Source organism: Polypterus senegalus, chromosome 9, assembly GCF_016835505.1.
Source record: "Polypterus senegalus isolate Bchr_013 chromosome 9, ASM1683550v1, whole genome shotgun sequence".
In the NCBI taxonomy this organism is placed as follows: domain Eukaryota; kingdom Metazoa; phylum Chordata; class Cladistia; order Polypteriformes; family Polypteridae; genus Polypterus; species Polypterus senegalus.
In genome coordinates, this window is record NC_053162.1 from 31,166,658 (window position 1) to 31,238,746 (window position 72,089).

Genomic DNA, 72,089 nt, shown 5'->3' on the forward strand with positions numbered 1-72,089 from the left:
ATTTTCAAAAAGTTATACAGCCCTATTATTCAAGTTTTTCATATCACTTATTGATTTATTTCTGTTCTCACCCTGTACAAATCCCATCGTGAAGTGTTTATCAATATGACTTTTCAAAATGACACTTTTAAAGTACAGTAGTGGGCGTTAAAATAAAATGAACAATAGCAGGAATGATGAACATAACAAAAAGGAGACACACAAATCATTAAAACATAAAAAGTCAGCCTAAATAAACAATATTATATTATTAAGGCTATGAAGATGTGGTCATCCTATGTGCAGAAAAGAATTCAGCCATTACTGAGAAGTCAATAGACCTTTGCCTAGAGATGGTCATCGTGAGAGATTGTGTTTAATTATGGGATTTCTCATCAGAACCATTGGACACATGGATTTAATTTCAAGATGACACATCCATCTCTGTCCTAAGACTCATTACAGATCTTGTGTGTGCAATAAAAACTTCCTCTGTTGCAAATAGCTTGTATGTTGCAGCTTTTTACTGTACAAAAAGTTGTTTTATAAATCATATACACTCCCTGAACAAATTCTCAGGACCGCAATACTAATGCTGGGTAGCAGGGCCTCTATTTCCTCTCAAAACATCCTCAATTTTTTGTGGCATGGATTGCATAAAATGTTGAAAACTTGACAGGTCCATATTGACCTGATTGCGTCACACAATTTCTGCAAACTTCTCAGCTCCATATTCATGTTGCGGATCTTTCATTCAAACACGCATGTGTTTCTGTATGTATTTCACTCTTTTTTGTCACCTGCATAAGAAGCACAAATATTAATTCCATTGCACTAATTATAGATACCAAATTAAATCTGAATATCATATATAATAGACTTTAGCATATTTTTAAGAGCAGTGGTCACATTTCACATTCTGGCATTGTCCTCAGACATATTTCGCTTTGCTGATGATGCCCAGACAGGTCATGGTCTGTGACATCATTGTCTTTGGACAGGTGGCCTTACTCAGCAAGAGGCATTTGTTTGCTCTGGTTGGCATGTTGGGAGGGCTGTTAGTGTTTCACATGCTGCCTGTGTGCAATTTGCTTGTTTTGTGTCTGGGACTCCAATTTTCTAAACCCATCTCACTTATGTTATTTTTTTTTTAATTAATTAAATGTTTGAGCAGAACTAAAATTATTGCCCTTTTTGATAAAAAGTATGTTTCCTTTCTGCCTCTCCCCCAATGTATGACCTTGTTGCTAGTGTTGTTACCTCTAACTCCAAAGTTCTCATCCTGTCCTTCAACATGAGAGACAGGTAGCTTCTCATTCAGAACCCCAGGTATATTAGGCATGTATTATATTATTTTTGATTTAATTTTTCACTCCATACAGTGCTTGTTATATAGATTTTAGTGTTGACCTATTAATAACCACTTTAATACTCTGTAACAGCTGTGAACAGTGGTTTCCAAACCGCAGGGGACAAGCACAGCTGCGTCCTTCATTCGTAAAAGGTCACTCACTGCCGCCTCATATTTATTTCCTCTGCTCAGTGTGTTTATAGACTCCTAATTCTAAAGAATCTGACTTGGGGCCCTTGTGTCTCCAAACCTTTACAGAGCAATTATACAGAGAAATCAAGTAAGCAGTTCAAGAAATGGGTAGCATCAAGGATGGTTGAAAATAAAATAAGAAAGTCAAGGCAACCTACTTCTGTGGCTCCACTTGTGAAATAAAGTAGTGTACCAACTGTCACAATGGAAGGAAATCTGCAGCATATGCAGTACTCACTTTGTGGAGTAACCAGGGTTTAACTTCTGGCTTCTTTCCTGTGTGGGCTTTTCTCCTGGTACACTGGCTTCTTCCCATATGTGCATTGCATTAAGTCAGTCAAGATTTGTTGCCAGGGACAGACTGTGGCTCCTTAATTGACAGTGACAGATAAAGTCAGATTAAAATGGGCATGGAATGGTCCATTAAGTACTTCTTGTGGCATCACTAAAGTGGAGTTTACACGGAAGTCGTACAATGAAAGATTTTATAATTTAATGCATCCTATTAGTGTACAATAATATTCAATCAAGCACATTAACTTATATAATATTTATAAATGACAAACGATGAATGACGAACAGGAAATTAACTCAGGTGAACAACTTTAATAATACTTAATTTGAAACCAAACACATTGGATCAAATATAGGATGGACTGAGATTATTTAAGGCTTTGTAAACCTTTGCAGTATTTTAAAGTGTGAACGCTGGCCCTGGCACAGACAGACGGACGACATATTTTCACCCAACACACTTTATTTACACTATTTACAATTATATAAAAGTCACGTGCACTCACGAACCCCAGTGCCTCTCGCACTGAATCCCCCAAGTCCAGGGCCCACAGTTTCTGTGCCTTTGCTCTGGCCGCCTCCTGTCCTCTCTCCAGCTCAGTCCTTCTGCCTCCCGACTTCCACCGCTGACTGGAGGGAGGCAGCCCCTTTTATGGGAACCCGGACGGGTCCCAGCTGCTTCCCGGCACTTAGCAGTGGCCACACCCCTGTGTGGCGGAAGTGCCGGCTGCGCACTCGGAAGCCGTTCGTGTCTCGTGTTTTCGGCTTCCCCCCGGCACTTCTTGGTGTGGCGGAAGTGCCGGGCTCCCGGGACAAACAGGCACTGGGGCGCCACCTGGCGGTGGCCACGGGTCCCTACAGGGCTGGGCTTCAAAGCCCCCTACCCGAGGCCCCCTGCATAACCAGGACGGATGCCCCACTCCGTCTGGAGGAGGCACACGCCCTCCTCTGGTCCTCCAAGGCTCCATCCCCGGCCAAAGACCATACGGGGTAAACCGGCATCGGGGCGCCACCTGGCGGTGACCACGGGCCCCTACAGGGTAGGGCTTCCATGCCCTCGACCTGTGGCTCCCAACAGAACCAGGACGGATGCCCCCTCACGGTCTGGAGGAGGCACAAGCCCTCCTCACGTCCTCCTGGGCGTCCCGGCCGGGGGGGGCCACAAAAGTCAATTCTAAATGACATGGGTAACTAATATAGTGATATCAAAACTGGAAAGATGTGCTCGGATTTTCTTTTCCTAGTTAAGATTCTGGCTGCTGCATTCTGGACTTGTTGCAATCGATTGATGTCTTTTTTAAGTGGTCCTGAGAGGAGTGCGCTACAGTGATCTAGCAGACTGAAAACAAAGCGTGAACTAATTTCTGAGCATCTTGCAAAGTATATGGGATCTTATTTTTGCCATATTTCTTAAATGAAAAAATGTTGTCCTAGTGATCTGATTAATATGCGATTTAAAGTTTAGGCCAGAGTCAATAATTACCCCTAAATTCTTTACCTCTTTCTTAACTTTCAAGCCTAATGGATCACGTTTATTTCTAATACCTTCATTATATCCATTTTTGCCAATCACTAAGATTTCCGATTTCTCCTTATTTAGTTTGAGAAAATTACTACCCTTCCATTCAGAAACATAAGTAAGACATTGTATCAGTGAATCAAGAGAGTCGGGGTCATCAGGCGCTATTGATAAATAGAGTTGTGTGTCATCAGCATAGCTGTGGTAGCTCACATTATGACCTAATGGAAGTATGGAGATCGAAAAGAGTGGTGGACCCAGGATAGATCCTTGTGGAACACCATATAGAATATCATGTGTCTTTGAAGTATAATTACCACAAATAACAAAACATTTTCTACCTGTTAAGTAAGACTCAAACCAATTTAACACACTGCCGGAGAGGCCCACCCACTGACTAAAGTGATTTATAAGAATATTGTGATCAATGATATCAAATGCGGCACTCAGATCTAGCAGGATGAGAACAGAAAAATGGCCTCGGTCTGCATTTACCCGCAAGTCATTTACTACTTTAACGAGTGCAGTTTCTGCATTGTGATTTGTTCTAAAACCTGACTGAAATTTGTAAATAATTTTGTGCGACAATCTCAAAAGTCGGGGAGGACTTTTTCAATAGGCAAGCCTTCGGTTTCCTCAGGTGCCTCCACCTGGACAGGAGTTTCTGGATCTAGTTGATGAGGGCCTGTAGCTCTTTGACAACCCGCTCCATCTCACCGTTGGCCGTTGTCTGCTTCCTCTTATGCTTTGTGTCCTAGGAAAGAAAGAAAGAGAAAGAAGATCAAATGCAGGTCTAGGAATGCCAAGGTCAGATCCTGGTCTAGGAAAAAAAGTTTATAAATCAATAGGCCTGGTACCATGATTAAACAGAGCAGACTCCAAAAAGGCTGGTTAAACAACTTGTACATGGCAGTTATCTTTGGACATTGGTTGAACTGTTTTTGAAGGATATGAAGATACTGTAAGTACTGGACCAAACTGGACTAAAAACAATGGGACAGGAGGCCATAACACAATTAACAAACATGCAACTTGTTGGAAGAATAGAAGTCAAGTGCTTTGAGCATGGGGAAGGCACTACATAAATAAAAAGTATTATTATTGTTATTTTTTTTTAAGTTATTGGGCAAAGGTCTTAATATTCAGGGTGGATATCTCAAAAACGGCTTGTTCTAGAATGTTCCATCTCTGCTGGGATTTAGTCACCCAGGACATCTACACAAAGCAAAAAGCCACATACAGTAATTTTCCATCGCAGATTGTAATTTTCCATCCATCCATTCTCCAACCCGCTATATCCTAACTACAGGTTCACGGGGGTCTGCTGGAACCAATCCCAGCCAACACAGGGGGCAAGGCAGGAAACAAACAGGCAGGCAGGCAGGGTGCCGGCCCACCACAGGGCGCACACACAGACACACTAGGCACAATTTAGAATCGCCAATGCACCTAACCTGCATGTCGTTGAACTGTGGGAGGAAACCGGAGTACCCAGAGGAAGCCCACATAGACACTGGGAGAACATGCAAACTCCACACAGGGAGGAACCGGGAAGCGAACCCAGGTCTCCTTACTGCGAGGCAGCAGTGCTACCCACCACGCCACCATACCGCCCAGATTGTAATTTTAAGAAGTGAAAATCAGTTTTGATTTTCCACAGACACATTTAATTTGGTGAATAGCTTTGACACTGATCAATAGAAAAGACTCTTTAATCTGGAAGTGAAAATGGCTCTCTGCAAGGTAGTCTAAATTAATTACTAATATTAAACACAAAATAATTGACTGCATTTGACACACCTGTCAGTTTTAGAAGTCCTGTCATTAGTTCTATGGATATCACCCGTCTGGAATTTCAGCTCATTGCAGTGTAAATGTAGAAGTGTCAACTTGTGGGAAGTCAGTATGGTGGCCTAACCTACACAATGAAGACAAATTCAGAGTCTTTGAATATAAAGACTTTAACTATATGCATATTTTTTCAGAAAGCATCTTAAGAAAGGCACAAAGAATTAATGAAGAATGTAAATCAGAGCCATTTTGTTTTGCTTCTGCTTTAGGCACATTAGGAATTTTAATTTAGAGAATGTTAATTCCATATTGCGTAAATGAAATTTTGAAAGTACTTCCCTACTTTGCTTTGAACTCTTTTTAATAAATCTCCTTGGGTCTAGTGATAAGTGAACAAAACATTTTAACCACAGATGTAGTCAACCCTGGTTTATCCTCCTGGGAGGTCTGAAATATGAAAGTTCCCCTTGTAAGAAGGACCAATACATCATAGTAGATTGGTCACTGTCTCCATACAGACAGCGATCAAGAAGGCTAACCAGATGTTTGGTTATATATCATCATGTGTGGAGTACAAATCAAGGACTGCACAATGGAATAGTGAGGCCTCCTCTGGAGTACTGTGCACAGTTTTGGTCTCCATATTACAAAATAGACATTAGAAAAAGCCCAGGAAAGATCAACTAGGCCAGGGGTCCTCAATCCCAGTCCTGGAGAGCCGCAGTGGCTGCAGGTTTTTGTTCTGACCTGGTTGCTTAATTAGAAAGCAATTCTTGCCAATAAAGCACTAACAAGCTATGAAATTAAATTAACTCTGCTATGTCAGGTCATTCTCATATCCTAGATTTTCTTTCCCTTTCTATCATGCAAATGATTTGAAGGCTAAAATGGACGAGTAATTCTCAGTCGTTCACTTTTTTCTCTTCATTTTTCTTCCAAGTATTTAATTAAACCCAATAGTGCAGATAAATACACACCGGTGTAAATGTAAATAAGCTAAATGGAGAAATGCTGCTCTCTCTTGTCATTTGCATGTTATTGATAATAAGGAGCAATTAAAATAGCTGTTTAAGACAAAATTAAGCAATAAGGGCTCAAAATCACTAAAGTGAAGCACAAGTGTTACTTTAGCAATAAGTGCTTTTTATTAAGCAACTGGGTTGGAGCAAAAACCTGCAGCCACTGCGGCTCTCCAGGACCGTGAATGAGGACCCCTGTACTAGGCTGAGGACTGCAGGTCATGAGTTGTGAGGAGAGCTTGAAGGAGCTGAATCTTTTCAGTTTAAGATGCAGATTAAGAGGGGACTTGATTGTGTTTAAGTGTTTAAAATTATGAAAGGAAGTAGTACAGTGGATCCCATCTGTTACTTTACAACATTCATCTGTTACTTTGTAACAAATACTCTGGCACATGGTTGGAAACTTGTTAGGGTCAGAGTTTGCACACGTTAGAATGTTTTTCTTCAAGCAAAGAACCATCGATACATGGAATAAATAACTAAGTAGTGTGGTATTGAGTATAACATTAGGGACTTTCAAATCTTGACCTGATGTTATTTTGAACAATCAAAAGGAATAGGATGGACAAGGTTGTTGGGCTGAATGATCTGTTCTTGTCAGAATATTCTAATGTTGCTTACTGGGATGACATGTGGAACCTCAGACTTCAGCTGCATCTCTGGGACAGGCCGGTAAGTGTGGCTTAATAGAGGAGTCAAAGGTTTGGAGAAATTCAAGTCCACGTAGAAAGTAATAAGTTGAGTATAGGGTCACCAGAGAACTCTTCCAAGGCAAAACATGTAATGTTACTGTTTATTTTTTTGTCTTTTTGTGAAAACTGTTAAAATAAAAAAAGGTTTACCCATCATAAATGATTGAAGGGTTTTTCTTATTAGGTGAGACAGATTGATACTTCTGCCTATAGGAATTTAATTTCATCTTTAACTTCAAAAATGAAACCATAATTTACAATATAGTGTAGAACTGAATCATTGTGCGTAGAATCGGTAGCATGCCATAAGAATCAGGATAGTGTTCTATCATGGTGTCTCTAGCAAGTCCCACCCGATTACCTCTTCATACTTGTTTCCCTGGTCGAGACTAAAGAGGCCCTTTGGTCCCAGGATCCTCATCTGTGAGCTCCTATGTCTTTTTATAGTGTGGTTCCTAGAAGTGCGCACACTACTACAGAAGTGGTGTCACTAATGCCTTTGAGAGTTTCCATTTATGTTTAATAGTGCAGTTTCTTCAATACCATGTAGCCTTTTATTTTATTTCTTAATTGCCCCTGTACATCAGTGTGAGGATGAAAATAATCCTTAATTCCTTTTTCTAAGTTTGTTTCCTGTAGGTCAGCATCACCTGTCTTGTATTCATTATCAATGTTTCTTTTGCCCAGGGTGGCTTTCATATACTGTATATGTATATCGATAATAAGTAATGATACATTTTTTGTGTAAAAAGTACTGTATATCAAGTATCTGAAAATAAAGCAGATTTTGGGTACTACAGGCTATCTCATTTAATGATGGAGTTGTACTAGTTGGAGTTGCAAAAGATTTTTTAGAGTGTAAGTGTAATGGGCTAGAATTCAGTGTTTTAAAGAAAAGGCACAATTCCTGGAGAATTCTGCTGCAGACTTATTATTGATGACTATCTACAGGACATAAATAGTTACCTGTCTTACAAAAGAGTCACCTGCTTTGAATAATCAGACCGCTTTGATTAGTATCTCATCCACACACAATGTGGTGATACAGAACTGCCTGCTTCCTTTGAAAATGAGTTTCTAATCAGGTACTTCTTGATAGCTGATAACAATACAAAGTAAATGTGTTTACACTGCAGAGGAAATTGGCATACACCATTGTTTAACTGATCGTCATGTTGATCTATGCAGAGATTGAAGCATTTATATATTTCTGGGTAAATGAAAATAAAGTAGAACAGAGAAGTATGATTTGAAACTTGTGACTGCTGCCTGCTTCTTTTATGCTTTTTCACCATATCGCTGTGGCTACACCCTGTAGCAATGGTAGCTTGTACAGTACCTGGTCCAGGTTCCCCTAGGCCTGAGGCCGGAGACATAAAGTTAAAAAATACTAGTATGTGAATTCCTGGGCAGTTAGCATTTTGTAGCTGGTGAACAGGAAAATTGGACCCAGACACGGGCTGACGGTGAAGTCACAGGTCCTCTGATTACTTGGCGGAAGTAGAGAGCATGTAAGCCGCTGTGTTACTCTCAATTCTTTCTCCTGTATACACTTTTCGATTCAGGTCATATAAGAGACACTTTATAAGTGGGGTTTCTCAGAAGCACAACCGCTTGTGTAATGCGAGCTGCCTATTGGTCATTCCCTTATTTAAATAGCTCCCCCTACTGGATGGGAAAAGTAAATACACACCTTTACAAAACACAAGGGCAAGTTACAGGAGCCTGGCCCCCAGGCCTTATAGTATGACATCTAAGAGTAAAAATCATTTCAGGTAAAGTTAAAAAGCTGCTTTTCCACACAGACAGCATGTCATTTTTACACTATATTATTCATTAGCCATGAAATATTTAACACTATAATTACCGGAGCCTATGAGAAAACTCGCAAATCCGGCCCACCTTAAATCCGTTTGCACCTCTCCGTCAGCGTCTTTTGTCCTGTAAACGTGCCGATTAAGACAAACAGCAAGCAGCCGGCTATTCCATCCCCCCACCGTCGCAGAAAGTTCACAAAATTCTCCCAGCTCATGCCTTGTTTGATTATCTGGGAGTGAGTGAACTGCTGGAGTTTTAGAGTGGAAATAATAGATCGTTATTTGGAACACATGCATTTCATGTTTGTTCCGTTTATACAGTAATCTGTGTAAACACATTGTTAAAACAGAAACTTTTTCATATTTTAGTAATACATGTTACAAAATGTAGGATTAAGTGTTAGAGCTTGAACGTGAGTCAGACAATAAAACTGAGAGGTGCGAACGGATTTAAGGTGGGTTGGATTTACGAGTTTTCTCATAGGCTGTGGTAATTCTAGTGTTAATGCATTATCTTTTCACAGAAGGCACTATCCAAAAGCAATTTACAACTATGAAGCAATAACACAATGTACATGTTTGTTTTTTTACAATTGAAGCACAAGAAGATTAAATGTCTCCTTAGGACACACAATAAGCCAGAAGCAAACATTCAAGCAGCAGCAGCAGTCTAATAAATACAACACAATAATTATTAATAAAGTAAAAAAAAAGTCTCCAGTATTCCGTGCCCCTGGTGTCAGGTCTCTGAAAGTGAGGCCACAATACTTTGATTGGCACTGAGTGTGTGACCCTGGTGCTTGTGTTTCAGACCCATGTTGCCCTCCGACTGAGCTGAAAGGCCAGCTGTACATCTGTGGGAGTGAGACAGGCGGCATTCATCATCAAGAACTGCAAGCAGCGGCCACGGTGAAGGAGCCACATCCTCAAGAAAAATGGGCATTTATAATGAGAAAGGGTAAATGGGGGCAGTCTGGTGTCTTGACTTTGTCATATAAAATAGCTCAACCATTACAAGCTTAAAATGGTTATTGTTTTAGAAGGCTAACCAAAGGATCAAATCATAGCTAAGGGGAGGAAAGAATCATCTGTCCACCCCATTGTAACACCAAGACTTTAGTAATTTTCTTAAAATGAATTGGATGTACAGAAGGCTGCTGTAATAGAAATTAATTTAAAAACTGTTAACGCTACCCAAATACTGACAGCTGCATGACATTTAACCAGTTTTTGTTTTACTGTTCATTTTTTTTTTTTGCTCTTCTTGAAGAGAAACAGCTGAAGAATCCAAAAAATGTGTAATGCTACCCAAGGAAAAATCAGAATCTGAAAATGGGCACAGCAGGATTTCCAAGGTTGCCCCGGTCCTGGACGTGGGATTTGCAGGTTACTACTTCTTATCCTTTTTTTTCCAAATGAATTCTTTCATGTGTCTCATTAAATTTAACTCGGTTGCTACAAAGTGATTTTTTTAATGTTTCTGTCTGTACCTATTCATGTAAAATTGTATTTATGTTTGAACTCTTCCTAATAGCAGATGACCATCTGCTTTAGACGTAAAAACTTTTAAAAATTTCCAACAGATTTAGCTGGGATTCATTAACAAGACACTGAATCACAACTTTTTTTGTAACTTTTAAATTGATCAGCATTTTCAGGGTCATGTCTATATAATATAAGCTGATTTCTGTCTGCCTGGCAGCTACAATTAAAGGAAGGTGCTTTTAGGTAAAAGCTACAATTCTGCACTTAGATTTAAATGCTAGACCAATAGTCCATGACTTATTGTGGACTGGGCCCACTAGTTATATTATATAGTTCCCAGTTTATTTTACTGTATATTTGTTTATTTAAATAAATGTCAGTATGCATTATTCTCAATTATATTTATTATAGTCATTCACTCTTCCATTTGTTTTCTAACTTAGCCAGATCAGGGTCTTGGGAGTCAGAGGCTGGCTGTAAAACAGGAGTCAGTCCTGGCTGGGGTGCCAGTCTTTGCTGGGCCTACACACACATACACACCCATACTCACCCACAATAATACACAGACCAGTCTTTAGGATGTGCAAGGAAATGTAGGAAAAAGTCTGGACTGGACAGCATACTGTGCATTCAGAAAGTATTCAGACCCCTTCATTTTCATGCAGCACTCCGTTCCCCAGAATGGTGGAAATATCACATAGATGTAAGTATTCAGACCCTTTATTTAATTGAAGCCCCTTTGACAGTGATTCCAGCCTGGAGTCTTCTTGGCTATGATGCGACAAGCTTCACACACCTGGGTCTGGGAATTTTCTGCCATTCTTCCTTGTAGATCCTCTCAAGCTCTGTCAGGGTGGATGGAGACCATCAGTGGACAGCTAGTTTTAGGTCTCTCCAGAGATGTTCAATTGGCTGGACAACTGAAGGACATTCCTAGAGTTGTCCCTAAGCAACTCCTGTGTGGTCTTTGCTTTGTGCTTAGTGAGTGAGTCTGCACTGTGATAGCCCAGTGCCACAACCAGATTGGCTTCCTGTGCCAGTCTCTCTGATTCTAACTGGCAAAGAAGGATAGAAAATGGAGGGGTTAAATGATGAACATTGCACTGTTATTATTAGTTAAGAAAAAAAAAAGTTCACTTTATACATATATTTGAGACAGCATTCTATTTTGGAGAATATGAGACATTCAGATAAATAAAAAAAACACCTTAAAAACAAAAGGGACTAATAAATGGGACCCAGACCTGACACTATTATTGCTTGGCTGTGCGTGGGCTCTCATGAGATTTTTCAACAAGTTTTCGCACATACAGTAGCTTTCTGAGGGGGTGTACATTAAATTAAAAACCTTTTAACAGGAATATACTGATTCCTATTGATGAACGCTGACATTTCTTTCCTTTCTCAGTGACAAAAAATACATATGTAAGCCTCTCTTTGAAGTATTTTATTTTTAGAATGTATTTTTCTAATAGCAAGCTTATAGGTTTGCTTTGCAAAGGGAATCCTTCTCCCTGTGGTATTAGCAGGAAGGAGGCACAGTGACTGTCCTTATAATCTTTGTAATCATAAAAACTAAAGGGTTTTAAAGTGTTTTAACCTCAAAGACATGCCCGTAACGCTTCTCGAGGGACATCCACACCCTGCAGTTTGCTAGCAGCAGACTCTAGTGAACCATAAACAGGACTCACCCTAACACTCAGCTCTCTTGCGTTTATTTGTCTTTCTTTTTGAAATCTCTGCTTATCCGGATTCTCCTTACCCTGAATGACTTTGTGGCAGGGCAATTAACAGGCCATTGAGAGTAATTTAACCCTGCATTACACTGCCTAATGGCAGCTGCCCACCCTGGCACCATTTTCATTCTCTTCTTATTGCATCAATTTAATTGGGCGGTGCACAGTAAGTGGATATTTGAACTAAATGATGATCATTAAATCACATACTCAGTTTGTGTAAGTCAAATGGCACCATTTCCTACGGAGTTTGCAGTTTTTTATGCTGATGGCTTCTAACCATACTGCCATTAAAAAGATATTACAGATTTGCACCCTGAAAGTGACTGACCCCATAAGATTTGATAGCCCATTCCTTGTGTTCTGTCGTGAACGTTTTAGCTCCATATGTGGAGAAGTCAAGCCTAAGACTCAAAATAATATATCACAGAACACATACTGTACACTATAATGACCAACAGGATGTTTGTTGTTGGGCAGAGAAATTTTTTACAGAGTGTAATCACCCCGATCCCCCCGAATTACTTGAAGGCCAACATGCACCGTCAGCACAAAGCCTCTTGTCCGGAACAAATGCTCTAAGAAATGCCGTTGCAATAATGTAGCTCATAATCACTCTTCAAGTTGGCTACTAAATGGATGAGATGGATGGGATTTATTCAGTAACTCGACATATTTATAAGAGAAAATATATCCGTCCATTTTCTATGCCTAGTCTTTCCCTTATTGTAGTTTCTCTGAGGAGTTGTATTTGGCATCCCAATCAGCTATTTATGGTTTCCAACCTTCTTAAAGTCTACTGATGTTCAAACACATGTGTCAGACACCACATTTTAAAGCGAAGAGTCTGCTTACACATCAAGGGCAAGAACAGGCTATGGGGCCAAAGGAAATGAATGTGAAGTATGTGGGGATCATACAATCTGTCTGAGTTTGGCATGTTAAATATGCTCAGGGCTTTCATGCCTTGGAGAAAGAATGAAAGACAAGAGCACGAGGAAGGGAAAGTGCATAGTCCCAAACATGGGTGTACAAGTATTTCACTCACATTGTCAGGGAGTGGGGAGGAGGGTTAATGTAACCTCTTAAACTACATCAAGCTTCACCTTACCACACCTCTCAATTGGATTAAGAAGATTAGCAAATGTTATGTTGTTATGGTATACGACAATAAACCAAATAAAACTTTGCCTGTCCATTTATTTTCTGAACTTGCTTTATCCCTTCCAGAGATACAATAAGGAAAGGCCTGAAACCCACCCTGATTGGTATGCCAGTACATTACAGGGCTCACTTGCTCACACACCCACAGTAAGACATCTTAATGCCTTTAGTTACCCTAATTCCTAGTGGCAAGTGAATAGAGACCTTGGAGCACCCCTCACTAACAGACACAGCATCAAAACTCCATTGTCATGGTCTGACTAGAGCTCTGCCCCCTGCTCTACTTGACTCAGTTTTTTCTTTTTTTGTTTAAGCTGTAGCTCCGCCCCCATCTCTACCTTTTTCCTTTTCTTAGTCTTTGGTTTCAGCTGGAGCTCCACCCCTGGCTCTGTGTTCTTCACTTTTCTGGCTGTCTACTTCTTTTAATTGTTAATTGTTTTCCCTTTTGTCAAAAAACAGACCAACCAAACCCACTAGCAAAAGCTCAGCGTTAGAATCAATTTGAATCAAAAATGCACTGGAGGTACTCAGACATCAAGAAATCAAAACTGACATGTGAAAATAAATTGTTTAAAAATTAAGTAATGAGGTGAACATTAGTACAAGAAGTTTAGTTAAAACCATAAAAAACAGATTCCTCTTTTATGTGCTGCAGTTAACTTTTGAACTAAGATGTTTTACTACTCAAGTATCATGCTTTAAAGTAATGCGTTAATCATTTAAACATTGATTTGTGTTTTTAAAAAATAGTTAAGTGTGAAACTGCTGATAAATAGTATTAGGCTATATCCATATTACAACACTTTTATTTAAAAACACATTATTCTCCATTTTTTGCCTTCTGTCCACACAACTCAAGCATTTTTAATCCCCGAAAATGGAGACTTCTAAAAATGGTCTCCAAATCTGTATACCTTTACAAACGTTGGCTCAGTGTTGCAATGTGGTTGGGATAAAAATGTAAAAACGCAGGCTCTAAAAGTGCTTTGATAGGCTGGTGCTTATTACATGGCCCTTTCGTTATTGGATCCTGCTCTTTCCCTGACTGGTTACCCTTCTTATTCCAACCTGGCTGAGACAGAGGGCAGTTTCTATGGCGTTTGTTGTGTTGTTTACCTGTATGCATCTGAATTGTGCTTTGTACAGTTTGAATGCTGCATAGATGCACAAAAGGCAAGTCATTTACCAGTCGTTACAGTTTTGCATTAAATCCCATGACCAGTGGTATTACCTCCCCTTCAAGGATTTTCCATCAAAACGCACTTGTCAATTTTAGGTGAATGTCTACATCATATTAGTTTTCAAACATTTTAGTGTTGACAGAGACTTTCGTAGATGGTGTAAAAACACTAGTATGGACAGAGGTAGTTTTCATTTAAAAAACTTAGTGGTGTGGACATACCCATAGATGGGAAATATCAATTATATAAAGAAATGTATATTTTAATTATATGTGTTAGAGGTTATTAATAATAAAAAGAAAAATATAAGTACTACGCCACTGCATAATGGTACATCCTTTAGATAGATAGATAGATAGATAGATAGATAGATAGATAGATAGATAGATAGATAGATAATATGAAAGGTGCTATATAATAGATAGATAGATAGATAGATAGATAGATAGATAGATAGATAGATAGATAGATAGATAGATAGATAGATAGATACTTTATTAATCCTAAGGGGAAATTCACATACTCCAGCAGCTTTATAGGAAAAAGGTAATAAGAGTGTACAAAAATAACACATGAACACAAGCAGGAGTTCCTTAACACTTTTCTTAGAACCTGCTAAATATAAACCCAGTAAAATTTGACTTAGACATATTGAAGACTTAAAGGAAACTCTCAATCTGTGTGATCACTGCCAAATTACTTTAAGATTGTTACATTCTTTTTACTTATACCTTACTTTAAAGTATTCTATTAGGTATCATCTGCATTTAACCTTTCATTATTATATCTTGTTTTTTGCTTTAATGAATATGACAAAAGCTTTTAATATTTTTTTATTCTAGATTTTCATATGCCCTGCAGTGGGCTGGCACCCTGCCTGGGGTTTGTTTCCTGCCTTGTGCCCTGTTTTGTCTGGGATTGGCTCCAGCAGACCCCCATGACCCTGTAGTTAGGATATAGCAGGTTGGATAATGGATGGATGGATTTTACATGTTTTTGGTCACAGAGGTTAAGGTTTTGGGGGTGCATACCTAGGGGTTTCTTTGAATGTTAAAGCAGGCTCAGGAGTATGAAATATGGGACTACAGGAGGTTAAGCCCTATGATATATTAACCAAACCTGCCAAAGTCCCATTACCAGGTGCTAGGACCATACGTCTGGATCTGCCAGGTGACCCTTAAGACCCCTAACATCATCATTGACTCCAGATCTCTCACCGTATAGCCTGGGAAAGAGAGACAAATAACCTATATGTCCCCAAAGGGATGGCTTTTGACACTTTTCCCTGTAGGAATTAAGCACAAAAGGGTTTGACCTTCAAATACCATGAATTACTCAGGTGTTCTGCTGATTATGGTAGCCACCAAAGGTCTAATAAAAAGTCTGGCAATGGCACAGTTCTTTTCTCAGGTATTGTGTGAGTCTGTCTCCTTTCTTGCTGCTTCTAGCTTTCTCATTGTTCCTCTGGATTTGTATTTTGTATTTTCTTTTTTTCATGGTTTATAATTTTGGATTTGAATCTCTCTAGATTTACTTGCTATTATGCCCACAGCTCTAACCTGAGACATCTCTACTCTTTTATGAGTTATGAGAATTGGAAAGGCAGCAAACATTTTGACAAATCCTCAGGATTTAAGATGTAAATCGAGGGTGTGACCACAAGGGGGTGCAACTGAGCCCCAAACCGCAGACACAATGTTACCCAACCCAATTTTATTTTCACCAACACTTTTTTAAGATAAACACCACCCAAATACTCCAAAGAAACAGATTTTCCTCCTCTTTCCACCTGCAGTTCAGTGTTGTCTCCCGACTTTGACTCCCTGTTGTGCGGTGGCAGGCTCCTTTTAAGCTTGACTTTGAAATGTTTCTGGTGCCAGTATCTCTTCTTGGTAACAACTCCCTAACAACTCCCTCTAAAAGCACCCAGGGACCCAGATAGTGTTGCAATTCCCATATACTCCTGCAGTTATACAAATTGGGACTTCATGGGTGGACCACTGCCATCTGTGGTATGGGGGATGGAACTCCTCCTGGCTACTGGTTTCCACTGATCCATCACTTATATGACATCAGCGGGGCAAAAAGCCGTTTCCTCGTCCATCAAGCATGCTTCTCTGTCCTTCCACTCTGGCCTTCTGTCTTGGCAAGAAATTATCCTCCACTCCGGTCAGGATACCTGTTTTCCCTCTCAGGCACTTACAAGGCACAGACAAGATTCATAACCAGGAAGTCAGCAACATGATCATCAAAACCAAAACAAAACACTACATTAAAGTCAAAAAGTTATAGAACAAAACTTGTTCTAACCTAAGAAAGGTCTCACAAAAATAAACGTTTCCTTTTTCTCCACAAAATCGGATAAATAGTAAATGCTTTACACCCATGACCCTGTGACCCGGTAACTACTATAGCAGCATGGCAACAACTGCATCATAAAAATGGCAGTGTCCATGATAAAAAAAAATTGGCATTGCACAAAAATACTTTCAGGATGCAAACTAAGGTCAAACAAAGAATCCTTTGGTTAAAAAAACTAACTATGAGTAATTATTTTCAAAAAATGCAGCAGAAAAGGCTGGCTAATAAAAATAATTCTGTTTTAATGATGTAATGATGGGAGTGTTTTTTTTCTGGAAAAGTAATAGGAATTCACCCACCCAAGCCTGCACCAGTATGGCTTTGACCAGACAGAACATTTCTAAGAGTCGGAATTGGGGTAGCAGCAGCACTGCTGTGCTTATCAGAACAGGGGCCGCACACTTTAAAGACTTATGTAGTTTTCTACCACTGCTCACTTCTCTAGTTGTTGTTTTTGTTTTTTAATGAAACAATGCCAGTTTAGTTTTCAGCTGCTACTGTTTTAAAGTGTCTTCTTTCATCTGAGCCACACCGCTGTGTTTTTATTATTATTTGAGGTGAGCGATGACATACTTCTATAAAGTTGAATTGTAACATAACTCAATGGTTAGGTTTTGAGGCCTTGAGTTTGCTCAAATTATGAAAAACTGAGTGTAGCTTTTTTGGGTGAGCAAAAGCACATTTAAGGAATCCAAGGGGTGCTGGTTACAGAAAAGGTTAGCTATAAAGGTAGAACCACTCTGTTAATGATAGATAGATAGATAGATAGATAGATAGATAGATAGATAGATAGATAGATAGATATGAAGGCTACTATATAACAGATAGATAGATAGATAGATAGATAGATAGATAGATAGATAGATAGATAGATAGATAGATAGATAGATAGATAGATAGATAGATAGATAGATAGATAGATAGATAGAAAAGTATTCACAGCGCATCACTTTTTCCACATTTTGTTATGTTACAGCCTTATTCCAAAATGGATTAAATTCATTTTTTTCCTCAGAATTCTACACACAACACCCCATAAGGACAATGGACTAAGGCCCTTCTCCCCCAATCGCTCAGTTTAGATGGCCGGCCAGCTCTAGGAAGAGTCCTGGTGGTTTCGAACTTCTTCCACTTACGGATGATGGAGGCCACTGTGCTCATTGGGACCTTCAAAGCAGCAGAAATTTTTCTGTAACCTTCCCCGGATTTGTGCCTCGAGACAATCCTGTCTCGGAGGTCTACAGACAATTCCTTTGACTTCATTTTTGGTTTGTGCTCTGACATGAACTGTCAACTGTAGATCCTTCTATAGACAGGTGTGTGCCTTTCCAAATCATGTCCAATCAACTGAATTTACCACAGGTGGACTCCAATTAAGCTGCAGAAACATCTCAAGGATGATCAGGGGAAACAGGATGCACCTGAGCTCAATTTGGAGCTTCATGGCAAAGGCTGTGAATACTTATGTACATGTGCTTTCTCAATTTTTTATTTTGAATAAATTTGCAAAAATCTCAAGTAAACTTTTTTCATGTTGTCATTATGGGGTGTTGTGTGTAGAATTCTGAGGAAAAACATGAATTTAATCCATTTTGGAATAAGGTTGTTACATAACAAAATGTGGAAAAAGTGATGCGCTGTGAATACTTTCCGGATGCACTGTAGATAGATAGATAGATAGATAGATAGATAGATAGATAGATAGATAGATAGATAGATAGATAGATAGATAGATAGTGTGACACCTGGCCAGGACACCCCTTCACCACATCTGCCAGGGGGACAAGGGTGGAAAGCCCATTATCTCCCCCTGGACGCTAGATGGCAGCATCCCTGGGTTGCAGTGGTGCCTCGGACTCCCCCAGGGCTTCATGGCTAGCAACCACTACCCAGCTGAGTCGGGAGGAAGGAGGACAAAGTTGTGGAGGAGTGGTGGTGGAAGAAGAGAGTGTTTTGTGGTGTGGTTTCAGTGCTTGCGACTGTGTTGTGGCTGGAGGGATTACAGGGATTACAGGATGTGCCCTCCAGCTGAAGAAAAATAAAAAGTCTTTCATTTTATACATGCCTCCGTGTCCATCTGTGTCGGGTCAGGTGCTTATATAGCATCTTTTTCTTAAGATAGATAGATAGATAGATAGATAGATAGATAGATAGATAGATAGATAGATAGATAGATAGATAGATAGATAGATAGATAGATAGATAGATAGATAGATAGATAGATAGATAGATAGATAGATAGATAGATAGATATGCAAGGGAATTTATAATAAACAGATAGGTAGCTGTGTAAGGTACTTTATAATAGAGAAATATGTAAGGCAATTTATAATAAATAATACTGTAGTGTGGCCTGTAATCCCCAAAACCCGGGATACAATTACACCACAACAGAGTCAGTACAAATGAACATTTTATTTTAATGAAATAACTAAGCAGGCTCCTTTTTCCAGAATTCACAACACTGTAAAACACTTTCTTGACTTTTCTCTTTCTTTTTCTTTTTCTCTGCCCCCACTTTTCCCAGGCAAACTTTGTGTCCTTCTTCCACTCCTGACTCTGACTCAGACTGAGGTGAGGTGGTCCCTTTTATGCTGGATACAGCATTACATGGTGGAATTGCTTCCAGGACAGGTTGAAGTGTCTCAAAGCAGGGAGACCTCCTCCTGGCAGCTCCCTGCCACTCACAGCACCCAGCAGGACTGCCCAACCGGGACTGCTATTCCTAGGTTGCCCCACAGGTGTGCAAATGGGTGCTCCAGTAAAGGGATGCTGCCCACTAGCATCTTGAGGGTATGTAGCCCTGATAAGAAATATCCCTACTGTCCTTGCACTTCACTGTCCCACCAGGAAAAAGATGCACCAGTCATCATTATCGGGATGTGCATCTCTCTAGAGTCTCCATCCACTATATGGGCCTTCCAGCCAGGCAATGATCCCTTCATCCCTTTCAGGGAGACCATTTATCCATTACAATGAGTAGATAGGAAGATAGATAGATATGTAAGGCACTATATAATAGAAAGACAGATAAGAGAGTCACTGTATAATAGACAGATGCTTTATTTGTCCCAAGGGGACATTTATCAGTTTAGTGTTTTGGCCTCTGCCTTGTATCTGATGAGTTATGAAGCAGCTGAACTAACCACCAGTACACATTCAATTGGGAAGCAAGGAAAAAGAATACAAAAACTGCAGAGAGCTGTGCTCACCTAATAACAATGTGCAAATGACGACAGCAAAATAACTGAATAAAAAAGATTCCAGCCAACATTTCTCTTGCTATTGCTATGCTAATTACGTCAAGTTGAGTTTTTTTTATCTCATCAATTGTTCCATTTTGCAGTTGGAGGGTGGACTGCAAGTGACCCCATTTCCCAGGTGGAGAGGTACGACACTCAGACACATGAATGGAGGCGTGTTACATCGATGCCTAAACCCTGCCATGATTTTGGCACAGGTGTACTGGATGGCCAGGTCTACACAGTTGGAGGGCATGATGGGACATCTTACCTCAGCTCTGTAGAAAGGTACTGCAAGATTTTCCTTGTTTTCTTTTATTGTATCTTTTCAGTAGTGAATCCTGTGTTTCTTTATTTCGGTGTGTTGGATGCTTATTTGTTCTTGAAGTGTTGAGTGCATTCTGTACTGTCAACTGCACTCTTAGATTATCTACAACCAGTTTCATCAGGAACCTTACAATGTATGTATATTTCATAGCAACATCATCACTTTTTTTTGTTCTTTATTTCGCCTAATTTAATTTCTCGTATTAGGAATTTGTTAGTTTTCGCATACCCCTTGGGGTCAGAGCGCAGGGTCAGCCATTGTGAAGGTTAAGGGCCTTGCTCAAGGGCCCAGCAGAGTAGGATCTCTTTTGGCAGTGATGGGGATTCAAAACTGGTCTCCTTTGGGATACCAGCACAGATCCTTAGCCTCAGAGCCACCACTCTGCCCATTATCCAAAGCAAATGGCATGTTTGTTGTAATATGCCTATATTGTCATGCATTTCTCAAATCCTCAGACTTCTGATGCTAATTGGAGGCCATTTCCTACCATGTCTCTGTCATGCCATGTCTGGTGAAAGGCAATGTCAGAGTATCCCATCACCGGCTATAGTACTACAAAGTCTGTCAAACTTGAAATGCCTGATATTTGAAACAAATGTTGGTGAAGACCAAATAAACTGAAGTTTACCTTGGCCTTGATGTAGTTAGTCATCAGTGAGCTAAGCAAGTAAATGGAAATGTAAGTTATATGGTGTGAAAAGACAAACCAAGGTGAAAATCAGGACATGTCATTTTCTAACCCACTTAATCCAGACCACAGTTGTAGGGGGTGCTGGAGCCTATCACAGCTACCACAGGGCGCAAGGCAGGAACAAACTCTGGACAGGGCACCAGTCCATCTCCAGCAAACACACTCACACGGGACAATTTAGTTTTGCCAGTTCACCTGACCACCGTGATTTTGGACAGTGGGAGTAAACCCACACAGTCACAGGGAGAACATACAACCACCACGTAGAGAGCATGCGAACCGTAGTCTCCTCACTGCAATGCAGCAGCACTACCACTGCACCACCATGCCGCCCAAGGTGAAGGTTAAGATTAATATTACACTAATATCAGCTTTGTAAGGAAAGAAAACAAAAGTAGGGAATTGAAATGCCTGCCATTACTATACTGTCTATCCAAAGGAAATTGGGTTAAATCAGAATAAATTATTTAAAACTGCCTCTCAATTATAAAGACAGAAGCTGAGATTTAAAAAAAACAGCACCTAATGGATTTCAATCATTATCTCTAATCCATCCATCCATTATCCAACCCGCTATATCCTAACTACAGGGTCACGGCGGTCTGCCGGAGCCAATCCCAGCCAACACAGGGAGCAAGGCAGGAAACAAACCCTGGGCAGGGCACCAGCCCACCGCAGGGCACGTACACACACACACACACACACCAAGCACACACTAGGGACAATTTAGAATCACCAATGCTGATATAACTATAAAACTTTAAAATTAAAAATGAGAAAAGAAACATTGAAAAGTGGAGGCCGAATATTTTATTCAAGGGAATTATACTGTACAAAGAGTTTCAAGGGGTTATGTATGTATGGGGGGATAATGGATGACTTGATTCAAGGAGGGGAAGTGACGCTAGGCTGGACTGAGCAGACTCTTCTATCTTCATCAACAGTTTAATTCCCAGGTGCTCCTAGGCAGGATGAGCAATTGAATCCCTTCAGTGTGTCCTGAATCGTATGGCTTTAGGCATTATAATTTAAGGTTGTGTGTGCTTTGTGGCCTGTTCAGTGTTTTAATTGTCAGAGGTTTGCACGCATGACTGTAATTTGTAGGAGTTAAAAACAGTGTGAAAGATGAGGAGGAGAAATTTAAATGTGGAAATAAGAGATAGGGGTGGACACTAAATGTACTGTAATTGTGGAGGGAATCATGCTGAGGGATATGGTGGCTGGGAAAAATATAAGAATAAAAGGAATTTGGAGCGCAAGAGGTGGTATCATTTACCTTCTGTAGAAGATCTATACAGTATGAAGAAGAAAATACTGTAAAGACACGGTAGGAGTTAAAAGAAATTCAAATGTATTGATACAGGGCACTGGTCAAAGAATCAAGGGGCTTTCGCTAGTATGTACTATTATAAAAGATAATCATGAAATGTATTAACGGGAATGGCAGACAGCTACTATTGAATAAAAATTAAGAAAACTAGAGAGTCATAAAAGAATGGAGGAGACGTCAGCAGGCATCTGTTATCACACTTACAGACTTTGCAAATGGAGCCACAAACAACCTTTAATTTGTATAGTGCCTTTCTATAATATAAAACCATTTTAAAGCACTTTACAAATACTGGCACATTATACAGCTATTTAAGTGTATTTTTCTGTTTTTACTATTGGAGCACAGGAAGTTTTAAGTGACACAAAGTGAGTCAGAATCCAACTGTCAGTCTTGGGGTTCAATTGCAGTTATTTAGCCACTTAAACCACAGCTGCCCCCCAAAAATTAAAGTCACTTTTTAGGCAGATTACATAGATTATAGGCATAAACATTTCAAAATAGTATCAATAGATAATAAATAAAATGTAATTGGGCTAAGACTGTACAGAGGTGCAGTGATCAGTATTGCTGCTTGCCTGCTCCAGAGACCTAAGCTCGATGTATGGCTCATTTCATCTTTATGAGAAGTTTGCACGTCCCTCCTTTGTCTATACTTGATTTGTCTCCAGGTATTCTGTAGTTCTGTCAGATTCAAACTTGTGCATGTTAGGATAATAGAGAACCTAAACTGCATTGGTATCAAAGTGTGAACAGCCTTCTGCATAAACTAGCTTCAACTCTCCATGACTTTCAATTGGACTAAGTGAGTTAAAGTGAATGAATGTTTAGGAGTGGATATAAATAAACTAGCTTATTGCTGTTTTATAATAATACTAGCCAAAGTCCGCCGTAGCATACGGCGGTGTTAGAATAGGAAAGGAAAACGGTAAGAAAGGAATTCAGTATAACAAAAGCTTAGGAAACCACCGTCACGGTATAACGAAATTAGCAAGGCGCAAAACCAATGCCGGTGGTCGAGAGAATACCTTCCAGTAGCAGGCTACGGAAAACATGGACATACGAGATAGACGCCGCATTCACTGTGTTGCCCAGTCGACACGATAAGTCAGCGCATCCGCCCTATTACGAGTGACAAAAGTGCCATTTAAACTAATAAAGGTAGACGTGGAAACCGGGTTTTCTGATGAAAAAACAATAACGTTTTAAACAGTATCGTTTACATACAACAGATTTTGGCAAATCGTTTACATGCAATTATTTATATCTATTTATACACTAAATACGTGCGTATCCCATGGTCTTAGAGTTGGTGGATGGGGCTCTGTGAGTTGGTGGGCGTGGCTCTCTGTCTTGCATGCGCTCTCTGTCTTGCTTGCCCTTAGTTAGAGTTGGTGGGCGGGGCTCTATGAGTTGGCGATCATGGCTCTCTGTCTTGCGTGCAGTGTAAAGTCAACGTGGCTCAGAGGTGCGTGTGGACTTTTGCACAGACGAAAGCGACTGAGGCTGTGTTTGGTGAGTTGTTGCGTGCCTCGAGAGCAACACTGAACTCGGGAGGACGGTTACATTTGGTGTGCGTGGCTCTGTCGTGCATATCCCATGATACGGTAGGAGGGTTAGAGTTGGCGGGCGGGGCTTTGTCGAGCGTATCCCATGGTCTTAGAGTTGGCAGGCGGGGCTCTGTTTTGCTTGCTCTCAGTGTCTTGCGTGCGCTAAGTGAATTATATATAGAGATTTTATTATAAGCTCCCTGATACTGTAGATAGGCTGTTTCTGTCTGGAGCCTAATGCTTGTCCTTAAGCAGCCACATGCACTCTAAACAGAGGAGGCAGAGGATGGTAGGTGAATACCGGAGAAAAAAGTAAAAAAGCACTTAGCATAGCTTTTAATGCTAATGTAACTTCTTGATTTGCTACTAATTAAAATTAAAGTTTTGCATTACTTAATGATTCTATTTGCTATAAAGTACAACAGCAACAACAATAATAATAATAATAATAAAATAAAGTGCTACCTGATGGCTAATTAGATGATGTGGCATCATCTAACTGCTTGTATACAACATCCTCACATCTAACTTGGGTTATGATATTTCTAAATAACACAAGTATGAACTTTAAAAAAACAGTCATGATGTATGACTGCATTGCACATTTATTATAAAAAGCTAAAATGTTATACCTTGAGATTTTTATAGTGTGAGTGGCAGTTTTTCTCTTCTTTAGTTTTTTCCCCTTTATGCCTGTTCCTTTAATTCATGCCTTTACATTGACTTGGCGTTAGTAAATAGGGAAATCAGGCTGAGTGTGCAGTGTGATGGACGCACTCCCCGTCCACGGTTTGTTCCTGCTTTGCCCCCTTTGCTGCTCCATTCTACCCTGAATTGGATAAGCTGTTTAAAAAAATCAATGGGTAGAAAAACTCTGGGGTGCTTTGTTAAGTTGATTTGTAAAAACACTGGAAAATAATGAGCCTGTGGCCCTCTGGATCAATCAAGTGAATTATACCTTTTAAAAATGGGAAGACTATTTCTTAAATAGCTTTAGATTTTATAAATGATTAATAGACTTTGCTTTTCACATTTAAAGAAAAAGTATATTTGTAGAAATGAATCATCACTTAAACTAGAAATAAAAATCGGGGAAAAATATTTTAAAAATGTTCGGCTTTCATGGAGTCAAGGCCTAATTTCCTAATAGACTGAGGGATGTCTATTTTGTAGTCGGAAAAAAAAAGAAAAAGGAAAAAAATACTATAAATGATCTATTTAGACCTCTATGCATTAATATATTACAAATGTTTTAATGAATAATTTAACATGAAACTAATATAAAATATGGGAAATGCACTAAGGTGAAGATGGGTGGGATGGTGTTTTCCTTTTTTTTATAAAGTAACAAATACTGTTTAACTTGTGATATGTGTCACTGTATATCTGCTCTCTGCTGTTTCTTAATACAACAACAACAACAACATTTATTTATATAGCACATTTTCATACAAAAAATGTAGCTCAAAGTGCTTTACATAATGAAGAATAGAAAAATAAAAGACACAGTAAGAAAAGAAAATAAGTCAACATTAATTAACATAGAATAAGAGTAAGGTCCGATGGCCAGGGGGGACAGAAAAAACAAAACAAAAAAAAAAACTCCAGACGGCCGGAGAAAAAAAAATAAAATCTGCAGGGATTCCAGGCCATGAGACCGCCCAGTCCCCTCTGGGCAATCTACCTAACATAAATGAAACAGTCCTCTTTGTATTTATGGTTTTCACGGAAGGATTTGATGATGATGATGATGATCACGTGGACTTCTGGCTTTTAGTCCATCAATGTTGGTGCATCATGATGCTTTGAGTAGGTTGGTGGTGGCGCAGGCCGCCACCACAGAGAAACCGGAAAAAGAAACAGAAGAGAGAGTTGGGGTCAGTACGGATTTTAGAGCCACCATGAATAGTTATTATGATGAATTGAACATACAGAGTATCAGGATTAAGATAAAGTGAAGTTATGAGAAGGCCATGTTAAAGTCATGTGTTTTCAGCAGTGTTTTAAAGTGCTCCACTGTATCAGCCTGGCGAATTCCTATCGGCAGACTATTCCAGATTTTAGGTGCATAGCAGCAGAAGGCCGCCTCACCACTTCTTTTAAGTTTAATAAATTAAACTTAAATAAGTTAATAAATATGTATTGGCTAAAAAGTAACAGGTTTAAAAGTACTTACTGGTAATTTTCTTCTCTATTGGATATTTCCGCTTAACTAATTTATTTAAGATTACATACACAATCTCCATTTTTTTGGGGGTTGCTCTACTGTGCTTATTTTCAGTTCTGTTTGCTATGAAATGATAATTGAAAACATATTTGAAACTGTGGGAAGCTGGATTTGTGTTGACTTAAGTAATAACAATTTCCAAAATGTGAGTCTTAATTAAATGGCACAGTTGTTTGATTTTTTTATTTTGAAATTGATCTCTTCCCATTTTAATTACTTCCTTAATGTGTTGACTGTTGAGCTATAACACTATACAGTATATCATAAAAATATATCACAGTACAATACAAACTAAATTAAATGAATATCAGGCATAGGGAAAAAGTAGTACACAGTATAATATTTTATTTAACTTTATTGAGATTGAACAACTAGCTGGTGATGGCCATGTCACATTAGGTGACTTTTGCAGTGATTTTTAGTTGTAGCCATCATTACATAATCTTAGCCGTTCAGAGTCAGGCCAGTTGTACTGTGACTGACTTACTCCCAGTAGTCCGCGAGGTTTTATTCTGTTTAGTCGTAGGGATGGCTTCTGTGTGTACAACACATATAATGCAGGACATCACAGAACAAAGAAAGCCTCATGTGTCTGATGTCTTGTGTTTTAAAAACCACAAACGAACGGGAAAAAGGGACGAGCAGAACAATGTTGGAAGGTCAACATTTACTTTTGACATGCCCAGTGAATCCCAGTCATGTAAACTGACATATGAGATCAGCACCTGCAGTCGGCAAATCAGACATCCCCTTCAACTAGAAGTCAAGCATTGTGACATCAGCTTAAGAGACTCTCAGGATCTGTTGTTGTTGATCTATTCTATGCTTTGCTGCTTACTCTAAAACTTTCCTTGTCAAAGAGTCAGATACTCTGTCTGGTTTTTTTTCTTTTTAAGAGTGTTTTTCTTTCACCTCCAATGAGGCACCTTGTTCTGTTCATTATGGAATGTTTTTGTGCAAAACACATTCTGTTAGATTTTAAATAATTACATGGAAACCAAAAATTAATTTTGTATTAAATAGTCAATTTCCCCTATTTAATTAGCATTCCCATTAATTAGCATAAAAGGAGACAAGCTTAATAAGTTATTGAAACAACTTGTTCACTGCTCACAAATGCTTTGGAGCAGGCAAATAAGAAAACAAAGGTGTAATAGACACAATTATGGAGATTGGCATGTTATTCAAGACCACCTCTTGTTGTTGGCCTCATTTTTTACTGACTTTGTTATTTAATGAATGGCACTTCTGTGCAGTTTTAAGCATCTACAAGTGAAGTGTGGCTGTGAGCCTGTTGTGTTCTGTATCCATTAATGGGTACGGTGCGGTTAGATGACCTGTGGTCATTGGGTAATTTAAGCTTCCTTTTCCTTTATTATTATGGTGTTTACATTTTCACTGATTACATTTTCTTTTTCTGTTCTGGTACATTTAGCTAATGCATTTTAACCACCAGGTTCTGGACTTGAGGAAGGGGATAGAGTTCCCAAAATGTGGGCTCTGTGTTTTCGGCTTTCTGTGCGATTTCCTTCTTTGACATCATCCTCTAGTTGTGACTCATTTTTGTGGACTCCTGTTTTACAATTTTCTTCAAGCTTTGTTAAATGTGAATGACATGCCTATTTTTGTTGTCTTTGATATCAACTCGTATGTCTGATTTGTCACTATTTGTATTTTCAGTTGTTTTATACTCGGGGTCGTCTGAATGTGTTCAGCTTTAAATCACAAGTGTTTTCAAGACCTTGTTTATTTAACAATATTTTAATCAAAACACATGCGTTTGGGACATTGTAAGCATACAAGTGGATGACTTAACATATGGATTATACTGTACAACATCCATCCATCCATTACCCGCTACATCCTAACTACAGGGTCACGGGATTATACAACATGAGTAACGATTTTTTTATGAATGTTTGGGTATTGTTTCAGCCACAATAAACTTTTGTTCCAGCAGAAACTTTTATCACGATTCAGCACCAATAGATGACATTCTCGGTCATCACTGTAAACTACATGGGGTAATTAACACATAGAAAATATCATTTTGGGTGGAATATTTCATTTCATGTACATTAGGTGTATTCATCCATCTATCCATTTTCTAAACGTGCTTATTCAGATCTGGAGATCACAGGGAGGCTGGAGTCTATCCCAGGAACCATCAGGTGCAAGGCAGGAATGATCTCACGGACAGAAAAACAGCTCATCACAGGGTGAACATACAAACGTATACAGAGCAGGGGCCAATTTACCATTACCAGTCCACCTTACCTGCGTGTCTTTGAACTGTTGAATGAAACCAGAGCACTCAGAGCAAACCCACATACAGTAGATGTCACGGGGAGAAGACGCAAACTCCATGCAGAGAACAACCAGGGTTTGAACTTCAGTCTCCTTGTTGCAATTGTGCCACCGTGCTACCCATAAGTACTGATATGTAGTTAAATGTAATAGATATTTGCTTATTTTCTTTTGCTGTGATTTGAACATCTCACATTCCCATCTCTGTAATTGCACTAGGTCTGTTTTCCTTAGCACTTGAGCATTGATGATTAGATGTTTGTAGGTTTTACTATATTTTGATCAGGGCTGTTAGTTGACTGCCTCTTAGATGTCAACTAATGAAGTATGCTTGGAAAACTCTATACAGTATATACGGTACTTAATACAAAATTAAGTACCGTACATACTTGCGTATAAGTTGGGTTTAAAAATGTGACACTTAAATTTCTTATTTACATCTTCTTTCCTCCTCCAATCTCACACCAGTTTCTCAGACGCATCGAATTTCGTTGCAGCAGCGCAGTCACCAATTTCTTTTGCCACGTCAACGACTTTTAATTTAAAACCAGTTTCATATCTTCTTCTGATCGAACGCTCCATCGTAGATAAGGGATACTCTTACGATAAAGGTGTATGAGGATGTGAGATACAAAAAACACAAAACAGTGCAAATGTCGCTTCGGAATAGTTTGGGTATTACCGTGTGGTCACATAGGCACAATACATAAAAAAAAGGCTGTGTGCTCCGAGGTTACTCTCTCAGGTGGGCGTCAGCATATCAAAATCTCTTGGACCAATACTGTGAGTTTTCCACATTCGACTTATATGACCGAAATTATAAAATACCAGAAATTATACGGTAAAGTCGAGCCCCGACTTATCTTCAGGAGAACTTATCCGCGAGTATATAAGGTATATGATAAAAGGAAATACAGTGGGCCACGGATTTCAGTTTCTGATTATTAAATTTGCAAACCTTTTTGAAAACGTTTTCGTGTTGTCATAATGGATCATTGAGTGTAGAATGATGGGGGAAAATGGCAAATTTATCAATTTTAAACTAAATCTACAACACAACAAAGTGTGCAGATAGAGATGGGGTCTAGATGCTTTTGGAACCCACTGTCCTAGTCTTATTAGTTGTAGTATTGCAGTATTGACACATGTACAGAGTACCGTAACATTCCTACTGCTTCTCTGACATACATGTAACATATCACAACCCTTCAGCTCTCTGAGAAATGATCATGTATTCAAATACAAAAGAAGATAGATATAGCTTATGCCTTACTAGTCATATGTCTACTTATGTTCAGTTGTGTTTCCATTACCTGAATCCTCGTGTCTAGCCCTTCACCAGGATATTTGAAGAAGGGGATGGCTCACTGGTGCCTGGATTTAAAGAGCTTGTACTCTGCAGCCAGCTGTAATATCTGGCCGGAGATGCTGGAGCCACACGGAAAAAATGTATAAAGCCAAAAAAAAGCAAAAGATTGTTGCCTTCTTTTGCTCACTTATAAAGTAAAACAGTCGGTCTGCTCCTAAATGTTGAATACTGTGACCCTTCAGTGTGAAGATAAAACTAGTCAGGTTCAGAAAGAGGAAGGCTTGTGGAGTCAGGTAAGGGCAAAGTGCATTACTAGGTAATCAATGATGTTGGCTGATGATCTTCTGTTCCTCTCTTGGGTGTTATTTGCCAGGTACAATCCTGCAACTAATGAGTGGAGCAGTAACGTAGCTTCATTAAGTGTCGCCAGGAGTGGAATTGCAGTGGCCGTCATAGGGGGGTATCTCTACGCCCTTGGTGGCTTTGATGGCATCACCCCTGTAAGCACAGTGGAAAGGTAAGGATTTGATAAAATGAATGATGACATTTTCTGTGCAGACCCATCCTCTTTAAAGCATGCTTATTCTTGTTTTTCACTTTATTTTATATACAGTATTGTATATTGCAGTTGGGTAAAGTAATTAATTCCTGTGCATACCATGGCTTCTTATCTCTGTCAGTCAGTTTTTCAATCAGAAGCTCCATTGTTGCACTGAGTCCTTGTTTTCATCTTTCTGCCTTTAAAATGAACTGGCAATTTGATACTTAAGAAAGGGGTCTACAAGTAATAGGATTAGGTAGCCCACTGGGATGCATTTTCTACCTAGGGAATTCATCAGTATTTTCTATAATACTTTTTCTAAATTGCTGGCAATTCATATTGAAAAGATTCGGGTATGAATGATGATGAGCCTCTGCAGGGCTCCTTAGAAGTCAATTTATTTATACAGAATGCCTCCTTCTTTTTAACTTTCTGATGTTTATTTGTTCTCATTTGATTTTAAAGTTATTTGTTGTATACATTTGGCTTGATTGCATGTAATATTGTTTTCTCAAAATAAAATGAATATGTAAAAATTCAAAAATAAATAAGTAGAACTCCTCAATTTTTACATTGTTTAGAATAAAACAAGAATACAATTCTGTAAAAATTCTTCGATGGAATTCCAGTTTAGTAAATGTCACATAAAGCAAAACCCAAACTGTCACATCTATCAAAAAATAATTGGGCTGAGCCTCCATAACACATTATGAAAGTGCTATAAAAACTAAGGAAGTGTGAGAGACAGGACCACCAATGAGCCTCAAACTCCAGAAACAACTGACACACAGAAAGTCACGGGTTCGAAACAGATGCTTTTATTATACAATACCTCACAAAAGCTTTTTTGCAGGTCCCACAAGCACAAGTAGTCTTGACATTCTTCTTCTTTTCCTCCTTCCGTCCACCTCTCTCCAGTGAGTGTTGCCTTCCTTCTTCCCAGCTCTGATTTACCAGAAGATGCTGAATGGCTTTCTTTTATGTCCGCCCTAGGAGTATTTCTGGTGCCAGTACATAGCCTGAAGGGAGCACTTCCAGGTCAGGTGGACGTCTTGAAAAGTAGGGATCGTTAACCTCTGCAGCACCCCCTGGTGGATCCCACACTACCCGTTAGGGCTGCCCCTCAGCACTACAACTTCCATCATGCCCCACAGGGTTCCACATGGTTATTAAGGTTCTTGGATGTTGCAATCAAGCAGATTGGGAATAAAAATATACAAAATTAGGAGCTTTCCCTAACTGCTCTCTTATCTTGTCCTCCTGACCTGGTAAGGGTCCCATGCTCATCATGGCCAGGATGTGAGATAATCCAGCTTGGCATTTAAAGAGGACACTATGGGAGGTGGGTTGCATGGCAAAGCCAATCTGGTACCCGGATATTGTCTGTGTGGAGTCTCCACTTTTTCTCCTGGTCTGTGTGTATTAACCTCCGCAAACTTTTAGCTTTCCTCCCACATTCTCAATTATATGCCGCTTATAAAATTAAAAGAAGATACTTTAGAACAAGTAAAATAACACTATAAAAGCTCTTCAAAATGAATGCATACACTACAAAAGGTGCTATACTGTATGTACAGTTAAGGGGAACAATATGAGAGGTACTATATATGCTTATGCTACAAAATCATTGTATACTGTATGTGCTTTTTAAAATTAAATAGCACACCATGGAAGTATTCTACAAAGGCAGAGGGAGCACTAATGAAGATGCTCTTTAAAATTTAGGAAGAACACCATGAAGAGTGTACTATAATGTGCTACAGTATATGTATTGTGATAGGATGTGCAGATCTAAGACTGGGTGCTGCCTTGCATCTCCAGTGACCTGGATTTTATTCACAGCCTACTCACTGTCAGTGCAGAGGTAGCACGCCCTCCTCGTGTTCATGGGTTTTTCCTTTGTTGCTCTTCTTTCCTCCTTCACCCCCGTTTGTTCTATATAAGTAAGTACGGGTCTTTTAATGAGTACAGCCAGGATGGACTGCTGTCAGGATAAGATCCCCTATGTGCAAAAATGTATGAGTGGATTATTTCACTAAGTGTGACTCTTACTGGGCCTGTTTTTAATGTGACTTTCAGTGGCATCTTGACCAAGGTTGGCTCCTTTTTTGTGCCTGGTGCTGTTGAGATACAGTTTGTTTCTACATTGTTCTTGGATAAGAGTTTGAAGAATTGGGTCTTGTATATCTTCATCTGAAGAGCTTGATTTCAAAACCTTCTAAAGCTATCAATTTTATTCAAACTAGGGGGCTCTGCCCCCTGCTGACTTCACTCGCCAACCCCCGTGTGGGCCCTACACGCTCGTCATTTCCCAGATCTGCCATTTGCAACGAATCGTGCTGTGCTTTTGGATAAACACGAATATCAACTCTTTCTTTGGTATCTCCGTCTTTCAAAACTATTATCGCTGACAATTCATCACATGTTGGTTTATTATTTATGCAAGCGTGATCTTTCGGATTCCTATAGAAATCCAAAAAAACTTCTTTGTCTGTGTTTTTCAGATAAATTTCATGTAAAGTGCGATACTTTTGGACATATGGACTTGTATCCATTATTGGCTGTAGAATTTCTAATATGTCCAGTCGTTTAACTCTTTTGATTCTATGTTGCATCGCTTCTCTGTGATCATAAATATAAACCTGACCTAATTGTGGTTTCTTTAAAATTAAACTTGTAGTAGCTCTATCATATCACCTACAGTATGTCCATATATTCGATCTCTTTTCGCTGTTCCGTTATTTCACTGAGTAATTATTTCCGTTTGTTAGTGCTAATGCAATCTTTAATATCAGTTTTTTGAGACTTTCAATTTTAGTACTTTCATAATCTCTAACCTGCTCTGCATGTGTATCACGCCAACGTTTTTGAGCCTCTTAACAATATTCTAATTTGTCTTTTCTTCTTCTGCTGTTTGTCTTTTTTTACCACCCCCGCTTGGACCTGTTAGGTTTTCAGTTAATCTCTTGGCACAAAGTCTCGCCTCGTGGGACGTGAAATTATCTCTCTGAAAAAGTCTCGTCTTGTCCCAAGATTTTTTTATATAATACAGAGATAAGACATAAAACAAGATAGGGGATGCAATTAGCATGTGCAGTATTATATTGTTTTTTGTTCAAACTAAGTTCAGACTTAGACACATTATTAACAATTTTCTATATTGTTTATTTATACATTTTGCCACTAAGCTCATTATGTCTTTGATAGAACAGTAGAAAGAGAAATAATATTTAAAAACTGTATGTTAGGGACAGAAGGTTCCCAATGAGCTACTAACGTGCATTTATTTTTTTCAGATATGACCCTCAAATGAACATGTGGTTCAGAGTTGCACCAATGAACGCTCGCCGCACAGGAGCAGCAGTGGCCGTTTTGGAGGGCTACTTGTATGTCATTGGAGGATCTGATGGGAGCTCACCGCTAAACTCAGGTTCATCAGTAAATACCATCTACTGATCAAACTCCCACTATCTAACATTCTCATATTGACATTTTTTTTTTCTGGTTGGCTTTACATTTTAAATTATGAATAAATGATAATTAAATGTATTTTTTAGAATTGATGATATAATGCACTGAATAAATGCAGTAAGTTTCTAAAAAAACTGCAATTTAATGTGCAAAACTATAAGGGTTAGAGTGATTTGGGTTGTTCACATTCATAGGTCGTCACAGGTACAGAGAAATTCCAAAAATGAGGATGAAATTTTGTTTTGTCATATTTGGAACGTATATCACTGTCATTTTTCCATTAGCAGATGTCCTTTTCCTTGACTTTCACTATTTTGCTGTTGGACGGGATCTGTTGCACTATTAATATCCGCCTAATAATTGCTTTTAAAGCTTTGCTTGTCTTTATAATTTGGGAGTGGGTGGGTTCCAGTGCTGTCTTCATCCATTCACACCACAGTACAGCCTGGGATGTTATTCATGTGCCATATACATGATCTCCCTGTGTGCACACAAGGTTTCTTTTCCAGTCCAAGGACTTCCAGTTAGTCTGAGTCAGTGTTTGTGAGATAAGTGTCTGTCCTGTCCCATCCAGGGCTGATCATTTTCCTGCAGACATACACTCAACTAAAGGATTATTAGGAGCACCATACTAATACGGTGTTTGACCCCCTTTCACCTTCAGAACTGCCTTATTCTACGTGGCATTGGTTCAACAAGGTGCTGAAAGCATTCTTTAGAAATGTTGGCCCATATTGATAGGATAGCATCTTGCAGTTGATGGAGATTTGTGGGATGCACATCCAGGGCACGAAGCTCCCGTTCCACCACATCCCAAAGATGCTCCATTGGGTTGAGATCTGGTGACTGTGGGGGCCATTTTAGTACAGTGAACTCATTATCATGTTCAAGAAACCAATTTGAAATGATTCGAGGTTTGTGACATGGTGCATTATCCTGCTGGAAGTAGCCATTAGAGGATCATGAAGGGATGGACATGGTCAGAAACAATGCTCAGGTAGCTCGTGGCATTTAATCGATGCCCAATTGGCACTAAGGGGCCTAAAGTGTGCCAAGAAAACATCCCCCACACCATTACACCACCACCACCAGCCTGCACAGTGGTAACAAGGCATGATGGATCCATGTTCTCATTCTGTTTACGCCAAATTCTGACTACCATTTGAATGTCTCAACAGAAATCGAGACTCATCAGACCAGGCAACATTTTTCCAGTCTTCAACTGTCCAATTTTGGTGAGCTCGTGCAAATTGTAGCCTCTTTTTCCTATTTGTAGTGGGGATGAGTGGTACCCGGTGGGGTCTTCTGCTGTTGTAGCCCATCCGCCTCAAGGTTGTGCGTGTTGTGGCTTCACAAATGCTTTGCTGCATACCTCGGTTGTAACGAGTGGTTATTTCAGTCAAAGTTGCTCTTCTATCAGCTTGAATCAGTCGGCCCATTCTCCTCTGACCTCTAGCATCAACAAGGCATTGTCGCCCACAGGACTGCCGCATACTGGATGTTTTTCCCTTTTCACACCATTCTTTGTAAACCCTAGAAATGGTTGTGCGTGAAAATCCCAGTAACTGAGCAGATTGTGAAATACTCAGACCGGCCCGTCTGGCACCAACAACCATGCCACGCTCAAAATTGCTTAAATCACCTTTCTTTCCCATTCTGACATTCAGTTTGGAGTTCAGGAGATTGTCTTGACCAGGACCACACCCCTAAATGCATTGAAGCAACTGCCATGTGATTGGTGGATTAGATAATTGCATTAATGAGAAATTGAACAGGTGTTCCTAATAATCCTTTAGGTGAGTGTATAATGGAAGGAGGCTTGACTGAGTGTTAGAGCTTTTAAATATGTGGTCTAAAACAAAACTCTTTACAAGATGGGCAGAAACGTAATGGAACAGAGATAGAACAGAATAACACAATGAATATGCAAATTAAGCTAGAACTACAATGAGAATTAAGCCACACAGAGCGATTTATGTTGTAACAGAGTGCTCTAACATAATGACAGCATTTTCTCCAAAAAATGTTTTTCATTTTCAGATCTATCCAAGTACAAGTGAAGCTGAATTATGATTCACTGTCAGGCTCCCAGATTCTTCCTACTCCGCCATGTCCTATTTTCACAGAATGCCAATCGAGCCACTGCTGTGAACCTCTGGCAAAGTAAATTCCTTTAACACTGAGCAGTATAAAGGTCAGCAGATCACCTCTGCTCCTCCACATGCCATCCATTTGGTTTCTATAAAAATTAGAACTCAGCCAAGTAAATGTCACTGGTTTCAAATTACTGTGTCGCCCGACACTGCTGTGTACTTTATAGAATAAATCATTCTGTGCTTTAAAGAAAGACTGATTAAATAGTGTAGTTTACCTAACAAAAAATGCTGGGGTACATAAATATGAAAAAGAAGATATTGAATGAAATCTCATCACAGTCTTCACACAATTCATTGTAGTCGGCATATTTTTCAAGATGAGCCTTATGATAAGTTAAGAAAGTAACACAAGATGTCAGTGCCCCAAAAGTGTGCTGCTATTCATTGGTTTCATTGCCTTACCGTTTAGTTTCATTTAGTAAGGTGACTATATGAAGAGTCCTTTACACTAGTTTATTAATGCTGGCTGTTGTAACTGGAGCCCACAAACATAGTGAAAAAGTCCCACATTGCAGTCTGGGACCTTCACTAGCCTGCCCTGATATAGCCTCACCCCAGGCATCCTGTCCCAAAAGGGTCTGGCTTTAAATGTTCAACATACTATTTTAAATGTCCCAAAATATGCAAAAATAAACATGGATGCCCCACAAGGGAGAGGAAATAAAACCTTGGATTTGTCTCTCAGTGCAGAATGTTTAGAAATTAGGGAATTTATTTAAATTTAAACAAAAAAACAAACATGTCAAAAAGAGGCAAAAGGAAGTAAACAGGCTTTGCTTAAAAAGCCAACCTCACACTAACAAGTGCAGTCTGTTATCATTTTCACACCTAGTTTGTTTAGGGTTTTTTTTTTTTTGTCGAACTCTGGTGTGACTTCCCTGAAAGTTCAGTTCATTGAGGTAGATGAGCTAGCCAATCGCACTCTGGTATGGACCCAAAAAACTTTACGGAGTTACTTTTTAAATGGTATTCTTGGGGCGGTATTAAATAAACGATAAATGAATGGCGTAAGGTATAAATGTGATCCAACGTGGAAACGATTTAATTACATAAAAAATGCTGTGCAATTTGGGTGAAACTGAATGTGCTGTGGTAGCCATTAGAACATTAGAACACTCTAGACGAGAACAGGCCATTCAGCCCAACAAACCTCGCCAGTCCTATCCACTTATTTCTTCTAAAAAAACATCAAGTCGAGTTTTGAAAGTCCCTAACATCTTACTGTCTGCCACACTATTTGGTAGCTTTTCCAAGTGTCTATCATTCTTTGTGTAAAGAAAAACTTCTTAATGTTTGTGCAAAATTTACCCATAACAAGTTTTCAACTGTGTCCCCGTGTTCTTGATGAACTCATTTTAAAATACAAGTCTCGATCCACTGTACTAATTCCCTTCATAATTTTAAACACTTCACTCAGGTCACCTCTTAATCTTCTTTTGCTTAAACTGTATACACTCAGCTCTTTTAATCTTTTCTATAATTCAACCCCTGTAGCCCTGGAATCAGCCTAGTCGCTCTTCTCTGGACCTTTTCTAGCGTTGCTATGTCCTTTTTGTAGCCTGGAGACCAAAACTGCACCCAGTACTCCAGATGAGCCCTCACCAGTATGTTATAAGGGCTGAGCAGAACCTCCTTGGACTTGTACTCCACACATCGTGCTATATAACCTGACATTCTGTTAGCCTTCTTAATGGATTCTGAACACTGTTGGGAAGTCAATAGCTTAGAGTCCACTATGACTCCTAAATCCTTCTCATAAGGTGTACTCTCGATTTTCCAACCATCTTTTGTGTATTAAAACCTAACATGCTAATGATCTTCTCTTAATAATTGGGGATTTTCAATCACAGCATGAGTTGTAGGTTAACAATAACCATTAAACAGTAAAAAGGAAAAACTAAACATGCACATAAATACAATTGTAACTAGTCAGAGCGAGCCTATTTCAGGCTGAGAGACTCTTATGCACAAGATCTGACAACAACGGAAAAAGAAAAAAGAAGTATAAATACAGTTATAGTTAGGTCAATCAAAATACATATCGGGGTGGCGAGAAACAACAACAACAACAACAACAACAACATTTATTTATATAGCACATTTTCATACAAACAGAAGCTCAAAGTGCTTTACATATTAAAGAATAGAAAAATGAAAGACACAATTTATAAAACAAAATAAATCAACATTAATTAACATCGAATAAGAGTAAGGTTCAATGGCCAGGGGGGACAGAAAAACAAAAACTCCAGACGGCTGGAGAAAAAATAAAATCTGTAGGGATTCCAGACCATGAGACCGCCCAGTCCCCTCTGGGTATTCTACCTAACATAAATGAAACAGTCCTCTTTGGATTTAGGATTCTCACGGAAGGGCTTGATGATGATGATGGTCACGTAGACATCTGCCTTTTAATCCGTCCATCATTGTTTGAGCATCATGAAGCTTTGAGTAGGTGGTGGTGGCGCAGGACACCACCACAAAGAAACCGGAAAAAGAAACAGAAAAGAGAGTAGGGGTCAGTACCGATTTTAGAGCCACCATGAATAGTTATTTTGAGGAAATTGAACATATAGAGTACCAGGATTAAGATAAATTAAGATTAAAATGAAGTTATAAAAAGGCCATGTTGAAGTTATGTGTTTTCAGCAGTGTTTTAAAGTGCTCTACTGTATCAGCCTGGCGAATTCCTATTGGCAGGCTATTCCAGATTTTAGGTGCATAGCAGAAGAGGGCCGCCTCACCACTTCTTTTAAGTTTGGTTCTTGGAATTCTAAGGAGACACTCATTTGAGGATCTGAGGTTACGATTTGGAATATAAGGTGTCAGACATTCCGATATATAAGATGGGGCGAGACACAGCAAACAAACAGCAGTGCCCTGTGAGACCCATGATCAACCCTTGTACCCTTATACCATTGAAGTAATTGGACGTCCTCTCGATGTGCACACTAACTTTGACATATGTAGCACGTAAATGTTAATCAAACATTTGAAAGTTAGTATTATTAATAAATACTTGAAAGAGTCATAACAATAGATATCTGATTGAGATAAACTAAATTGATGTTACGCTCATATAGTGGCTACTGGACAGTTAATATGCAAAATCAAACAGTAAAATGAAACTCATCTGATACATCTGCTATCATAAAACTGAAGCAAATCACTGTATGCACTTGGCAGAGTTGGGCTGTTTTTGTACACTCGTCTATTTCATGTGTGTCCTTTTCATACCATGCATCATACAGATAATAACCGTTTTGCTGTGGTAAATAAACAAAATAATTATGGAAATGTGGCAGTGTACAAACACTACTGTTGTCGACCCTCCACAATATTTTTCACAGGAAAAAAATGTGCACAATGAAAAAAGTCCATAACATGCCCACGGGATGTTCACTTATTCAATTCATCACCTGATTCAGAACAAAGCAAATGGACTATAAGTGTGAAAAACACCTTAATACTCAGAATCCAAGGACAAAGCAAAAGTAAAAAAAAAAAAAAAAGGCTGAGGGTGGTCCTTCAAAAGAGACATCAAGATACTCCAGCCTCTTGGATTTCCATCCATGAAACACAAGGAACATATGCACATTTAAATACATAATACATAAATAATGAATAATAATTAGACAAACAATTTTAACAGAAATTACACAGAAGTATGTAAAAATATTTCAAAAATAACAAAAACAATAATTAGATTAGATATTCAGAAATTCACATGCATACAGTAGCAGAAACATAAAACAAGAATACAGACTCCCTGGACAAATAATACAGCCAATCAATCAATCGATAATTAAATAAATAAATGTATATTGTGCAGAAATTTCAAAACAAATTTAAAGAGTATGTCAGGAGTAAGCATTTAATTGATTGACAGCAGTGGACAGAAAAGACCCCCAGAGTATTAATAAAAAGGAAATTACATGTAGATCCTGGCCATAATATAACTCCAGCATGGTGACAGTAAAAGCATGAAGTCCACATAAATACCTTTGGTGAACATTTGAACAGTATGGTTCATGGAAAACATTTTTATTTTATGACCTTCATCTAATATGGAACAGCTTATCTGGATGGCATGAAAAGAAAGTAAATATGAGTGTTGTGTAGGCGTGTGTGGTTGGGAAGTGATTGCCAAGAGTACAGGCATTGCCAGGATGGCAGAGGGCACGTGAGGCTCCCAAAACAGACCTCCACAGAACAAGTGTACCATACTGGCATTGGAGGAAGTCCCTGCACAGACCAGTAAGAAAGGGTAAGGTTCACTAGAGGGCAGCAAACTGGGAGCTCCAGAGGATCTACAGGCCTGGACATCAGTATAGAAGACAGATACGGCCTGAGAAAAGACATGTCATGTTCCTTCAGGAGGCTAGAGCAGTGGTTCCCAAAGTAGGGGTCGCGACCCTCTAGGGGTCGTGAGACATTGGTGGGGTCGCGAGATGATTTCCAAGAAATCAAATACTTTTTTTAAACTTTTTAGAAATTAATTAATTTAATTTTTTAGAAATAACATTTTATCCATAACTAACAAAAGATAAAATCTAGTAGTTAATAGTTACATTTAAAAAAACATACTTAAAAAGCCATAAGCCTTTCAAATTTCTTTCCGTTCGATCACAACCCCTGAGGTGATTACGACAGTTTAACGACACATCAATGGCGTCAGTTGCAGCTGATCAATTTACAGCACCATGTTAAACATTCCGACATGTGCACGTAACGTGTAGGTAATTTTCATCGCTTTATGCTTAGGATATTATTTTTGTTGAAATGAAATGTTGGTTATTATCGACCAATGACAACGCAGATAGTCCAGCGGAGGAAAGCGGAGAAACACCACCGTCAGGAAGCCCATCGTCCTCAGGTATGGAAAGACACCGGAGTGTGCATAAAGAGGACATCCATAAACAAATGAGTAAATTACTATTAAAAAAAATGATATGGTTGTTAGACCATTGTGTTCTTTTGTGTTGTCATGCTCATGTTTGGATAGGCCTATTGGCGCATGTGCACCGTTGCGCGCAACATTTGTATATTTTAACCACTTCCGAGGATAGTGGGGGTCACGAGTCACTGGCACGGTTATTTTGGGGGTCGTGAGCTGAAAAGTTTGGGAACCCCTGGGCTAGAGGGCAGGCAGTCTAGCACGTGTCTGAATTTTGAAACCGAAAGAGGGGGAAGCCCAGAGAGGGTTAGCAAATGCTTGAAGAATCTCCTTGCCACTAGTTACCAGTCAGGTCTTTCTTCTTGTTAAGTTATGCACCACACTGCCACTTAGGAGCACAGAAGGTTGCCATGGAAGTCTGGCAGCAGACTAGAAGATGCCCTTTTCTGAAATAGTTACATGTGGGGCTGTGCTGTCCATTTAACGGAGTGGGTAGTTGGCATGCACCCTTAGAGTTCAGGCCCATTAAAAGATACAGAAGGCTCTGATTTGAAGGGACTTCTACCCTGAAGTTCATGTACCAGAAATGGGACGACTTACTAATGCCAGAAAGGGTGAATCAGAATAGGAATTTACAGGGTCTTTGGTCTCACTGAGCTAAGAGTCGGGATGAGTGTTATTGACTTCCATCCAATCCAGAGTTGATTCCTGCCTCATGTGTGAGGCTGCCAAGACTGGTTTCAGTTCTAGTTAAATATTTAATAGTAAACGTGTACACACACAATATTTGGAGCAATCTTGTTTCATATTGGATTTGGATATTGGAGGAAATAAGCCCTCCATTCCCGCTCCATTCATCAACTGTCCAAGCAAGCTGAAATCAGGCAGGATTCAGTCAGTGAACCAGAATATGCCTGCATTAGCATATTCAAATCACTACAAATGGGACACAAGCCTTCATGGGGCAATTAAACCAACACTCACAGAGGTACAATATTGGGGTGTCTCTGGTGGTGTGAGAAAAGAGTTGAAGAGGAGAACCTACACAAGGGGAAAAAGATAATAGCAATGCCACATAGGAGGCATCCCTGCCCGAACCAGAACCCATGTCTCAATCCTATATACCACGCTAATGGGCCATCATCACTCAACTGTTCAAGTTAGTTCACTCTATATATGTTAAGCTTGCTCTATTAATATTTCATTAGAGAGACTAGACTTTAGCCTTTGACCTCTCCTATTTGCTTTTCAGTGGAACGTTACAATCCTGTTGAAGACTGCTGGCACCACTGTCCCTCTCTGAGCTCCTGGAGAGAGAAAGCTGGCTGTGCTGTCTATCGCAATATGATTTACGTAGCAGGAGGGAAGGATGAACGCCTAGAGCTCAACACAGTGGAGCGGTTCAACCCAGAAAGCAATCAGTGGTCAACAGTCAGACCCATGCAAAACAAGAGAAACCAGGTAAGGGCGCCTTTGGCATTAGAAGACCACATTCCTGTCCTTTTAAATGTTAGATACCTGACTTTATGCAAAAGCCAATTGTCCAAGTTTTCACAAACCCCACACTGGGTGATGTTCACATTTTCTGCTTAAATTTACCTTATTTATCAAAAAGAAATTACAAATAATAGTTGAAACAGTGCTGTTGGAACGACTGTGTCTGCTAGAAATTAAGATCTTGTATCTTAATGGCAACTAGGAACTTTGGAAGACGTATTAGGATAGCACTGCTGGGGGCGGGGTTATGGACATGGGGTGGGGATTGGAAATGTGATGGACAGGTTGACAACAGGGGACTTCCCCTTTCCCAATCAGTGCTACGTTCTGAATGTGTCAGTCATGTGTCAAACTTTTACAATGTAAATAGCTGTTATTTATAGTGACACTGAACGTCCATTATCAGTACCCAGTTAGAGTCACTTAACAGAATCAGGAGGAAGAAGGATGCCAACCCTGGATGGAGCCAATCACAGGACTTGTGTAATCACAGTGTAAATTTAAAGTTGTCTATTAACCTAACATAAAGGTGTTCAAATGCAGGAGTGAGGCCCAAGCAGACATGAGGAGAATGTGCAAACTCTAAATAGACAATGTCCTGACTGGTGACTGAACCCGGATCTTTCACTTAATATTGTGCTACCCATTAAACCGAAGTTGCACCTCCAAGGCAATTTAGCACCATTTGTTGTCTTTGGTGGTAACCCTAGAAAGCTCAGTAGGAAAAAGAAAACTAAATAGAGGAGACATTCCTGCCTGTACACTGAAAGTGACTCTCAATGCCTTGTCTCAGTAGGTCAGTGTTGGTGACTGAAATGGCACACATGTGGTTTACTAGCCACCATCTTAACTACTAACTAACAATGCAGCAATAACAAAATTATTAAACAAACTTTTATTTATACTACAAGCTTGTAAACTTCTGGTCGTCCAAAGATCTCTAAACAGTTGATCTCCACTGAGCTAATTCTGTGACTTCTAAAATCAATTGGCTGCACCAGTGAGGGTTTAGGAGTGCCATATTAAAAAAAGCGAATTATTTTAATACTCACTGCATTATTGTGACATCCTTACTAACAAAGGATGTGAGCAAACACTGGGTGACACCTAATCTTCACAGTGACACATGGAGGCACATTAGAACAGTGACCTTTGTAAACCAGATGAAAGAAATCAACATGTCAGCTTGGTAATTATCTGCCAGAGAATATGAGAACTATATTTTGACACAGTACTTTACAAAATGTATTTTTTGCTTCTTATATTTAAAGCAAAGCTTTACATTTGTTTTTTAGGTGGGACTCATAGTTGTGGAAGGAATATTGTTAGCCATTGGCGGTTCTGACGGCATTTCTCATCTGAAATCAGTGGAAGCCTATGATTTGGAAACAAACGCGTGGAGGTGAGTCAGTTTGGAATTTGTTAAATAACTACCACTCATGGCCTGTTGGTGTTTTCAAAAAACACAGAAGCATCTGGTATATCAATAGTAACTGTACACCATGCTGTGTATCCTTTTTTGTAGAGACCTATGGAGTAATTTAACTGGCTTGGACATAATTACAGTTATATATCGCTTTTCTAACCTAGTCACAGCACTTTACGTAGATAGTGGGGAGCCACTTGAACCACCACCAAAGTGTATCATCCACTTAAGATGATGTGATAGTAGCCATTCTTGTGCCACGCATTAGCTACAAGGTGGTAAAGGGGTGAAATAGTTAACCAATGAGGGAATGGAGATAATTAGGAGCCTAGAATGGTCAGGTCATGGTGGGCAATTTAGACAGGTCATCATAAAACTCCCTACTGTTTGCAAAAGATGACCAGGGTTCTTTTATGACCACAGAGAGTTAGGTCCTTCAGTTTTACTTCACTTTCAAAAGATGTCACCAATTTTCGCAGCACAGTGTCCCTGTCACCTAACTAGGGTATTGGAATCCACACACAGACCACAGGGTGATGGATTCATCAACAACTCTTACAGAAGCAACCCAAACTTTTCCACGGTCAACTATCTAGATGGCGTATGCATGCACTTTTACACTGCCAGGCCCAAACACGCTTACCTTCAGCTGGACTACCTGTTCTGAAGTGTAGGTGGTCTGAATGCAGAGTTGGAGGTATGGCAGCCCAGGATTGGACTATACTGAAATGGCATAATTAGACATACAGTATAAAAACAAAAGACCTGTGTGTGTGTGTGTGTGTGTGTGTGTGTGTGTGTGTGTATGGAGCAGTCAGCTCTGTTCATGCTCAACCACAGCCACTAGATGGCACATGCATGCACGTTTACATTTTTTCTGTGCCTACATGCACCTCACTTCTCACTCCAAAAGACCAGTGTGCAGTAAACACCACCGCACAACAACAACATCGTGCAAATGACACAGATAAAGTGTCGAAAAGAAGCAAACACCGGGCTCAGTAACATGCAAGAGAAATACCTCAGCAATGGAGGGCAAGGCTTGAAGTCTTCACTAAAAACATTGTCTATCTGGGGTTATTTTCTCAAGACAAAGATTAAAAGGACTCATATGCCAGTGATATGGCTAAGATATGGTATCGACAGTGTCTTCTTATGAAAGCCAGTGGGGTGGCAAGCACAGGTGGCTTTGCGTCCTCTGCCCTGGGTAATTCTTAAGAGTTAGCTGATGCCTCTACAAGGTTACCAATATAGCAAAACTGCTAGGGAGTCTTTGGGTTGTTTTATGTCCTGAAGACCACACACAGCTAGTATAAATATACTTGACCTTCAAAAGAGTATTAAATAAACTAGCAATATTGCTGTCATTGTGTTTAGTTCTGCTGGGTCCAGATACTAGGAGACTGGTTTCAAATCCCAACATGTTCACCATCTGTGTGGATGTTTCTCCATTCATTCCTTTTTTCCCATCCCTTGTCCTAAAGGTGAACAGGTTAGTTTGCTAATGTATGTTTGTCCTGTGATGGACGGGCATCATATCTGTGGTTGTGTTTTTGCATTGTGCTCAGTAATCTATATTACTAAACGAAGGTTGTATATATGCACGGATGCCAGAGGCCAGAAGCAAGCCATGCACAATACAACTGCTGCCCAAAAGTGAATGTGCACACCACCGCATACACAACCTTCGTTTCTTGCACAATACAACCGCCGCGCAAACGCGCATAATTCAACCGCCACCCGAACGCGAACACACACACCACCGCATATACAACCTTTGTTTAGTAATATAGATCTCCAAGCTGGGATCCGCTGCCATGGTCACTTCAGCACGCAAATCTGCCGCCGTCACCATGAGGGAACTAGGTGGCACCGAAAGCGCACAGCGCCTCAGCGCCCCAGAGTCAAACCCAGCGGCTTCCCAGAGTCAGTAGGAGGCACCCAAACAACACAACACAACCTGTAAAGTAAACTTGAGGTAAAGCGTGCACGCCAACAAGTTGCCATGGTGACTTATTTAAACTTGAGATAGTAGTGATTACTGATAGTGCCAGCAGTCAGTGTTCTCTACTCCAAAGTGCCAGCACCTACTCCACTACACAGTGCCAGCAGTATTCCACTCCACAGTGCCAGCAGCTACTCCACTACATGGTGCCAGCAGTCAGTGTGCTCTAATCCACTGTGCCAGCAGTCAGTGTGGCAGCTGTCTGTGTGGCTCATTTGAATCACATTAGGGTAATTCAGTGTTAAAAGTAAGTTCAATTATAATTCCTAACAGCAAATGACTTCTAGCTAACGACACAGCCACAGAAAAACAAAATCGAGCCCGCATGGATAAAAACAATGAACAAAGGCGCCTACAACGTGCTTCTGAAACACCAGAAGCAAAAGAGGCACAGCTCCAAAAAGAAAGAGCTCGGGTATCAGATAGGCATGCAAACGAGACAACAGAACAACGAGAGAAGCATTTGGAAGGCTTGCGCAATTGTTCATCACAAAGAATATCAGAGGAAACTCCAAGGACAAACCATGGACAAAGTACTGATTTACCTCTCTGAGCCTGTATTTGGACATGGACAACTTTATGTTGCCTTTTCAAGAGTCCGGCGTTCGTGTGACGTTAAAGTGAAGGTTTTAACTACTCCACACCAGGCAGAGCTGATTCAAGGACAGGAAACCATCTTTACCAAAAATGTTGTTTATAAGGAAATTTTTGATTAACTATTTTGAATTTACCATTTTATGATTTTTTAGTTTCCAATTTACTTAATTTAAACCTTTGCACTCTGATATTTTTTTTTACTTATGAGTGCAGCAACTCAAAGACATTTTGGACTTAAATGATATAACAATTACATTTCAATTTTAGTTTTAATAAATTGGTTCATTTTAGTACAAATATATTTATTTAATTAAATGAATACTTTCCCAGGACGCTCCCAACCTCCATGATTTTTCATCCCTCCAAAGATCGGAGGGAACAGAAAGTGATTGCCATTCTTGGATTTGCGTTCCTTTACAGAATCGGGGGTTTACTGGTGCTAATATATTGTCAAACCCCAGTGATCAGAAATCACATTAAGTGGGTTTGGAAAATGGAGGAACACCAGCACCCCATGAAGGTTTGCTTTCTGTCACGAGCCAAATGCTGCCAAGGTAGGCACCAGCTGCAAGAACTGAGCAAATCAAGTTTGACAATTACATATTTGAGGAATATTTTTGTGTGAATGAAAACTGATTCATGAAGCCTGATCTGTCAAATCAATAAGCAGTCATGACTACGAGTACTTTATACAAAGTTGGCCTACACTCTGTTGCACCATCATTGTTTGTTTCACAGTACCATATTCTTCCTTTCAGGCACTTCGGAAGTATGAAGAACAAGCACCCAGGTGGCAGTTTCTGTGTGGTGCAGATGAAGTAGACAAGTCTGTGACCGTCTGTGGCGTTCAATGGATCATCCAGATTAAAGTTGGAAATGAACAATAGCGTATGCACTAGAACTGTTAGGAGCTTGAAGCAGCTGAGGCAGAGCACAATTTTAAAATGACTCTGAGAAAATTGTTACTTCAAGCACCTTAATTAAATAATGGCTTTATGCAGACAGAAGGAAAACATGGATTAAATGTTGAAGCACCCTGCATAGCTAGAAACTCAGCTGACATTTGATTTTCTTTTATACGTGAAGCTAAACAGGAGCTCAGTAAAATAAAATGACCCTGCATGAGTCAATGTGCATGCGTTGGTGTGCCTACAGTGGACTGGCGTCCCCTCCAAAGTGAATTCTTCCTTTGAAACCAGTGCTGTTGGGATAAACACTGACCCCTCGCCACTCTAAACTGAATTAAGCAAGCAGGAAAGTAAAGGGATGAAATTTTCAAATGAGTAAAACAAAAAAGAAACTCAAATCTATTATGCATGAAGTGAATAATTATGGAAGTATAAAATCTGTAAACGGGGGTGATTTTGAAAATATAAAGGCACAATTGAGACGTTTTGAGAAACACTTGAATTTTCTGGATTTCCATATGAATGGCTGTTAAATTATGCCCTTATTAAAAGTCATAGCAATAGATAATGACAGTCTTATTAAAAAAACAACACACAAAGTTGTACATTGTGTGACGGGGGCATCTCCGTGTATGCTACCTTTTCCGCATACAGTATATGGTCTAAACAATAAAGGAAAATTGCTCTTCTGGCATTTCTCTGAGTGCATAATTCCAAGGAGTTCAACTGTACCAGAAAGGATGGATCGCAGAATGGAGAGCAAATAATCCTATGAATCCTCCAGAGGCCTCTTTCAAAGCTTCAACCACCATCTTTCCATTAGGGTGGCTCTCCAGCTTGCCTGTGACAAAGCGCTCCCTTATCACCTCCTGTTGCCCACTTCTTCTCATGAATCTGCCTTTTCTTACATTTATACACCCAATTCTAGGTTCATTTAATTTCTAAGGTATCTTTAAAGCACACCCTAAAACCTTAAAACCATTTCCCAGAATCACTTCTGTTAGGTTACTGTATATCAAGTATACCCCTGGACCACAAACCTTATAACAACTCTCAGTGGGTCTCCAAAGAGTGAATCCATCCTGCTTATTTCATTTAGTGGCCAACAGGGTGTCCAGGGAAGGACCAAATGGCGTCTCTTCTGCCAGTTGTCTCTGGATTTGCCTTTCAACACTTCCCATCTAATGACCCCTATCAGCCAGGAGATCCTGTGGCTGCTTACTAGCACTCCATGGCCTCTCTCTCAAGCAGCCTTGACCTGAATTAGGAACCAAGTCATCTGGCATTTTGCGAGAAAGACATAGACATGTAAGAGGATGAAATCTGTGATTTCTACTACTACTACTAATAAAAATACTAATAGCAACTATAAAATACTACATAGCATTGGAATTAAGACATGACATGGTGGCTTGTTTGCTTCTATTGCAGCTACTGACGTAGTCCATCCAGCTCCTACTGCTAAGGTCACAGGAGATGCTGCCAAATCAACAAACCTGCAGGATCTCCACAATCAGTTCTCCTACTCTGATTGGCTGTTCCTTCACTCTCTGTCACTTTCTCTTTTTGTCCAAGCCAATCAGTCTCCACCTGAGTCACTCTGTTTCTGTCTCATTCTTACTTTTTGGCTCAAGATAACAACAACAACAACAACAACAACATTTATTTATATAGCACATTTTCATACAAAAAAAATTTAGCTCAAAGTGCTTTACAAAATGGAGAATAGAAAAATAGAAGACACAGTAAAAAATACAAATAAGTCAACATTAATTAACATAGAATAAGTAAGGTCCGATGGCCAGGGTGGACAGAAAAAACAAAAAAAAAAAAAATAAAATCTGTAGGGATTCCAGACCATGAGACCGTCCAGTCCCCTCTGGGCAATCTACCTAACATAAGTGAAACAGTCCTCTTTGGATTTGGACTTGATGATGATGGTCACGTGGACTTCTGGCTTTCAGTCCATCAATGTTGGAGCATCGTGATGCTTTGAATAGGTGGTGGTGGCGCAGGCACCCAACACACCCAGTCCTATGATGTCAACCACAAGCACAGGGCTTAAGCACCTAATAATAATAATAATAATAATAGTAGGATTAGGTGGGTTTTAGAATGTTATATTTTAATAATAATAAATATTTTACATTAGACAGATACTCAAGGCAGTTTACAAGATCAGGATACGTTACATCCTGCGGTGGGCTGGCGTCCTGTCCAGGGTTTGTTTCCTGCCTTGCGCCCTGTGTTGGCTGGGATTGTCTCCAGCAGACCCCCGTGACCCTGTAGTTAGGATATAGCAGGTTGGATGATGAATGGATAGATGGATATGTTACATCTGATTACAGATTTATTTAATTTTTTTTACATTTAAATCACTGGTAGGTAAAATTAATTCTATTTATGCCTCTCATTCACACCATCAAGGATGATGCTTTTTTTTTTTTAAATGTGAAATGCTGCATAGTTTCCACACAAAGACACACCAAAACACACCACTGTGCACATTACTAGGTTTCCTCCACAAAGAAATCTCACCAAGCGCCACCACCATTCCTCCAAACAAACGCTGAGTCCTGGTTATGGACATCCACCATTGAGCTTTGAGTTTCTTTTATGTTGTCACCGTCATTTTATGTACTACCAGAGCAATCACAACACGTGAGGGTGAACAAAATGTCTTCATGTGAAATGAGTCTGATGATTTTAATTTTTTCATCACCAGAGATCTGTATTTAAATATTAAACGACAGGAATTAATTCATGTAAACAATTCCAGACAGGAACTAAATGCCATCCTTCTTGTGTAAATGGCACAAATTATGCTTGAAGCAAAATGCAATTTATTTCACAAATTACCTTGCCGAGGGAAACACTGAGTTTAATTTTAAATTCAATTTCATGCAAATCGTTTTGCTCATCACTAGTTGGCACTCACTGGTGGTCCTCAACCTGACCCGCCATCTATTCCAGCCATTGTTTAATTGCTACTCCGCCTTCATGCCCAGGTGCCTTGTCTTATTTTTCTGCATCACAGTCTTCCTGACTATATGCCACATTTCTGCAGTGCCTGTGACGATCTTCCCTGTCATAAATATTCATTATACAGTGTACCAGATACCAAATAAATGGTCACACCAAATTCAAAAATACCATCATTTTAATATTATTATAAAACCATTACATAAAAGTAACTTTTGGTTTTAATTGAGATCCAGTTACTCCGTCTGGGGAGGTTTACTTTGCAGCAGCTTGCCAATCCATTGTAGCTGTAATTGTTAGATCTGAACAGAACATGAAGGAATACCAAGGAAATGGTAATTGTCCCTTAAAAATGTGGCTCTGTTTCCATCTTGTTTACCTTTAAAATCCTCCTTCACAATACAATTGAAGTGATGTGACTGAATTATTAACTCTGTTGAGCTCCCTTTTGTAGATGGACACTTTCAAGACTGTGTAATCCAAATCAGGGCCCCCAAACCAATTCCAGCAGCACAAGGCTCATGGCAGAAAATTGGTCCTTGGCACGGGGTCAGTCCATCAGAGGGTCCATTTAGAATCAACACTTAAATCTAACAAACCAGCTTTTGTGATATGGGAGGAAAAAACAAAGCATGAGGAGGAAAATCCGTGCAGATACATGGAGAACATTTCTGTCATTCATCCATATATAACCATCCACACATTCACTCATTTCATGATTCACTCAGTCCATTGTAACGTTTTGAGGTGTTGGCAGCTATAGTGCTGCAAAACTGGGACCAAGGCAGGTACCTGTATGGATGGGATGCCAACTCACCACATTATGCTGAAAACTGGAAAAAGGGCACAACAATTTCACCAGCTTCTTTTACCAAATGCTGTCAATTTATTTAAGCCCTGTGACGAATTCTGTAGTCCTGCTTGAGCAGTAAGGCATTGCAACTGGCCAAACATGTGAAGTCTCATGAGATGCACTTTTGCCCAACAAGGTCCTTGAAAGGTCCATCATTCATTCCATAATGTCCCAAATGTCACTATAAGCAAGGGTAGGGTCCATTGGCATGAAGCAGCCATTTATGTCATGTGCCAGTATCACACTCAGGAGACCATACAAGAGGAACACATCAGCCTGGTCCATCTGTGAGATCGTTTCAGTTCTGCCACCTATAGAGGTATGGAAACTGCTGGTAGAATGAAGCCTACGTCACTGACAAGACATTGGGGGACAAGCTTCATGCTGCTGACCGTAGTATAAAATAACCTGTTAGAGGTCCTCTGCTCACCACTTATAGATATCTGACCTTGCAGCCTGGCCACACACAGCAGCTGTGGTCACAATTGTGCTGGAGAATGAATGCCAGTGTGCTGGAAGCCTTTCTGCAAAAATGGAATAATATCTGACAATGGCACAGTGAGGCGCATTGGCTTTGTATGCCAAGCGGGTCAGGCAGTGGCATCTGCAGGAGGTTGTTGGCTACAGAAGATACTGAAGGAGTGCCAGGTGACTGTTTTTCATGTTCACAGTTGATTTGTTTTACTTTTATTTGTCTATTCTTATTTCATCTGTTTTTTTGTAACTTCAGTAGTGAAGGCTGAGTTTTCAACAATGAGGGACGTGTTTCTGTCACCCTTCTGTCTTTGAAGTAGTGCTGTAAGTGAAATGACCTTTCCACAATGCATTTGCCAGCAGCGAACCTGTCTTACTTGTGGAGCTACCACTCCCTGCTGAAGTTCTGCTCTCTCCTTGTATTCTGACGCACATCATCACAGGATTTCTTAGTTTGAATGCGTAACACAATATGAAAGTCGTGGTTCAGGGTTTTCCTGTCTTCCTAAAGTTCTATAATTTCCACCAGACAGTGTGGCCTACTGTATGTAGTGCTGGACTCCCAACAAAAAAATGATGCTGATTCATTCCCCAGCCGAGGCTGATTGTGTGACCCTGAGCAAGTCCTTTAACCTTTAGTGTTTCAGTCATAAACAAACTGAAGAAGAAATTTTACTAAAGCTGTGTACCTATAAAGTACCCTCTTTAAAAAGGCAATGTATTAGAAAGTAAGGCAGTTTGTGCTTCCATACTACTCTGATTGTGTTTTATCATCAGTGTAACCCCAGTGTAACGCAACACTATGTGCTAGTGACGGTGGGCCAGAATTGAACAGGTTACCATAAGAGAATGGGTATAAAAGCTTTAGTGTAGGTAAGTGCCCAGCTGTGCCTTGAGATGGACTGGCACCCCATTCAGAATTAGTCTCTGCCATGCTCATGATACTACTGAACTCTGGAAAAAAAGTGTGTGCATGAAACAAGTTTGACACTTGTCGTTCCTAAATTCTACCACTAGAGGGCAATATAACAAAGCAATTCACTTCACATTACTCAACTGGGAAACTCGCAAATCATTCCATGCCAGATGATAGCTTTGTTGACTGTTATACTTCTTCACTTCTTCCACTCTGTGCAGAATCTTTTTGGGCTGCTTTGTTAGCAAGCTTTCACAAACCGAGAACCGTTTAGCACACATTAAATTCATCTATACAAATAATGATCATGGTTAATTCTATTTGATAGCTGCAAAGAGCCAAGGCCTACCTCAATAACAGTGAGCCTGAACAGGGCACTCTGACACTAGGGTTGCCACCCATCCTTTAAAATACGGAATCGTCCCGTATTCAAGAATGAAATTGCGCTTGGCCCCCAAGGGATGTGGTCCCCGCTGCAGTATGCGTCCCTTATTTTTTTGTATTAAAAGTGATAACCCTATCTGACACCCATCCTCATGAGGTGAATTTAGAGTTGTGAGTCAGTGGAAGTCTGTTGTGCTTGGGATGTGGAAGACAATGAAAACATCCAGAGAGTAACCCACACAGGACAGGGGTCTTAGGGTCAGTATTGTCCTGTGTACAGAGGACAGGGAGATTCTTACTTACTTGCACGTGCAAGTCAATGTGCAACTGGACCAGATAGATAGATAGATAGATAGATAGATAGCTATGTAGGTTGTTAAAGTAGTAAAATTCTCCCTGCCTATGTTAATCCACATTGCCTCTCTTTGGTGCTGTGATTAGTGAGTTCTACTACCTTACCTTGAAGCTAGGATTAAAATTTTAAGTCCCTAGTAAATTTTAACATAAATAAAACATGCAGAAGAGGCTAGTTATGAACTGAGGCAACGTCTCTCGTGTCAAAACCAGCAACTGTGCCACCCATTCATTGTAAATTGTCAGCTGAAATATGCAAAGGACTGACTTGGACCTTCCAGACTGAAGCACTCCTGGAGGTGAGGGGTGATTTTTATTTTTCGAGAGCAATACGGCTGCTATTGAATTGGCACAGTCAGGTTTGTTGATCCCCTTATATCCTCTTCTGTTTGTAGTCCTGTCCAGGGCCTGTCTGTTTTAGTCAGTTGTAAGTCAGGTGACGGGATGCCAGTCCATTAAAGGACTCAATCATTCACACCAATTTAGCTTCACCAAAGAGCACATATCTAGAGAGGAGAGGGTGATTGTACCTTTGGCCAGAAGAGAAGGACAGCAGAGAGCAATACAAAGAAAAGAGACAGCACTCCATGTGGAATATGAGCAGAACATCTAAGACAGTGATGCCAGTGTTCAGTGGGAGCCAAAAGGGGATACCTGACATCCAGAGATGCCCCTCTAATTTACCAGAAGATAACAGATCCCAAACTGTAGTGCCAAGATGGTGCAAGGGAACCCAACACAGGACATGGGTTGGTGCAGCAGGTGGAGAGCTAACTTGCCTAGTGAAAGAGTGAGGGGTTAAATGTGCCCCTTCTTGACCCCTGGTCACAGGAGTGGGCTGAGCCAGTGATGCTCTGTGCATAGAAGGCTGGCCTAACCATTGCCAGTGTAACAACAGCATTTATTTCTATAGCACATGTTTATACAAAGGATGTGTCTCAAAGTGCTTTACAGGGTGTCAATGAAATAGATTATACAAAGGAAAAACAAATTCAAATTAGATAAGAATAATGAATAAATAACAAAATTAATCAATATGCAAATACATAAAATATTGTAGATATATAATTAGTAGAAATGTAAGAGCCCTTATACAGTCATATGAAAAAGTTTGGGAACCCCTTTTAATTCTTTGGATTTTTGTTTTTCATTGGCTGAGCTTTCAAAATAGCAACTTCCTTTTAATATACGACATACCTTATGGAAACAGCAGTATTTCAGCAGTGACATTACGTTTATTGGATTAACAGAAACTATGCAATATGCATCATAACAAAATTAGACTGGTGCGTAAATTTGGGCACCCCAACAGAGATATGACATCAATACTTAGTTGAGCCTCCTTTTGCAAATGTAGCAGCCTCTCTAGGCACCTCCTATAGCCTTTAATGAGTGTCTGGATTCTGGATGGAGGTATTTCTTCCATCAGGGGACTGTGACAGCCATTCCAGAACATTGTACTTCTCCCTCTGCACGAATGCCTTTGCAGATTTCGAACTGTGTTTTGGGTCATTGTCTTGTTGGAATATCCAACCCTTGCGTAACTTCAATTTTGTGACTGATGCTTGAACATTATCCTGAAGAATTTGTTGATATTGGGTTGAATTCATCTGACCTTCGACTTTAACAAGGGCCCCAGTCCCTGAACTATCCACACAGCCCCACAGCATGATGGAACCTCCACCAAATTTGACAGCAGGTAGCAGGTGTTTTTCTTAGAATGCGGTGTTCTTCTTCTGCCATGAAAAGAGCTTTTTGTTATGACCACATAACTCAATTTTTGTTTCATCAGTCCAAAGCACTTTGTTCCAAAATGAATCTGGTTATCTAAATGAGCATTTGCATACAACAAGTGACTCTGTTTGTGACGTGAGTGCAGAAAGGGCTTCTTTTTCATCACCCTGTCATACAGATGTTCTTTGTGCAAATTGCCCTGAATTGTAGAACGATGTACAGATACACCATCTGCAGCAAGATGTTCTTGCAGGTCTTTGGAGGTGATCTGTGGGTTGTCTGTAACCATTCTCACAATCCTGCGCATATGCCGCTCCTTTATTTTTCGTGGCCTGCCAGACCTGCTGGGTTTAACAGCAACTGTGCCTGTGGCCTTCCACTTCCTGATTCCATTCCTTACAGTTGAAATTGACAATTTAAACCTCTGAGACAGCTTTTTGTAGCCTTCCCCTAAACCATGAGACTCAACAATCTTTGTTTTCAGATCTTTTGAGAGTTGCTTTGAGGATCCCATGCTGTCTGTCACTCTTCAGAGGAGAGTCAAAGGGAAGCACAACTTGTAACTGACCACCTTAAATAAATTTTCTTATGATTGGACACACCTGTCTATGAAGTTCAAGGCTTAACGACCCTAATTTTTGCACAGCCAGTTTTTCACATTTCATTTAATTTCATAAAACTAAATACTGCTTCACTAAAAATCTTTGTTCGGAAAACACACCAGTACTCAGATATTCCTAGGAAATGAAAGACATACCACTGTTATCTTTTTTGTTGAAAGGAGAGTAAATTATTATGCAGGCTGAGAGGGGTTCCCAAACATTTTCATATGACTGTATATGGCATTGTGTCTAAAGTCTCTAAACATGAGTCCAATGGTAAGGTCAGATGGCTGGGAAGACAGAAAAATTAAAAAGGTGTAAATTGTTTAAAGCCTTACTGTATATACTATCAATAGAATTTTTAAAGGATACAGGTATTTTGTGTCAACGATGCTAAAACTGGAGAGATGTGCTCAGATTTTCTTTTTCTGGCTACGATTCCTGATGCTGCATTTTGAACTAATCCCCACTGATTGACGTCTTTCTTAGGTAGTCCTGTGAGAAGTGCATTACAGTAATCTGGTGGACTAAAAACAAAAAGCTGAAATACATCTTGCCTTGTTAAAAGTGGTCTAACTTTTGCAATGTTTCTTAAGTGAAAAAGGCAGTCTTGAAATCTAGTTAATGTGTGATTTAAAGTTTAGGTCAGAGTCCATGATTACACCTAACGTTTTTAACATGAACTGTCTTAAATGAACTGACCATTCGCTCTGACATGGCCACGTGTTTCTAAAAGATGCTATTCTGCTGCTTCCAGTTGATGGCCCTTTACGAGGCAGTTGCATGTCTAATGTCATTCTAAAGTAACTCAGGGTCATTTGATTGAAGTGAGCTGGGTGGCCTCCTGAGACCCGTGTGTGCCATCGGTGTCCATCTTTTACTGGGTGGCCAGATTCCCACTGCTATGCCCACTGTCAAAAGGGCAGGACCGATCCCACGGAGCTCAGTTTTGACTCTTTTCTCCAGCTCAGTCACATTCAATTGTTTTGGCATCTACCGAAAATATTTATCTTTTCACTGTTGGACTAGGATCCATCTAGGGCTGGTCCCTGGCTTGTAAATTTTGTGACTGAGATAAGTCTTATCCTCTTTAATAAAACCCTTGTGTGCGTCCAGTGTCCGTGTGTGTGTCTTCTGGTGAAGTGCGCATGCGCGGGGCCACACAGCACGTGTTCAGTCTCTTCCTGTGCATTCCCTGTGCAGAGAGAGAGACAGACACACACACAGGCGCGCGCGTCACACACACACACGAGTCACACACACGCACACGCGAGACACACACACACACAGGCACGCACGACAGACAGACAGACAGATTCACACACACAGGCGAGAGACAGACAGACACACATACACAGACACAGAGGCGTGCGCTTAAGAGACACACACGTGAGAGACACACCCACGCAGGCCCGCGAGAGAGACACACACACACAGGCACGCGTGTGCATTGTTGCAATGTTACTTTTCTTGGTTGTTTATTAAATTACAGATTTTTCAAATGATCATTTTTTCCCCTGTGCTTAAAACTCATTAAAAAAAGAGTTTTTAGCGAGCGGGTCATAAGGCTATAGCGCAAATTCTTGCAGTGTTAGTTTTCTCTGTTGTTCAAGGTTTTCTTAGTGTTATTCAATGTTTTTACATTTAGTTTACTATTACGCTGTGCTTTCTATGGTATAGTTAACTTTATTTGTGCTTAAAAACTTAAAAATATATATATTTACATACAGTTCGTACGGTCTGGAACGGATTAATTATATTTACATACAATCCTATGGGGGAAATTACTTCAGTTCACGACCAAATCGGGTTACAACCAGAGTTTTGGAACGGATTATGGTCGTGAACCGTGGTTCTACTGTATTACTGTCAGACAAAATTACAGGCATTTCACGGAAATACAAACCAGTATTACTGAGAGAGAAAATTAAAGGCACACAATACAGTGACACATATTACAGCCACATACAAGGTCCATTGCCATTTAATATCGACTGTTCATACAAATGTTTATGCACTACTGTTCTAGCGACCGTTATTTTAACAGGCTTAATGTCTAGTTTTATGATAAACCTGTAATGGACGAAATGTCAAGAAGAAAATTACATTAAAACAATTTATAATAAGAATGGACTGAACAGCTATCATTAAGAGGGTGCTGCCTAAAAAAAATGGACCAGGAAATGAAGCTGAGCAAAAAGGAGTAAACCAAACAGATAACCAAAAATCAGAAAAAACATCAGATCTGGAGGGAGCAAAAATCTGGTGTCAGTTCCAAAGAGTCCTTTGATTTTAAAAATATCCATAAATTTCAGACATTGGGTTTACTGTCCAGCCATTTTTAATGCATTGTTATACTCACTCAAAATGAGGATAAAGATTGAAAAAATTAAATGTAATCAGAAAATTAGCCAAAATCAATAGTAAAGCTGATCTGTTGACAAGTTTAAATTGCTCACCAAAATTTGAGGTACTTAATACCACAAGCAAAGTTCTAAAGTCACATTTAGGAATTTATCTGCAAACTTACCGTTTATACTCGCGTTTAAGTTCTCCCGCAGATAAGTCGGTGTTTGAGAGAGTATCCACGGAGCACACGGCCTTTTGTTTCTATGTATTGTGCCTACGTGACCACACAGTAATACCTGAACTATTCTGAAGCGACATTTACACTGATTTGTGTTTTTGTATCTCACACCCTCATACACCTTAATCATAAGAGCATCCCTTATCTGCGATGGAGCGTTCGATCAGAACAAAATATGAAGCTGGTTTTAAATTCATTGTTTTAAAGTCATTGAAGTGGCGAAAGAAATTGGTAACTGTGCTGCTGCAACAAAATTCGATGTGTCTGAGAAAGGGATGCGAGATTGGAGGAGGTAAGAATATGTACAAAAAATGTAAGTGTTGCATTTTTGAACGGGCGTATAAGTCAGGGTCTGATTTTATGAGTGATTTTTCAGGTTTCAATACCCAGCTTATACCCGGGTCTATACGGTAAATGATCCATAAGTGCCTGCATGGACCTTATAAGATTAGCGCTATATAGCACCCAACCCAACACAGATTAGACACGGGAGAAATGTGGAAAATTAAAAAAACTTTTATTTTCTTCGTCTGTGGGCTACGCCTTCCCCGTACCCACAAACACAACATGTTCCCAAGCACACAATAAACACAAATAATTGCTCTTCTTTGGCACCACCTCTCCTTCCCAGCAACCTTGTCCTCCTCCACCCGACCCTGAGTGGTGGTCGTTGGCTCCCTTTATAGTTCACCCTGATTTTACACACTTCCTAGTGTGACAAATCAGTTGCCCACATGGGCTCAGGAGTCCCAAATACAGCACCCCCGGTAGTACCTGCGGGACCCAACAGGGCTGCACCCAACTCCAATTGCCAGGATGCTCTGCAGGAACCCAAGGCACTGTTCCATCCCATGGAGGTGGCCAACTAGCGTTCAGGGGAGGTATTGCAATGTCCATGGCTGCTCCCCCTGAATATAGCATGCAGGGGCGTCCTGGCTGGGTAAGGACACCAAGCACCTGTCACAACCTTTATATGGAACATTTTGGTGACATCAGATGCATGGTATTATTCTGGGTAATATTGCCATGGAAACTGCAGACACAAATGCTCTGAAATGATGGCACTCATAACAATAAAAAGCTAAAATGTTTTGTAAATACAAATAAATGTTATTTTTGTTATCCTTCAGTACAAAAACTCCTAAAGAGATGTACAGTTTATTTTAAAAAAATATTTGCAAAAAAAGTTAACAAAAAAATTCTGATCATAACAGTCACATGTCACAACGGTGGTCCCACTACAGAGGCTGACAGTGTTACACACACAACATGACTGCAGAAGGGGAAGTTGTGCATGAACTAGTGGTACTCGTGATAAAAACAGCCCCAAAACTGCAATGCAGTGACGTCATTGTCATAATAATATGTTAAATAAAGTACAAGAAAAACAAAAGAATAATATGTAAATTGAATATGAAATTATAGGTAAGTAAAAAAAATTAAGGGCAAAATCATAGTTTCTAATATGCGGACTCCAAACATGTCCATTAGGCTTCCAAGGATTTGTGTGGTAAAACTGTTGTGGGCCAACATGTGGGCCATGGACAAAATAATAAACCTTTCAACCGTGCCTATGAGTTTGAAGTTTTTTGATGTGATATTCTTGTTCCTGCTCCACTGTAATTGGAGGGGAATCAGTGGATTCCTGAAGACGGCTTCAAAAGACAAGATTTAGCTGGAATAAATAGAAAGTGGGATGAGTTCGGAAGTGCTGTTGCATCACCAACTTACATGAAATTGGATGTACTTGTTTCAAAATGGAATTAGGTGTGTATTTAGGGCTATTTTTTGTGGCAGAACCCTTGGGTGGGTGTCCTGTGCTGTGAGATACTCCTTCTCCCCTATCTAAAACTCTAAGGCTAAGTGATTTAGTAGATTTGGTAGCAAATGATTTGGTAGAGGCCCCCACTGACAACAGGTTCTCCTTAACTTGAATCCACTTCTTCGAAATAATGTCAGGTAAAACCTGACTAAACCTTTTGACATAAGGACACAGCCAAAGCTGTTAAGATTCTCTAAGGGGGTCACACCAACTGAGGAATTAAATAATAATATATGCCGTGAGAGCTCTGCAACTGTAAGAGATCGCTCTAATTAGGATGATTTGGGAAAATGATCTAACCGATTTCTTTAACATCCTGATTGATCCTTCAGGTTTGCCCATTTCCCTCTGGCTGGTAGCTCAAAGTTACAGTAATTCTCATTTTATTACAAAAATACTTCCAGAATAAGGAAGAAATTGTGGACCTAGAAAGATCCTTTTGAATTGTTTTGCTGTTAGTAATTTCCTTAATGGGCAGATTTCAAAATCCCATCAACAGTGACTTAGATGGTGGTATACCCAGGAGAAATCTCATGTAATTTCTTCCCAATTTCAAGAAGCAAGTAGAACAGCAAAAAGCAGAGCCACTGGGCTAGCAGAACTGGCTTTAGCGCTAACTTCACAAGTGAGTGTGGGAGACCTGATATCTTGATTCATGGTAGGCCACCAGAAGTGACGCCTAATTAGTTCCCAAGATCTTTGAATCCAGAATATGCTTCTAAAAAAATCTTGACCTCAAAACAGATCTTCTCTTCTGTCATTTTTCAATGAAATTTCTAAACCCTGGAGATAATTTCCTGGTATGGTTGAACCTGAACTTTATACCTCATACTAAATCTTGTGGTGACAGCAATACATTTTTCTTTGAGCAAGATATCCTTTGCTTCCAGAGTCTGTTTGTTCGTCATCATCATAAATTGTTGATAGGACATCAGACTTTCAATTCCAGTCACACTGCCTGTTTGAAATTATACTAAAAAATAAAACCCATCTCACTTGGCGTACATTTAAATACACAAGGTGAACTGTTAAAACTGTAATTGATTGTTCAGCCCCCATGTGTCTTATAACCAATAATTTTCTATTTCTGATATTCTAATTCTCTTCTGCAGGAAAAACAAGTATAAGAAAAAAGATTGCTTGTGTTAGATAATTGCTGAGAAAGAACTGCTCCAACTCCTAAATATGATGGATCGACTTCGGATTCAAAGGGCTGAGAAATGGAGCTTATGTAAGTAAATGCAGGTCTGAGTTCATCAAAGGTCTTTTGTGCTTCTCCACTGCTACCGAAGTTCTTATTTGATTTCTGGAGAGGTAATTGGAGCTATAAATGTATAAAACCTCTTAACTCTTTCAGGGTGGATGTTGAATTTTGGCGAAATTCAAGGGTAGAGTACGGTAATCAGTCCTCAATTCCCTGCATATGCATGAATAGCAAAGAGCAAACAACCTTTAAAATGGCCAAAGTGAATGTGCAAAGCAAAATACTCTGTGGATGATGTTTTGTGTGTTATTGCAGCATCAGACTGTGACTTGCTGGACTCCCATTTTGATGCAAATGATCTGGAGACAGAAATCGAGAATGAAAGTGGGGTACCAGCATCGGCTGATCGTGGTGATTGTGAACACATTTGTGTAGCTGGTGTCCCACAGCAACATTTACCTGGGAGGACCGGCACTTACAATGACAGGTGGTAGAAAGTCAGATTGCATCGCACTGCGACTGTCACCGCTGCCCACCTGCCATACAAAGACAGCCAGGTAGCCGGCCCACAGCACATTCCTGCTGGCCATCGAGCCACCTGCCACCCTCCTACTGCTGTCAGGGATGCCGAACAGGTGCCAACAGCAGCCCCCGCACAGAGCAGCAGACGTTTTATGTTGATTTATGGGTGACGCCGCTGCTTTGTATGCTTTTAAGAGAACTGAATTTTTTTGAAAAAAATATTCATCCCTCAAAGAGTTAATGAATACTCTACTAATAGCCTCTATTAATTAGTGAAACCAATTCATCTTTGCACATGATTACCTGGATTATACCACTTGAACATTAGTTGGATCCTCGCAGTGTGAGCGATTTCAGAACCCTGAAACAATGTCAATGTCAACTTTATTTATATAGCACATTTAAAACAACATAGAAATGCTGTGGCCAAAGTGCTTTACAATACAGTAATCCCTCCACGATCACGGGGGTTGCGTTCCAGACCCCGCCGTGAAAGGTGAAAATCCGCGAAGTAGAAACCATATGTTTGTATGGTTATTTGCATATATTTTAAGCCCTTATAAACTCTCCCACACTCTTATAAGCATTTCCCGCATAGTTATACAGCATAAACCCTTTGTATTCTCTTAGATATTAGGTAAGATTCATTGAAATTATGTATGTAAACACACTGTCTATATACAGTAAAATCTAAATATTATTTTAAAGATATCACGCGTCTCTGATATCACATATGTTACAGCCATTATGACAGACATGCCACCAGCAATAAATACGTACAATGTAAGAAAAATTGTATACAGTAAAATGTGTGTACAGTGACACTAAATGTATGTACATGTACTAAGTACTGTACGTAGAAAATTAATTATGGTTACTCACCAACAATGACACGACGACTTGTCCGATAACGATGAGTTTAGTTTGAATGCACAACAAAGGAGAGCGTTACAGCTCTTCTAAAGAAGCCTCTTCAGGCGACTGTGTAGCACCACTGTTGTTCTTCTGGCAGTCTTCAATCCAAATCCCTAAAGCAGATTCCATCCGGACTACCGCCTTATTATATCCACTTACAACTCGTTTTGCTCCCTGGTTAAAGGACACTGCGGCTGTAGATCTTATATTCTTTTCCTCCTTTTTAAATAAAAAGAATCGTGGACTCATTGATGCCGTAATGGCATTCTGCAGCAGTGTAGCTGTTCCCTTCCTTCAACATATCCAAAACTTTTACCTTTTCGGCATTCGTTAGCATCTTCCGTTGTTGCTTGAGCACGGCCCTTGAAGCAGTAGCAGGAGCAAATCGTTTTGGAGACATAATGAAGGACTTGACTATGCGCAAAGATAAACACAAAAGAGCAAAAAAGCTAACTCTTTACACAGCGAAACACATTGATGCTGAATGAGCGAGACGAGACTTCCTGGTTAACGCAGCGGAATCGAATTCAGCGCTCTGTCGCTGAGCCAATCAGCACACAGGAACTTAAGTGCGTGCTCTGATTGGGTAGCTTCTCAGCCATCCGCCAATAGTGTCCTTTGTATGAAATCAACTGAGCAAACCAACTGAGGAAGCATGTACAGGAAGTAAAAAGACCCATTGTCCACAGAACCCGCAAAGCAGCGAAAAATCAGCGTTATATATTTAGATATGCTTACATATAAAATCCGTGATAGAGTGAAGCCGCGAAAGTCGAATTGGTTAATAGAATAAAAGAAAACATACAATTAACATGAATAACATAAATAGAAATGAAATAAATGAACATCAATAAATAATAAATAGAAGCAATGTTACATAATCACAATGAGGAAACCATCAGTATTACTGAAGGTCACGGAATGCAAGTGATTAGAAAAGAGTCCTTAATCTTGTTTTGAACAGTTCAATTGTAGACAACTCCTTTATGTAATGACGTAAAGAGTTCCACAGGCAAGGAGCAGCAGCTGCAAAAGCCCTGTACCCTTTAGTTTTGCACTTGGTACGAGGGACAACAAGAGACAACTGACCAGAAGATCTAAGCTCTCTGGATGGCTGGTGTAAAACACACAATTCAGATAAACAGGCAGGAGCAAGCCCATGTAAAGATTTAAAAACTAGCAACAAGATTTTAAAATCAATTCGAAAACTGACAGGCAGCCAGTGTAAAGAAGCTAATATTGGAGAAACAGAGTCAGACTTTCGTGCCCCAACCAGAAAGCGGGCGACTGCATTCTAGACCAACTGTAACCTGCGTATCAGGGATTTGCTAATCCCAGAATACAGCGAGTTGCAGTAATCAAGGTGAGAAAAGATAAAAGCATGAGTAGCTTTCTCAAGATCCCTAGAAGATAAAAAAGGCTTGATCTTACCTAATAGACGAAGCTGGAAAAAGCAACTCTCGACTACAGAATTAATTAATTAATTCATTTCTCAAAAGAGAGGTTACTGTCAAAGATAACACCTAGATTGCGGATGTGAGGTTTGCAAAAGACAGAGAAAGAGCCGAGAAGTCCAAAAACGGAAAATTTATGAAACTCAGAGCTTTATGAATAGGTTTTTGGTTCAAACACAAGATAAATCCTCCTTTACATTATGGATGCATTCATCCAAATGCTCAGAAAAAAATTAATGCGTTATCACTTTAAACCAGTACATAATTTCCCAACGTATTTCTAAAATTATAATTTCCATACGACCGGAAAATAGCTGGAGCGTCAGTTAAACCCATAGTTATAACTACTGTATGTATTAGTAGAGGCCAGTAGTGGCATTAAAAGCTGTCTTCGGCTCATCTCTCCCTTTATTCCTTACTAGGTTGCAGGCACTGCAGAATTCTAATTTAATGAACATGGTTGGTCCAGTGATTTATTTTGATGAAGCTGAAATAAATCGTTTTTATGGTAATAGTTAGGGCTGCAAGTAAGAAGTAATTTGTTAACCAGTTATTTGGTTGATTATTATTTTAATTAACAAATTAATTGCAGGTTTTAAAAAATGGAACATTTGTGTAAAGATGCAAGCATTTTAATTTAAAGAATAAAAATTGTTATTCTTTGCCCAAAGCTCTCCTTCTTAAAAATAGTACAAATAAGCTCTATAATTATATTTGTCACAAATGTGTTACTAACTGTAATTTCTAAATTTACAATTTCAATGCTTTGGTAAACAAAACTTGACAACAAGCGGTTGAAGACTGAAAAAATTTTTAAGAGTTGACAAAGTTGCTAACAGTTTGAAATAGGTAACCAGGAGAAGAATTATAATCAAAACCCAAAAAAAGATCAAGAGCAATGAAGTCTACTGTACTGTTACAAAAGCCAAAATTCGAAGCAAAAATCAATGTCAAAAAAGGATTAAAACAATATTATTTCTTAAGTATTTGAAAAAAACATTAGGTAAAAGATTTGATTTGGAATCTGTCAGCCCAGAGTGAGAAATTACCTTTATGTGCAACTTTAACACCCCACGAGTAATTGGACGAGGTCCATGAGATCCAAAAAGGTGCAAGGGCAGCCTTAGCAACCAGGGAACAAAAAGGAGCCGGTCATACCTACACAATATGGCAATGATAACGGCAAAAAATAAAATGACAAAACTATATTAAGGCCTTAGCTATACAAACTAATGGTAGATCCTTAATCTACAGCCCTCCAAACACCTCATAAAGGATTAAAAATAAGTAATTAAAATCAGAAAAATACAGAATAATTGTTAATAAGAAGTCCAATGATTAGTTGTTGTGGCCCTAATAATATTATTAAGTTTCTGGTAATCTATACAAGGACACAGAGAACCATCTTTCTTTTCAAATGTAATAAAAGCATGCCCTTATCAGGCTACTAGACAAGAAAACATTTTCAAGATTTTCTTTAATTATATTAAATGTTTGTGATACACCATCTATTGGAAAGACAAAGACATAGCAACCAGACAGACACACAGGCACTTATCCTTTTATTAAAGTTTTTCAGGAAAGCCCCAAGCCTCATATACCAAACACACCATAATTCTACTAAAATTTGTTCATGTTTCATGTTTCACCCTTGTCTGGCCGAGATGCTTCCAAAATGGAAGGACTGTGGGAGAGAGTGTGCTCAGGGCATTACCACCCCCGGATCACTAGGTGGCAACCCCCCCTAGGCATGCTGGGAATTGGAGTTTGGCGGCTCAGTCCTGTAGGGTTCAGGGGGTGCTGCAGGGACTCCTGAGCCCTACTTCATCGTGCTTTCACCTTACCTGGAAGAACTTCTGGATAAATCCTGTATACACTGGGAGTTCTCCCAGGGATTAGGTAAAAGGAGCTAGATGCTACTGTTCCAGGAGCCAGAGTCAGGAGGTGGAAGACTAAGATTGCTGGAGGAAAGAGGAGGCAGAAAAAAGAAGAGAATAAGAGTCTTCTTTGTGCTTATTGTATTGTGCTTGCTGGTGGGAAATGATTAAGGAAGGGTTTCCCATGAAATAAAAGCCTTGTGTGTTGCTGGACTTGTGCCTTGTGTCTGTCTGTGTCCATCACAGAGCAAAAACACAAACCCACACCCCTATTTTAAACACTGTGGCCAACTGAGGATCGCCAGTTCACCTAACCTGCATGTTTTGGACTGTGGGAGGAAACTGGAGCAACCTTAGGAAACCCACGCAGACACGGGGAGAACATGCAGACTCCACACAAGGGGGTTGTGGGGTGGGAACCCTGGTCTCCTTAGTGTGAGGCAGCAGTGCTACCTCTGTGCTGCCCATACATTTACTGTGATCCACCCACAACTCCTAATATGTTTAACTAGTTTGGGACTTACATAATACTTAATACAGATGTGTGTGTCTGGATTATACCATTTATCTGTAGGCTGATTGGTGAATTTGAAATGCTTCAGAATCATTATATACAAATGAACCAAACTAAATAATGGAAGCCTTCTGTTAGATTTCTTCTGTCCACCATGATGCCTTGATCAAGGCACATGGGGGGCCCAGCCTGTTGGTGTGAACAAAGGATGTTTGGAGTTTGTATATAATGACAGCCTTTTTTTTATTACTAGGGCCCCCAGGTCCCGCTGGCCACCTATGGCAGCCCAACACCCCACTGATAGTTTGCTTTGCTTGCTATTGATGAATGGTGGAAATTTTGTAAAATGAAACAAATAACCCCTTTCACAATATTTAACACAGGGAGGACAAAACTCACAATCTCTTTACGGCGAGACAGCTGCGCCACCTCTGGGTCAACTGCTAACACACAACTAAACCAATACTGTTCTTAGTGGAGCAGATATAATGTATTTTGTTTTGTTTATTTGTGTTAAATTAGTTGTATTGACATCAGAATCATTTTTGTATTCTCCTAATGAAGACGAAAAAAGTTATATATAATTGTATACTATATGATGTAGCGTTTTGAAGAAAAATGAGTGTTGCATGAAAACATTGCACAACTTAGCTAATCTTTATATATATATATATATATATATATAAATATATATAGATTGTATAAACTGTATATATATACATATATACACAGAGAGAGAGTGTAGATTTTCCACAACACTACTTTGTGCTTCATGTCAAAGCACAATAGTCTGTTTGCTCTTTTATTGATTATATATACATATTTTATCACTGTGATGTTTTTTGCACTCATTAGGAGTTGGTTTATATAGGCAGGCGCTCACATTTTACTGCACAGAGTTATATGAATGAAACAGCCTCATACTGTATATCCCCACAAAGGGCCATCCATTTTCTAACCTTTTAATCTGGATCATAATCACTGGGTACTGGTTCATAAACCAGCAGCTTTGTCTGCAAATCAGTAACCAAGTCCAGAAAGGCACTTTGCACTCATTCACAGGTCATTTTCACACAAACGTCCTAATGCAGAGCCAATTTAAGACGACTAATTAACTTAATCTATGCATCTTTGAAATGTATGAGGAAATTCAGAGGATGACCCAAGCATGCAAGCACCATGCAGACAGTCCTCAGGGTGGGATTCAAAAGCAGGACTCTGGAGCCGTAGGTCTGTACATTAAGTTCTGTGCCACCATGGTCCTCCTCCTCTGGTTCTCTCTGTCCCTACTAAATTCTTCTGTGTCTCAGAGGCTTGTACATTTTTTTATTGACTTTATTTTTACATGATGGCTGCTCATGACAAACAGCATCTAGTATAGTTTTCGGGGTTTAGACTAATTGATTTTGCTAGAGCTGACAAGCCTAAACAGCCTAATTTTGTTATCAGCTTCAAACAACAATTAAAAATGTAAGCAAAACTTCAATGACAAACACGATCAATAGGGTTCAGTCTTCTTAGCATATGGGCTCATTTTAACACATTCATTTTTAGATCTGGATCTGTTGCTTGGATTTTAATAAAATGCACTGTTACTGAAAAATTCAAAGTAGTTTAAAGTGCTTTGAAATTCTGATTGCTTTATCAAGCTATTAAAAGTATTTGAAAAGTCAGCATTATATTTTATGATTTAAAAAAAAAAAATTCAAAAGCCTGTCACGTCTTCTTTGGCTGTTCTCCTGCCTCCTGTTTATATTGAACGTTTCGGTTTCTGATTATGTTGCACTTCTTTCGCATTATGGTTGTAATTATTGTACAGTGCAAAGGGCTCAAAAGTGGCAGGAGACTTAATAAGATTAAATCAACTTGAACTGAACTGAATACTCAGAGAAGGCGAGAAAAGCAAAGCGGGAAAGTGAGGAAAGCAGCAGATTGCTGCAGGGCAACCCAACAGGATCTTTGCTTCTATCTGTCTGACCCGTAAAAAATATATGAGTCCAACTTAAACAGTGTAAACAGTTCAGATAATTGAAAATAAAAAAAAATCTAACACTCAGTTTACAAGAGCACTTCAAATGGCTGGAAGGGTTGGAAAGCTCTTGTAAGATGGGCTATATGGCTTTTACTTTGGATTTCCTTGAGAAGAAAGGAAGGTGCAAAACCAACAGGTGTGGATGCTGGCACTGGTGCACGTTAATCTTACAAGAAGTCCATGTCTGAAAAAGAAAAGCCTCCCCTGAAACCATATTATGAGTCAAGGTGCTGCTGTTCCTGGAGCAACTTCACAGCTGTGTGCGGACATTCACACCCCTCAATCAATCAGCTTTAAATTTGGGCTTTGACGTTGTAAATGAGGGCCGTTATGATTCAAGGCTCATGGTTTCTTATTGTTAATAACTGATTGAAGAGCCTGGCTACCTCAGATGCTGACAGTTGAGTACAAGCAGGTTTGGAAGGTTTATGCATGCTTTAGGGAATGAGAAGGGAATTGTTCTTTATAACACACATTTGTGTTCATTTCCTGGTGTGTGATGTCATAGGCTGATCTTAAAGCTGATTGGCTGAAGGTGAATTACTTATATTCCTATCTAAATCATTTATATATTACAAATAGCAGTGGCCCTAGCACTGACCCCTTCTGGTCACCACTCTTAACATCAGCCATTTCTGATAGGGGTCCTCGCACCATCACCCTCTGCCTCCTGTGTCTGAGCCAATTCTGCGCCCATCTACAATCATCACCCTGAACCCCCACTTCTTTAAGTTTGATGCCCAACCTCTTGTGTGGCACCTTATTAAATGCTTTTTGAAAGTCCAGATAAATCATACCACAAGCTCCACTTTGATCATATCCTTTTGCTGCTTCCCTGTAGAATTCCAGAAAGTTTGTAAAACACGACTTCCCTCTTCTGAACCCATGCTGACTGTTCTGAAAAACTATACTTGCCAGGTGTTGCTCAATCTTATCCTTAATAATTCCTTCCATTCATTTGTTTGTGGTGCATGTTAAACTTACTGGTCCATAGTTGCTTGGATCTGCCCTGTCACCCTTTTTATATAATGGGATGATGTTTGCCATTTTGCAGTCCTTCGGAATCTCTCCAGTGCTCAGTGACTTCCTAAAAATATGTGTCAAGTGTTTATATATGTACTCACTAGCCTACTTAAGAACTTGAGGGTAAATGTTATCTGTTCATGGAGATTTGTTTGATTTACGCCTATTTAATCCAAGCAGCACTTCTCCATCTATAATCTTCAAATCCCTCAGTACCTCCTTAGCAGTCCCAGTTACGGCTGGGAGGTTATCCACTTGCTCACTTGTGAAGAGGTTAGGAGCAGGCACTGATACAGCGCATTGCAGCACCCACCACATGACAAACCAACTCAGGATCCCAGATTAGGACCCGAATGCAGCCATGCAACGGGTGACACTTCAGCACCACACCAGTTCAGATGGAATTGAACCAGTGGGAGATTTTTTTTTTATGGTGGCTGGAAAGCCAATTCAGCCACCAACCCCCAGTGGCGTAGCTCGAGTTCGTGCCGCTTGGTGCGGGGCGGTGCTTCAATTTGCCACCCTCCAACATATCTGAATATGTTAATCTATTTAAATAGAAAATTAAAATGACGTATAGAGAAAAATGAAGATAAATTTTGCATATATGTATTCATATACACAGGGTGGTCCAGATCTAATTATGCAGATCCAAATTGTCTGGATGACTTTGGTTTATGTGGGGACGATTCCAGTTTGGTGCAAAGACGATTCTTCATGTTGTCAGTTTGCACACTTTTTGATGGTCCAGGATTTTTCGGGTGATTTTCTGTGTAATAAACTTAATAAGTTATAGCGTAATGAAAATTGCATAATTAGATCTGGACCACCCTATAGAGAAACAGCAATAACTTTTCACATATAATTATTTATAAGCATCAACTAAACAAGAATATAGTATAGATGCACTGATAAGACGTTTTCTGATTATTAGTTTAATATAATTACGCTACAAAAACCAGAACCAGTGTAGTGCACAAGTGAGAGGTGTGGATGTTTTCTGTGCAGAACAAGAGCGCATTCGGATTGATAACGAAACAAAATTATAAATTCTAAATTAGTTGTTTATCTTCCTAGAAATTATTATCGGTGTAATGTTTGTTTATTTTTGTTATTGCCTCATAAATTTGAACTGCTGTGTCTGATGTCGTCACAGGACAGTCTGAAAATTATTTTTGAAGCATTTGTGGATAAAAATCAGAGATGTTTACTTTTTTTCATTCATGAGTGATATTTTTCTGAACCCTGCTGCTTACACACAAATTGTACTGAGCCTTTTGGCCAATAATGCCGCCCCAAAAAATGTGCCACCCCGGGACGGACTGCATCCTCCGCCCGCCCCTAGTTATGCGACCGCCAACCCCCAGATTTTTCCCTGCAGGTTGGAGGGCCTACATGCAGGGCTGGATGCGGATTAGCATCACACCCAGGACCCAGGACTTGTGAAGACCTCAGAAAAATGCAAGTTTAGCCCATCCACTGTTTCACTGTCCGTATTTTTTAAATCCCTTTTACTATTCCTGATGCGCTTCACCTGCTACAAGTTCACAGATAAAATGCAAATGCAAACTTTACTACTTACATAACAAGTACATAAAGACCCACAGTAGTTTGAAACTGATTAACATAAATGGAGCCCAGCACTTTCTGTCTTAAATTCTTTGGTCAACTATGACCAGTTTACATTGGAGGAAAGGTAAAGAAAAACTGCAGTTAATACCCCTGGAGAGAAAAAAAAAAAACACTGGGGGTCCACAGTCAACTATAGCAAAGAAAAGACAAAGTCAGCTGCAGTCAGGATCCTGAAGACCTCCGCCAAACAGCCTCCCACCCCCTACTGGGCATCTGAGTGGGCCGTCTGACCTGAAGATAATATAACAGAACATACCATATATACAGAATCTTTATTTTCATATTTCTAACTTGTTAAGAGTAAGATGTCAGCAGAGTCCAGTTGCAAGATAAATATTTGCAGAAATTGCCTCAATCTCTTCTACTACCAGAAAGCAGACAACACACATTTGTTGTGCCATTAGAACCATTGCTTGACCAGGCAATATTCCGTTCTGGGCAGGGCTGATGGATTTTGAAATTGGTTCTTCATCCATTGAAAAACTTCCTAACGTAAAAAAAAAACCTGAAATCGTTAATGTCTGGCTGGCTACCTAGTAGGACGCTAACATATTAAGAAACTGAAGCTGGTCAGTGTTATTGTATGCAGAAAGAGCAGTTCTGAAATCCTGAGCTATTGGTATTTCACAAATCAGTTTACGGTTATTTACTGTATGGAGCCTGTTACTGATCTAAATAAATAAAGAGTCTTTCTGGAACCTTCGTGTAGAAGGGTCTTTTGGGAACCATCCTGACGTCGCTCTGAAGGACCACTTTATTTTTTAAGAGTGTAAGTTTAACGATATACGTTTTCTTTCCCAATATTTGCTTATCACTATTATAAATGGCACACTCCCGTGCTTATCTGTGCCTGCTTCGTCTATTTCATGCCAGGGAATACCACAGAAGCAATGGGCACGCGAGCGTCTGATATCCCCAGTGCTGCCGCCTGTTTTATTTTATTTTGTTTGGTAATGCATGATGTACAGTAGACTTTCATTATACATTTATAAGGCACCTGAACGATTGTAGCTGCACCGTTCTCAGTATGCCATATGTATTTCACGTAATGTACTTTTTCTTGAAATACGCTGACAACACGCGGGTTTCTTTCCATGCCTGTGACTTTTCCCTTCTTTATCAGAACTTAGTTTCTGTCCTTTCCG

General features: G+C 39.7%; 1 protein-coding gene across 2 annotated transcripts; it reads left to right on the forward strand.

Moving 5' to 3' along the window:
* The first annotated feature begins 9,464 nt into the window (after positions 1-9,464).
* On the forward strand, positions 9,465-47,752 carry LOC120535181 (kelch-like protein 20). Of its 2 annotated transcripts, XM_039762837.1 has the most exons (8): positions 9,465-9,612; positions 9,925-10,040; positions 19,928-20,111; positions 29,939-30,082; positions 33,403-33,536; positions 41,883-42,091; positions 43,423-43,529; positions 46,914-47,752. In XM_039762837.1, the coding sequence occupies exons 1-8, from the start codon at positions 9,590-9,592 to the stop codon at positions 46,975-46,977; spliced, it is 981 nt and encodes a 326-aa protein (XP_039618771.1). In that variant the 5' UTR covers positions 9,465-9,589; the 3' UTR covers positions 46,978-47,752. The 2 variants fall into 2 exon arrangements, with proteins under 2 accessions (XP_039618771.1, XP_039618772.1); XM_039762838.1 differs by lacking the exon at positions 29,939-30,082 and having other exon boundaries at positions 9,466-9,612.
* Positions 47,753-72,089: the final 24,337 nt, after the last annotated feature.

What these genes read in the sequence shown, in the direction of transcription:
- LOC120535181 (XM_039762837.1), top strand. Translation starts at nt 9,590, where the DNA reads ATGGGCATTTATAATGAGAAAGG. An exon ending in CCTGTAAGCACAGTGGAAAG is followed by an intron (nt 30,083 to 33,402) that starts GTAAGGATTTGA and finishes TATTTTTTTCAG; the next exon opens with ATATGACCCTCAAATGAACA. An exon ending in TGCAAAACAAGAGAAACCAG is followed by an intron (nt 42,092 to 43,422) that starts GTAAGGGCGCCT and finishes TTTGTTTTTTAG; the next exon opens with GTGGGACTCATAGTTGTGGA.